Genomic DNA, 72089 nt, shown 5'->3' with positions numbered 1-72089 from the left:
CAACGATGTCCAACGGTGTCCAACGATGTCCAACGGTGTCCAACGATGTCCAACGATGTCCAACGATGTCCAACGGTGTCCAACGATGTCCAACGATGTCCAACGGTGTCCCACGATGTCCAACGATGTCCAACGATGTCCAACGGTGTCCAACGGTGTCCCACGTTGTCCCACGGTGTCCAACGATGTCCAACGGTGTCCAACGGTGTCCCACGTTGTCCCACGTTGTCCTACGTTGTCCCACGTTGTCCCACGTTGTCCCACGTTGTCCCACGTTGTCCCACGTTGTCCCACGGTGTCCAACGGTGTCCCACGTTGTCCCACGTTGTCCCACGGTGTCCAACGATGTCCAACGGTGTCCAACGGTGTCCCACGGTGTCCCACGTTGTCCCACGTTGTCCTACGTTGTCCCACGTTGTCCCACGTTGTCCCACGTTGTCCCACGTTGTCCCACGTTGTCCCACGGTGTCCAACGGTGTCCCACGTTGTCCCACGTTGTCCCACGGTGTCCAACGATGTCCAACGGTGTCCAACGGTGTCCCACGGTGTCCCACGTTGTCCCACGTTGTCCCACGTTGTCCAACGGTGTCCCACGATGTCCAACGATGTCCAACGATGTCCAACGGTGTCCAACGGTGTCCCACGTTGTCCCACGTTGTCCCACGTTGTCCCACGGTGTCCAACTATGTCCAACGATGTCCAACGATGTCCAACGGTGTCCAACGGTGTCCCACGTTGTCCCACGTTGTCCCACGTTGTCCCACGGTGTCCAACTATGTCCAACGGTGTCCCACGTTGTCCAACGGTGTCCCACGTTGTCCCACGCTGTCCCACGTTGTCCCACGTTGTCCCACGTTGTCCCACGTTGTCCCACGGTGTCCAACGGTGTCCAACGGTGTCCAACGGTGTCCAACGATGTCCAACGGTGTCCAACGGTGTCCCACGGTGTCCAACGGTGTCCAACGGTGTCCCACGGTGTCCAACGGTGTCCCACGTTGTCCCACGTTGTCCCACGTTGTCCCACGTTGTCCCACGATGTCCCACGTTGTCCAACGATGTCCAACGGTGTCCCACGTTGTCCCACGTTGTCCTACGTTGTCCCACGTTGTCCCACGTTGTCCCACGTTGTCCCACGTTGTCCCACGTTGTCCCACGGTGTCCAACGGTGTCCCACGTTGTCCCACGTTGTCCCACGGTGTCCAACGATGTCCAACTGTGTCCCACGGTGTCCCACGTTGTCCCACGTTGTCCCACGTTGACCCACGTTGTCCAACGATGTCCAACGGTGTCCCACGTTGTCCCACGTTGTCCCACGTTGTCCCACGTTGTCCCACGTTGTCCCACGTTGTCCCACGTTGTCCCACGGTGTCCAACGGTGTCCAACGATGTCCAACGGTGTCCAACGTTGTCCCACGATGTCCACCGATGTCCAACGGTGTCCAACGGTGTCCAACGGTGTCCAACGATGTCCAACGATGTCCAACGATGTCCAACGGTGTCCAACGATGTCCAACGATGTCCAACGGTGTCCCACGATGTCCAACGATGTCCAACGATGTCCAACGGTGTCCAACGGTGTCCCACGTTGTCCCACGTTGTCCCACGGTGTCCAACGATGTCCAACGGTGTCCCACGTTGTCCCACGTTGTCCCACGTTGTCCCACGTTGTCCCACGGTGTCCAACGATGTCCAACGGTGTCCAACGGTGTCCCACGGTGTCCAACGGTGTCCCACGTTGTCCCACGTTGTCCCACGTTGTCCCACGTTGTCCCACGGTGTCCCACGTTGTCCCACGTTGTCCCACGGTGTCCAACGATGTCCAACGGTGCCCAACGGTGTCCCACGGTGTCCAACTGTGTCCCACGGTGTCCCACGTTGTCCCACGTTGTCCCACGTTGTCCAACGATGTCCAACGGTGTCCCACGTTGTCCCACGTTGTCCCACGTTGTCCCACGTTGTCCCACGTTGTCCCACGTTGTCCCACGTTGTCCCACGTTGTCCCACGGTGTCCAACGGTGTCCAACGATGTCCAACGGTGTCCAACGGTGTCCCACGATGTCCACCGATGTCCAACGGTGTCCAACGGTGTCCAACGGTGTCCAACGGTGTCCAACGATGTCCAACGATGTCCAACGATGTCCAACGGTGTCCAACGATGTCCAACGATGTCCAACGGTGTCCCACGATGTCCAACGATGTCCAACGATGTCCAACGGTGTCCAACGGTGTCCCACGTTGTCCCACAGTGTCCAACGATGTCCAACGGTGTCCAACGGTGTCCCACGTTGTCCCACGTTGTCCTACGTTGTCCCACGTTGTCCCACGTTGTCCCACGTTGTCCCACGTTGTCCCACGTTGTCCCACGGTGTCCAACGGTGTCCCACGTTGTCCCACGTTGTCCCACGTTGTCCCACGTTGTCCCACGGTGTCCCACGTTGTCCCACGTTGTCCCACGGTGTCCAACGATGTCCAACGGTGCCCAACGGTGTCCCACGGTGTCCAACTGTGTCCCACGGTGTCCCACGTTGTCCCACGTTGTCCCACGTTGTCCAACGATGTCCAACGGTGTCCCACGTTGTCCCACGTTGTCCCACGTTGTCCCACGTTGTCCCACGTTGTCCCACGTTGTACCACGTTGTCCCACGTTGTCCCACGTTGTCCCACGTTGTCCCACGTTGTCCCACGGTGTCCAACGGTGTCCAACGATGTCCAACGGTGTCCAACGGTGTCCCACGATGTCCACCGATGTCCAACGGTGTCCAACGGTGTCCAACGGTGTCCAACGGTGTCCAACGATGTCCAACGATGTCCAACGATGTCCAACGGTGTCCAACGATGTCCAACGATGTCCAACGGTGTCCCACGATGTCCAACGATGTCCAACGATGTCCAACGGTGTCCAACGGTGTCCCACGTTGTCCCACGGTGTCCAACGATGTCCAACGGTGTCCAACGGTGTCCCACGTTGTCCCACGTTGTCCTACGTTGTCCCACGTTGTCCCACGTTGTCCCACGTTGTCCCACGTTGTCCCACGGTGTCCAACGGTGTCCAACGATGTCCAACGGTGTCCAACGGTGTCCCACGGTGTCCAACGGTGTCCAACGGTGTCCCACGGTGTCCAACGGTGTCCCACGTTGTCCAACGATGTCCAACGATGTCCAACGGTGTCCAACGATGTCCAACGGTGTCCAACGATGTCCAACGATGTCCAACGATGTCCAACGGTGTCCAACGATGTCCAACGATGTCCAACGGTGTCCCACGATGTCCAACGATGTCCAACGATGTCCAACGGTGTCCAACGGTGTCCCACGTTGTCCCACGGTGTCCAACGATGTCCAACGGTGTCCAACGGTGTCCCACGGTGTCCCACGTTGTCCCACGTTGTCCCACGTTGTCCCACGTTGTCCCACGTTGTCCCACGGTGTCCAACGGTGTCCAACGATGTCCAACGGTGTCCAACGGTGTCCCACGTTGTCCCACGTTGTCCCACGTTGTCCCACGTTGTCCCACGATGTCCCACGTTGTCCAACGATGTCCAACGGTGTCCCACGTTGTCCCACGATGTCCACCGATGTCCAACGGTGTCCAACGGTGTCCAACGGTGTCCCACGTTGTCCCACGATGTCCCACGTTGTCCAACGATGTCCAACGGTGTCCCACGTTGTCCCACGTTGTCCTACGTTGTCCCACGTTGTCCCACGGTGTCCAACGGTGTCCAACGATGTCCAACGGTGTCCAACGGTGTCCCACGATGTCCACCGATGTCCAACGGTGTCCAACGGTGTCCAACGGTGTCCCACGTTGTCCCACGTTGTCCCACGTTGTCCCACGATGTCCCACGGTGTCCAACGATGTCCAACGGTGTCCAACGGTGTCCCACGGTGTCCAACGGTGTCCCACGTTGTCCCACGTTGTCCAACGTTGTCCCACGTTGTCCCACGTTGTCCCACGTTGTCCCACGTTGTCCCACGGTGTCCAACGGTGTCCCACGTTGTCCCACGTTGTCCCACGTTGTCCCACGTTGTCCCACGTTGTCCCACGTTGTCCCACGTTGTCCCACGCTGTCCCACGTTGTCCCACGTTGTCCCACGTTGTCCCACGTTGTCCCACGGTGTCCAACGGTGTCCAACGGTGTCCAACGGTGTCCAACGATGTCCAACGGTGTCCAACGGTGTCCCACGGTGTCCAACGGTGTCCAACGGTGTCCCACGGTGTCCAACGGTGTCCCACGTTGTCCCACGTTGTCCCACGTTGTCCCACGTTGTCCCACGATGTCCCACGTTGTCCAACGATGTCCAACGGTGTCCCACGTTGTCCCACGTTGTCCTACGTTGTCCCACGTTGTCCCACGTTGTCCCACGTTGTCCCACGTTGTCCCACGGTGTCCAACGGTGTCCCACGTTGTCCCACGTTGTCCCACGGTGTCCAACGATGTCCAACGGTGTCCAACGGTGTCCCACGGTGTCCCACGTTGTCCCACGTTGTCCCACGTTGTCCAACGGTGTCCCACGATTTCCAACGATGTCCAACGATGTCCAACGGTGTCCAACGGTGTCCCACGTTGTCCCACGTTGTCCCACGTTGTCCCACGGTGTCCAACGATGTCCAACGGTGTCCCACGTTGTCCAACGGTGTCCCACGTTGTCCCACGTTGTCCCACGTTGTCCCACGATGTCCCACGTTGTCCAACGATGTCCAACGGTGTCCCACGTTGTCCCACGTTGTCCTACGTTGTCCCACGTTGTCCCACGTTGTCCCACGTTGTCCCACGTTGTCCCACGTTGTCCCACGGTGTCCAACGGTGTCCCACGTTGTCCAACGGTGTCCCACGATGTCCAACGATGTCCAACGATGTCCAACGGTGTCCAACGGTGTCCCACGTTGTCCCACGTTGTCCCACGTTGTCCCACGGTGTCCAACGATGTCCAACGGTGTCCCACGTTGTCCCACGTTGTCCCACGTTGTCCCACGTTGTCCCACGTTGTCCCACGGTGTCCAACGATGTCCAACGGTGTCCAACGGTGTCCCACGGTGTCCAACGGCGTCCCACGTTGTCCCACGTTGTCCCACGTTGTCCCACGTTGTCCCACGGTGTCCCACGTTGTCCCACGTTGTCCCACGGTGTCCAACGATGTCCAACGGTGCCCAACGGTGTCCCACGGTGTCCAACTGTGTCCCACGGTGTCCCACGTTGTCCCACGTTGTCCCACGTTGACCCACGTTGTCCAACGATGTCCAACGGTGTCCCACGTTGTCCCACGTTGTCCCACGTTGTCCCACGTTGTCCCACGTTGTCCCACGTTGTCCCACGTTGTCCCACGGTGTCCAACGGTGTCCAACGATGTCCAACGGTGTCCAACGGTGTCCCACGATGTCCACCGATGTCCAACGGTGTCCAACGGTGTCCAACGGTGTCCAACGGTGTCCAACGATGTCCAACGATGTCCAACGATGTCCAACGGTGTCCAACGATGTCCAACGATGTCCAACGGTGTCCCACGATGTCCAACGATGTCCAACGATGTCCAACGGTGTCCAACGGTGTCCCACGTTGTCCCACGTTGTCCCACGGTGTCCCACGTTGTCCCACGTTGTCCCACGTTGTCCCACGTTGTCCCACGTTGTCCCAAGTTGTCCCACGTTGTCCCACGTTGTCCCACGTTGTCCCACGATGTCCAACGGTGTCCAACGGTGTCCCACGGTGTCCAACGGTGTCCCACGTTGTCCCACGTTGTCCAACGTTGTCCCACGTTGTCCCACGTTGTCCCACGTTGTCCCACGTTGTCCCACGGTGTCCAACGGTGTCCCACGTTGTCCCACGTTGTCCCACGTTGTCCCACGTTGTCCCACGTTGTCCCACGTTGTCCCACGTTGTCCCACGCTGTCCCACGTTGTCCCACGTTGTCCCACGTTGTCCCACGTTGTCCCACGGTGTCCAACGGTGTCCAACGGTGTCCAACGGTGTCCAACGATGTCCAACGGTGTCCAACGGTGTCCCACGGTGTCCAACGGTGTCCAACGGTGTCCCACGGTGTCCAACGGTGTCCCACGATGTCCCACGTTGTCCCACGTTGTCCCACGTTGTCCGACGATGTCCCACGTTGTCCAACGATGTCCAACGGTGTCCCACGTTGTCCCACGTTGTCCTACGTTGTCCCACGTTGTCCCACGTTGTCCCACGTTGTCCCACGTTGTCCCACGTTGTCCCACGGTGTCCAACGGTGTCCCACGTTGTCCCACGTTGTCCCACGGTGTCCAACGATGTCCAACGGTGTCCAACGGTGTCCCACGGTGTCCCACGTTGTCCCACGTTGTCCCACGTTGTCCAACGGTGTCCCACGATTTCCAACGATGTCCAACGATGTCCAACGGTGTCCAACGGTGTCCCACGTTGTCCCACGTTGTCCCACGTTGTCCCACGGTGTCCAACGATGTCCAACGGTGTCCCACGTTGTCCAACGGTGTCCCACGTTGTCCCACGTTGTCCCACGTTGTCCCACGATGTCCCACGTTGTCCAACGATGTCCAACGGTGTCCCACGTTGTCCCACGTTGTCCTACGTTGTCCCACGTTGTCCCACGTTGTCCCACGTTGTCCCACGTTGTCCCACGTTGTCCCACGGTGTCCAACGGTGTCCCACGTTGTCCAACGGTGTCCCACGATGTCCAACGATGTCCAACGATGTCCAACGGTGTCCAACGGTGTCCCACGTTGTCCCACGTTGTCCCACGTTGTCCCACGGTGTCCAACGATGTCCAACGGTGTCCCACGTTGTCCCACGTTGTCCCACGTTGTCCCACGTTGTCCCACGTTGTCCCACGGTGTCCAACGATGTCCAACGGTGTCCAACGGTGTCCCACGGTGTCCAACGGTGTCCCACGTTGTCCCACGTTGTCCCACGTTGTCCCACGTTGTCCCACGGTGTCCCACGTTGTCCCACGTTGTCCCACGGTGTCCAACGATGTCCAACGGTGCCCAACGGTGTCCCACGGTGTCCAACTGTGTCCCACGGTGTCCCACGTTGTCCCACGTTGTCCCACGTTGACCCACGTTGTCCAACGATGTCCAACGGTGTCCCACGTTGTCCCACGTTGTCCCACGTTGTCCCACGTTGTCCCACGTTGTCCCACGTTGTCCCACGTTGTCCCACGGTGTCCAACGGTGTCCAACGATGTCCAACGGTGTCCAACGGTGTCCCACGATGTCCACCGATGTCCAACGGTGTCCAACGGTGTCCAACGGTGTCCAACGGTGTCCAACGATGTCCAACGATGTCCAACGATGTCCAACGGTGTCCAACGATGTCCAACGATGTCCAACGGTGTCCCACGATGTCCAACGATGTCCAACGATGTCCAACGGTGTCCAACGGTGTCCCACGTTGTCCCACGTTGTCCCACGGTGTCCCACGTTGTCCCACGTTGTCCCACGTTGTCCCACGTTGTCCCACGTTGTCCCAAGTTGTCCCACGTTGTCCCACGTTGTCCCACGTTGTCCCACGGTGTCCAACGATGTCCAACGGTGTCCAACGGTGTCCCACGTTGTCCCACGTTGTCCCACGTTGTCCCACGTTGTCCCACGTTGTCCCACGGTGTCCAACGGTGTCCAACGATGTCCAACGGTGTCCAACGGTGTCCCACGATGTCCACCGATGTCCAACGGTGTCCAACGGTGTCCAACGGTGTCCAACGGTGTCCAACGATGTCCAACGATGTCCAACGATGTCCAACGGTGTCCAACGATGTCCAACGATGTCCAACGGTGTCCCACGATGTCCAACGATGTCCAACGATGTCCAACGGTGTCCAACGGTGTCCCACGTTGTCCCACGGTGTCCAACGATGTCCAACGGTGTCCAACGGTGTCCCACGTTGTCCCACGTTGTCCTACGTTGTCCCACGTTGTCCCACGTTGTCCCACGTTGTCCCACGTTGTCCCACGATGTCCCACGGTGTCCAACGATGTCCAACGGTGTCCAACGGTGTCCCACGGTGTCCAACGGTGTCCCACGTTGTCCCACGTTGTCCCACGTTGTCCCACGTTGTCCCACGTTGTCCCACGTTGTCCCACGTTGTCCCACGGTGTCCAACGGTGTCCCACGTTGTCCCACGTTGTCCCACGTTGTCCCACGTTGTCCCACGTTGTCCCACGTTGTCCCACGTTGTCCCACGTTGTCCCACGCTGTCCCACGTTGTCCCACGTTGTCCCACGTTGTCCCACGTTGTCCCACGGTGTCCAACGGTGTCCAACGGTGTCCAACGGTGTCCAACGATGTCCAACGGTGTCCAACGGTGTCCCACGGTGTCCAACGGTGTCCAACGGTGTCCCACGGTATCCAACGGTGTCCCACGTTGTCCCACGTTGTCCCACGTTGTCCCACGTTGTCCCACGATGTCCCACGTTGTCCAACGATGTCCAACGGTGTCCCACGTTGTCCCACGTTGTCCTACGTTGTCCAACGGTGTCCCACGTTGTCCCACGTTGTCCCACGGTGTCCAACGATGTCCAACGGTGTCCAACGGTGTCCCACGGTGTCCCACGTTGTCCCACGTTGTCCAACGATGTCCAACGATGTCCAACGGTGTCCCACGATGTCCAACGATGTCCAACGATGTCCAACGGTGTCCAACGGTGTCCCACGTTGTCCCACGTTGTCCCACGGTGTCCAACGATGTCCAACGGTGTCCCACGTTGTCCCACGTTGTCCCACGTTGTCCCACGTTGTCCAACGGTGTCCCACGTTGTCCCACGTTGTCCCACGGTGCCCAACGATGTCCAACGGTGTCCAACGGTGTCCCACGGTGTCCCACGTTGTCCCACGTTGTCCCACGTTGTCCAACGGTGTCCCACGATGTCCAACGATGTCCAACGATGTCCAACGGTGTCCAACGGTGTCCCACGTTGTCCCACGTTGTCCCACGTTGTCCCACGTTGTCCCACGTTGTCCCACGTTGTCCCACGTTGTCCCACGTTGTCCCACGGTGTCCAACGATGTCCAACGGTGTCCAACGGTGTCCCACGTTGTCCCACGTTGTCCCACGTTGTCCCACGTTGTCCCACGTTGTCCCACGTTGTCCCACGTTGTCCCACGTTGTCCCACGGTGTCCAACGGTGTCCCACGTTGTCCCACGTTGTCCCACGGTGTCCCACGTTGTCCCACGTTGTCCCACGGTGTCCAACGATGTCCAACGGTGTCCAACGGTGTCCCACGGTGTCCAACTGTGTCCCACGGTGTCCCACGTTGTCCCACGTTGTCCCACGTTGTCCAACGATGTCCAACGGTGTCCCACGTTGTCCCACGTTGTCCCACGTTGTCCCACGTTGTCCCACGTTGTCCCACGTTGTCCCACGTTGTCCCACGTTGTCCCACGGTGTCCAACGGTGTCCAACGATGTCCAACGGTGTCCAACGGTGTCCCACGATGTCCAACGGTGTCCAACGGTGTCCAACGGTGTCCAACGGTGTCCAACGGTGTCCAACGATGTCCAACGATGTCCAACGATGTCCAACGGTGTCCAACGATGTCCAACGGTGTCCAACGATGTCCAACGATGTCCAACGATGTCCAACGGTGTCCAACGATGTCCAACGATGTCCAACGGTGTCCCACGATGTCCAACGATGTCCAACGATGTCCAACGGTGTCCAACGGTGTCCCACGTTGTCCCACGGTGTCCAACGATGTCCAACGGTGTCCAACGGTGTCCCACGTTGTCCCACGTTGTCCTACGTTGTCCCACGTTGTCCCACGTTGTCCCACGTTGTCCCACGTTGTCCCACGTTGTCCCACGGTGTCCAACGGTGTCCCACGTTGTCCCACGTTGTCCCACGGTGTCCAACGATGTCCAACGGTGTCCAACGGTGTCCCACGGTGTCCCACGTTGTCCCACGTTGTCCTACGTTGTCCCACGTTGTCCCACGTTGTCCCACGTTGTCCCACGTTGTCCCACGTTGTCCCACGGTGTCCAACGGTGTCCCACGTTGTCCCACGTTGTCCCACGGTGTCCAACGATGTCCAACGGTGTCCAACGGTGTCCCACGGTGTCCCACGTTGTCCCACGTTGTCCCACGTTGTCCAACGGTGTCCCACGATGTCCAACGATGTCCAACGATGTCCAACGGTGTCCAACGGTGTCCCACGTTGTCCCACGTTGTCCCACGTTGTCCCACGGTGTCCAACTATGTCCAACGGTGTCCCACGTTGTCCAACGGTGTCCCACGTTGTCCCACGCTGTCCCACGTTGTCCCACGTTGTCCCACGTTGTCCCACGTTGTCCCACGGTGTCCAACGGTGTCCAACGGTGTCCAACGGTGTCCAACGATGTCCAACGGTGTCCAACGGTGTCCCACGGTGTCCAACGGTGTCCAACGGTGTCCCACGGTGTCCAACGGTGTCCCACGTTGTCCCACGTTGTCCCACGTTGTCCCACGTTGTCCCACGATGTCCCACGTTGTCCAACGATGTCCAACGGTGTCCCACGTTGTCCCACGTTGTCCTACGTTGTCCCACGTTGTCCCACGTTGTCCCACGTTGTCCCACGTTGTCCCACGTTGTCCCACGGTGTCCAACGGTGTCCCACGTTGTCCCACGTTGTCCCACGGTGTCCAACGATGTCCAACTGTGTCCAACGGTGTCCCACGTTGTCCCACGTTGTCCCACGTTGACCCACGTTGTCCAACGATGTCCAACGGTGTCCCACGTTGTCCCACGTTGTCCCACGTTGTCCCACGTTGTCCCACGTTGTCCCACGTTGTCCCACGTTGTCCCACGGTGTCCAACGGTGTCCAACGATGTCCAACGGTGTCCAACGGTGTCCCACGATGTCCACCGATGTCCAACGGTGTCCAACGGTGTCCAACGGTGTCCAACGGTGTCCAACGATGTCCAACGATGTCCAACGATGTCCAACGGTGTCCAACGATGTCCAACGATGTCCAACGGTGTCCCACGATGTCCAACGATGTCCAACGATGTCCAACGGTGTCCAACGGTGTCCCACGTTGTCCCACGTTGTCCCACGGTGTCCAACGATGTCCAACGGTGTCCCACGTTGTCCCACGTTGTCCCACGTTGTCCCACGTTGTCCCACGGTGTCCAACGATGTCCAACGGTGTCCAACGGTGTCCCACGGTGTCCAACGGTGTCCCACGTTGTCCCACGTTGTCCCACGTTGTCCCACGTTGTCCCACGGTGTCCCACGTTGTCCCACGTTGTCCCACGGTGTCCAACGATGTCCAACGGTGCCCAACGGTGTCCCACGGTGTCCAACTGTGTCCCACGGTGTCCCACGTTGTCCCACGTTGTCCCACGTTGTCCAACGATGTCCAACGGTGTCCCACGTTGTCCCACGTTGTCCCACGTTGTCCCACGTTGTCCCACGTTGTCCCACGTTGTCCCACGTTGTCCCACGTTGTCCCACGGTGTCCAACGGTGTCCAACGATGTCCAACGGTGTCCAACGGTGTCCCACGATGTCCACCGATGTCCAACGGTGTCCAACGGTGTCCAACGGTGTCCAACGGTGTCCAACGATGTCCAACGATGTCCAACGATGTCCAACGGTGTCCAACGATGTCCAACGATGTCCAACGGTGTCCCACGATGTCCAACGATGTCCAACGATGTCCAACGGTGTCCAACGGTGTCCCACGTTGTCCCACGGTGTCCAACGATGTCCAACGGTGTCCAACGGTGTCCCACGTTGTCCCACGTTGTCCTACGTTGTCCCACGTTGTCCCACGTTGTCCCACGTTGTCCCACGTTGTCCCACGTTGTCCCACGGTGTCCAACGGTGTCCCACGTTGTCCCACGTTGTCCCACGTTGTCCCACGTTGTCCCACGGTGTCCCACGTTGTCCCACGTTGTCCCACGGTGTCCAACGATGTCCAACGGTGCCCAACGGTGTCCCACGGTGTCCAACTGTGTCCCACGGTGTCCCACGTTGTCCCACGTTGTCCAACGATGTCCAACGGTGTCCCACGTTGTCCCACGTTGTCCCACGTTGTCCCACGTTGTCCCACGTTGTCCCACGTTGTCCCACGTTGTCCCACGTTGTCCCACGTTGTCCCACGTTGTCCCACGTTGTCCCACGGTGTCCAACGGTGTCCAACGATGTCCAACGGTGTCCAACGGTGTCCCACGATGTCCACCGATGTCCAACGGTGTCCAACGGTGTCCAACGGTGTCCAACGGTGTCCAACGATGTCCAACGATGTCCAACGATGTCCAACGGTGTCCAACGATGTCCAACGATGTCCAACGGTGTCCCACGATGTCCAACGATGTCCAACGATGTCCAACGGTGTCCAACGGTGTCCCACGTTGTCCCACGGTGTCCAACGATGTCCAACGGTGTCCAACGGTGTCCCACGTTGTCCCACGTTGTCCTACGTTGTCCCACGTTGTCCCACGTTGTCCCACGTTGTCCCACGTTGTCCCACGGTGTCCAACGGTGTCCAACAATGTCCAACGGTGTCCAACGGTGTCCCACGATGTCCACCGATGTCCAACGGTGTCCAACGGTGTCCAACGGTGTCCCACGTTGTCCCACGTTGTCCCACGTTGTCCCACGATGTCCACCGATGTCCAACGGTGTCCAACGGTGTCCAACGGTGTCCCACGTTGTCCCACGTTGTCCCACGTTGTCCCACGATGTCCCACGGTGTCCAACGATGTCCAACGGTGTCCAACGGTGTCCCACGGTGTCCAACGGTGTCCCACGTTGTCCAACGATGTCCAACGATGTCCAACGGTGTCCCACGATGTCCAACGATGTCCAACGATGTCCAACGGTGTCCAACGGTGTCCCACGTTGTCCCACGTTGTCCCACGGTGTCCAACGATGTCCAACGGTGTCCCACGTTGTCCCACGTTGTCCCACGTTGTCCCACGTTGTCCAACGGTGTCCCACGTTGTCCCACGTTGTCCCACGGTGCCCAACGATGTCCAACGGTGTCCAACGGTGTCCAACGGTGTCCCACGTTGTCCCACGTTGTCCTACGTTGTCCAACGGTGTCCCACGTTGTCCCACGTTGTCCCACGGTGTCCAACGATGTCCAACGGTGTCCAACGGTGTCCCACGGTGTCCCACGTTGTCCCACGTTGTCCAACGATGTCCAACGATGTCCAACGGTGTCCCACGATGTCCAACGATGTCCAACGATGTCCAACGGTGTCCAACGGTGTCCCACGTTGTCCCACGTTGTCCCACGGTGTCCAACGATGTCCAACGGTGTCCCACGTTGTCCCACGTTGTCCCACGTTGTCCCACGTTGTCCAACGGTGTCCCACGTTGTCCCACGTTGTCCCACGGTGCCCAACGATGTCCAACGGTGTCCAACGGTGTCCCACGGTGTCCCACGTTGTCCCACGTTGTCCCACGTTGTCCAACGGTGTCCCACGATGTCCAACGATGTCCAACGATGTCCAACGGTGTCCAACGGTGTCCCACGTTGTCCCACGTTGTCCCACGTTGTCCCACGTTGTCCCACGTTGTCCCACGTTGTCCCACGTTGTCCCACGTTGTCCCACGGTGTCCAACGATGTCCAACGGTGTCCAACGGTGTCCCACGTTGTCCCACGTTGTCCTACGTTGTCCCACGTTGTCCCACGTTGTCCCACGTTGTCCCACGTTGTCCCACGTTGTCCCACGGTGTCCAACGGTGTCCCACGTTGTCCCACGTTGTCCCACGGTGTCCCACGTTGTCCCACGTTGTCCCACGGTGTCCAACGATGTCCAACGGTGTCCCACGGTGTCCCACGGTGTCCAACTGTGTCCCACGGTGTCCCACGTTGTCCCACGTTGTCCCACGTTGTCCAACGATGTCCAACGGTGTCCCACGTTGTCCCACGTTGTCCCACGTTGTCCCACGTTGTCCCACGTTGTCCCACGTTGTCCCACGTTGTCCCACGTTGTCCCACGGTGTCCAACGGTGTCCAACGATGTCCAACGGTGTCCAACGGTGTCCCACGATGTCCAACGGTGTCCAACGGTGTCCAACGGTGTCCAACGGTGTCCAACGGTGTCCAACGATGTCCAACGATGTCCAACGATGTCCAACGGTGTCCAACGATGTCCAACGGTGTCCAACGATGTCCAACGATGTCCAACGATGTCCAACGGTGTCCAACGATGTCCAACGATGTCCAACGGTGTCCCACGATGTCCAACGATGTCCAACGATGTCCAACGGTGTCCAACGGTGTCCCACGTTGTCCCACGGTGTCCAACGATGTCCAACGGTGTCCAACGGTGTCCCACGTTGTCCCACGTTGTCCTACGTTGTCCCACGTTGTCCCACGTTGTCCCACGTTGTCCCACGTTGTCCCACGTTGTCCCACGGTGTCCAACGGTGTCCCACGTTGTCCCACGTTGTCCCACGGTGTCCCACGATGTCCAACGGTGTCCAACGGTGTCCCACGGTGTCCCACGTTGTCCCACGTTGTCCTACGTTGTCCCACGTTGTCCCACGTTGTCCCACGTTGTCCCACGTTGTCCCACGTTGTCCCACGGTGTCCAACGGTGTCCCACGTTGTCCCACGTTGTCCCACGGTGTCCAACGATGTCCAACGGTGTCCAACGGTGTCCCACGGTGTCCCACGTTGTCCCACGTTGTCCCACGTTGTCCAACGGTGTCCCACGATGTCCAACGATGTCCAACGATGTCCAACGGTGTCCAACGGTGTCCCACGTTGTCCCACGTTGTCCCACGTTGTCCCACGGTGTCCAACTATGTCCAACGGTGTCCAACGGTGTCCCACGTTGTCCCACGTTGTCCTACGTTGTCCCACGTTGTCCCACGTTGTCCCACGTTGTCCCACGTTGTCCCACGTTGTCCCACGGTGTCCAACGGTGTCCCACGTTGTCCCACGTTGTCCCACGGTGTCCAACGATGTCCAACGGTGTCCAACGGTGTCCCACGGTGTCCCACGTTGTCCCACGTTGTCCTACGTTGTCCCACGTTGTCCCACGTTGTCCCACGTTGTCCCACGTTGTCCCACGTTGTCCCACGGTGTCCAACGGTGTCCCACGTTGTCCCACGTTGTCCCACGGTGTCCAACGATGTCCAACGGTGTCCAACGGTGTCCCACGGTGTCCCACGTTGTCCCACGTTGTCCCACGTTGTCCAACGGTGTCCCACGATGTCCAACGATGTCCAACGATGTCCAACGGTGTCCAACGGTGTCCCACGTTGTCCCACGTTGTCCCACGTTGTCCCACGGTGTCCAACTATGTCCAACGGTGTCCCACGTTGTCCAACGGTGTCCCACGTTGTCCCACGCTGTCCCACGTTGTCCCACGTTGTCCCACGTTGTCCCACGTTGTCCCACGGTGTCCAACTATGTCCAACGGTGTCCCACGTTGTCCAACGGTGTCCCACGTTGTCCCACGCTGTCCCACGTTGTCCCACGTTGTCCCACGTTGTCCCACGTTGTCCCACGGTGTCCAACGGTGTCCAACGGTGTCCAACGGTGTCCAACGATGTCCAACGGTGTCCAACGGTGTCCCACGGTGTCCAACGGTGTCCAACGGTGTCCCACGGTGTCCAACGGTGTCCCACGTTGTCCCACGTTGTCCCACGTTGTCCCACGTTGTCCCACGATGTCCCACGTTGTCCAACGATGTCCAACGGTGTCCCACGTTGTCCCACGTTGTCCCACGTTGTCCCACGTTGTCCCACGTTGTCCCACGTTGTCCCACGTTGTCCCACGTTGTCCCACGGTGTCCAACGGTGTCCCACGTTGTCCCACGTTGTCCCACGGTGTCCAACGATGTCCAACTGTGTCCCACGGTGTCCCACGTTGTCCCACGTTGTCCCACGTTGACCCACGTTGTCCAACGATGTCCAACGGTGTCCCACGTTGTCCCACGTTGTCCCACGTTGTCCCACGTTGTCCCACGTTGTCCCACGTTGTCCCACGTTGTCCCACGGTGTCCAACGGTGTCCAACGATGTCCAACGGTGTCCAACGGTGTCCCACGATGTCCACCGATGTCCAACGGTGTCCAACGGTGTCCAACGGTGTCCAACGGTGTCCAACGATGTCCAACGATGTCCAACGATGTCCAACGGTGTCCAACGATGTCCAACGATGTCCAACGGTGTCCCACGATGTCCAACGATGTCCAACGATGTCCAACGGTGTCCAACGGTGTCCCACGTTGTCCCACGTTGTCCCACGGTGTCCAACGATGTCCAACGGTGTCCCACGTTGTCCCACGTTGTCCCACGTTGTCCCACGTTGTCCCACGGTGTCCAACGATGTCCAACGGTGTCCAACGGTGTCCCACGGTGTCCAACGGTGTCCCACGTTGTCCCACGTTGTCCCACGTTGTCCCACGTTGTCCCACGGTGTCCCATGTTGTCCCACGTTGTCCCACGGTGTCCAACGATGTCCAACGGTGCCCAACGGTGTCCCACGGTGTCCAACTGTGTCCCACGGTGTCCCACGTTGTCCCACGTTGTCCCACGTTGTCCAACGATGTCCAACGGTGTCCCACGTTGTCCCACGTTGTCCCACGTTGTCCCACGTTGTCCCACGTTGTCCCACGTTGTCCCACGTTGTCCCACGTTGTCCCACGGTGTCCAACGGTGTCCAACGATGTCCAACGGTGTCCAACGGTGTCCCACGATGTCCACCGATGTCCAACGGTGTCCAACGGTGTCCAACGGTGTCCAACGGTGTCCAACGATGTCCAACGATGTCCAACGATGTCCAACGGTGTCCAACGATGTCCAACGATGTCCAACGGTGTCCCACGATGTCCAACGATGTCCAACGATGTCCAACGGTGTCCAACGGTGTCCCACGTTGTCCCACGGTGTCCAACGATGTCCAACGGTGTCCAACGGTGTCCCACGTTGTCCCACGTTGTCCTACGTTGTCCCACGTTGTCCCACGTTGTCCCACGTTGTCCCACGTTGTCCCACGTTGTCCCACGGTGTCCAACGGTGTCCCACGTTGTCCCACGTTGTCCCACGTTGTCCCACGTTGTCCCACGGTGTCCCACGTTGTCCCACGTTGTCCCACGGTGTCCAACGATGTCCAACGGTGCCCAACGGTGTCCCACGGTGTCCAACTGTGTCCCACGGTGTCCCACGTTGTCCCACGTTGTCCAACGATGTCCAACGGTGTCCCACGTTGTCCCACGTTGTCCCACGTTGTCCCACGTTGTCCCACGTTGTCCCACGTTGTCCCACGTTGTCCCACGTTGTCCCACGTTGTCCCACGTTGTCCCACGTTGTCCCACGGTGTCCAACGGTGTCCAACGATGTCCAACGGTGTCCAACGGTGTCCCACGATGTCCACCGATGTCCAACGGTGTCCAACGGTGTCCAACGGTGTCCAACGGTGTCCAACGATGTCCAACGATGTCCAACGATGTCCAACGGTGTCCAACGATGTCCAACGATGTCCAACGGTGTCCCACGATGTCCAACGATGTCCAACGATGTCCAACGGTGTCCAACGGTGTCCAACGGTGTCCCACGTTGTCCCACGTTGTCCCACGTTGTCCCACGATGTCCCACGGTGTCCAACGATGTCCAACGGTGTCCAACGGTGTCCCACGGTGTCCAACGGTGTCCCACGTTGTCCAACGATGTCCAACGATGTCCAACGGTGTCCCACGATGTCCAACGATGTCCAACGATGTCCAACGGTGTCCAACGGTGTCCCACGTTGTCCCACGTTGTCCCACGGTGTCCAACGATGTCCAACGGTGTCCCACGTTGTCCCACGTTGTCCCACGTTGTCCCACGTTGTCCAACGGTGTCCCACGTTGTCCCACGTTGTCCCACGGTGCCCAACGATGTCCAACGGTGTCCAACGGTGTCCCACGGTGTCCCACGTTGTCCCACGTTGTCCCACGTTGTCCAACGGTGTCCCACGATGTCCAACGATGTCCAACGATGTCCAACGGTGTCCAACGGTGTCCCACGTTGTCCCACGTTGTCCCACGTTGTCCCACGTTGTCCCACGTTGTCCCACGTTGTCCCACGTTGTCCCACGGTGTCCAACAGTGTCCAACGATGTCCAACGGTGTCCAACGGTGTCCAACGGTGTCCCACGATGTCCACCGATGTCCAACGGTGTCCAACGGTGTCCAACGGTGTCCAACGGTGTCCAACGATGTCCAACGATGTCCAACGATGTCCAACGGTGTCCAACGATGTCCAACGATGTCCAACGGTGTCCCACGATGTCCAACGATGTCCAACGATGTCCAACGGTGTCCAACGGTGTCCCACGTTGTCCCACGGTGTCCAACGATGTCCAACGGTGTCCAACGGTGTCCCACGTTGTCCCACGTTGTCCTACGTTGTCCCACGTTGTCCCACGTTGTCCCACGTTGTCCCACGTTGTCCCACGTTGTCCCACGGTGTCCAACGGTGTCCCACGTTGTCCCACGTTGTCCCACGTTGTCCCACGTTGTCCCACGGTGTCCCACGTTGTCCCACGTTGTCCCACGGTGTCCAACGATGTCCAACGGTGCCCAACGGTGTCCCACGGTGTCCAACTGTGTCCCACGGTGTCCCACGTTGTCCCACGTTGTCCCACGTTGTCCAACGATGTCCAACGGTGTCCCACGTTGTCCCACGTTGTCCCACGTTGTCCCACGTTGTCCCACGTTGTCCCACGTTGTCCCACGTTGTCCCACGTTGTCCCACGGTGTCCAACGGTGTCCAACGATGTCCAACGGTGTCCAACGGTGTCCCACGATGTCCACCGATGTCCAACGGTGTCCAACGGTGTCCAACGGTGTCCAACGGTGTCCAACGATGTCCAACGATGTCCAACGATGTCCAACGGTGTCCAACGATGTCCAACGGTGTCCAACGATGTCCAACGATGTCCAACGATGTCCAACGGTGTCCAACGATGTCCAACGATGTCCAACGGTGTCCCACGATGTCCAACGATGTCCAACGATGTCCAACGGTGTCCAACGGTGTCCCACGTTGTCCCACGGTGTCCAACGATGTCCAACGGTGTCCAACGGTGTCCCACGTTGTCCCACGTTGTCCTACGTTGTCCCACGTTGTCCCACGTTGTCCCACGTTGTCCCACGTTGTCCCACGTTGTCCCACGGTGTCCAACGGTGTCCCACGTTGTCCCACGTTGTCCCACGGTGTCCAACGATGTCCAACGGTGTCCAACGGTGTCCCACGGTGTCCCACGTTGTCCCACGTTGTCCTACGTTGTCCCACGTTGTCCCACGTTGTCCCACGTTGTCCCACGTTGTCCCACGTTGTCCCACGGTGTCCAACGGTGTCCCACGTTGTCCCACGTTGTCCCACGGTGTCCAACGATGTCCAACGGTGTCCAACGGTGTCCCACGGTGTCCCACGTTGTCCCACGTTGTCCCACGTTGTCCAACGGTGTCCCACGATGTCCAACGATGTCCAACGATGTCCAACGGTGTCCAACGGTGTCCCACGTTGTCCCACGTTGTCCCACGTTGTCCCACGGTGTCCAACTATGTCCAACGGTGTCCCACGTTGTCCAATGGCGTCCCACGTTGTCCCACGCTGTCCCACGTTGTCCCACGTTGTCCCACGTTGTCCCACGTTGTCCCACGGTGTCCAACGGTGTCCAACGGTGTCCAACGGTGTCCAACGATGTCCAACGGTGTCCAACGGTGTCCCACGGTGTCCAACGGTGTCCAACGGTGTCCCACGGTGTCCAACGGTGTCCCACGTTGTCCCACGTTGTCCCACGTTGTCCCACGTTGTCCCACGATGTCCCACGTTGTCCAACGATGTCCAACGGTGTCCCACGTTGTCCCACGTTGTCCTACGTTGTCCCACGTTGTCCCACGTTGTCCCACGTTGTCCCACGTTGTCCCACGTTGTCCCACGGTGTCCAACGGTGTCCCACGTTGTCCCACGTTGTCCCACGGTGTCCAAAGATGTCCAACGGTGTCCAACGGTGTCCCACGGTGTCCCACGTTGTCCCACGTTGTCCCACGTTGTCCAACGGTGTCCAACGGTGTCCCACGGTGTCCAACGGTGTCCCACGTTGTCCCACGTTGTCCCACGTTGTCCCACGTTGTCCCACGGTGTCCAGCGGTGTCCAACGGTGTCCAACGGTGTCCAACGATGTCCAACGGTGTCCAACGGTGTCCCACGGTGTCCAACGGTGTCCAACGGTGTCCCACGGTGTCCAACGGTGTCCCACGTTGTCCCACGTTGTCCCACGTTGTCCCACGATGTCCCACGTTGTCCAACGATGTCCAACGGTGTCCCACGTTGTCCCACGTTGTCCTACGTTGTCCCACGTTGTCCCACGTTGTCCCACGTTGTCCCACGTTGTCCCACGGTGTCCAACGGTGTCCAACGATGTCCAACGGTGTCCAACGGTGTCCCACGTTGTCCCACGTTGTCCCACGGTGTCCAACGATGTCCAACGGTGTCCCACGTTGTCCCACGTTGTCCCACGTTGTCCCACGTTGTCCCACGTTGTTCCATGGTTTCCCACGTTGTCCCACGTTGTCCCACGTTGTCCCACGGTGTCCAACGATGTCCAACGGTGTCCAACGGTGTCCAACGATGTCCAACGGTGTCCAACGGTGTCCCACGTTGTCCCACGTTGTCCCACGGTGTCCAACGGTGTCCAACGATGTCCAACGGTGTCCCACGGTGTCCAACGATGTCCAACGGTGTCCCACGGTGTCCAACGGTGTCCAACGATGTCCAACGGTGTCCAACGGTGTCCCACGTTGTCCCACGTTGTCCCACGGTGTCCAACGATGTCCAACGGTGTCACACGTTGTCCCACGTTGTCCCACGTTGTCCCACGTTGTCCCACGTTGTTCCATGGTTTCCCACGTTGTCCCACGTTGTCCCACGTTGTCCCACGGTGTCCAACGATGTCCAACGGTGTCCCACGTTGTCCCACGGTGTCCAACGATGTCCAACGGTGTCCCACGGTGTCCAACGGTGTCCCACGTTGTCCCACGTTGTCCCACGTTGTCCCGAGTTGTCCCACGATGTCCCACGTTGTTCCACGGTTTCCCACGTTGTCCCACGTTCTCCCACGTTGTCCCACGGTGTCCAACGATGTCCAACGGTGTCCAACGGTGTCCCACGGTGTCCAACGGTGTCCCACGTTGTCCCACGTTGTCCCACGTTGTCCCACGTTGTCCAACGGTGTCCCACGGTGTCCAACGGTGTCCCACGTTGTCCCACGTTGTCCCACGGTGTCCAACTCTGTCCAACGGTGTCCAACGGTGTCCAACAATGTCCAACGATGTCCAACGGTGTCCAACGGTGTCCCACGTTGTCCCACGTTGTCCCACGGTGTCCAACGATGTCCAACGGTGTCCCACGTTGTCCCACGTTGTCCCACGTTGTCCCACGTTGTCCCACGTTGTTCCACGGTTTCCCACGTTGTCCCACGTTCTCCCACGTTGTCCCACGGTGTCCAACGATGTCCAACGGTGTCCAACGGTGTCCCACGGTGTCCAACGGTGTCCCACGTTGTCCCACGTTGTCCCACGTTGTCCCACGTTGTCCAACGGTGTCCCACGGTGTCCAACGGTGTCCCACGTTGTCCCACGTTGTCCCACGTTGTCCCACGTTGTCCCACGTTGTCCCACGGTGTCCAACGGTGTCCAACGATGTCCAACGGTGTCCAACGGTGTCCCACGATGTCCACCGATGTCCAACGGTGTCCAACGGTGTCCAACGGTGTCCAACGGTGTCCAACGATGTCCAACGATGTCCAACGATGTCCCACGTTGTCCCACGTTGTCCCACGTTGTCCCACGTTGTCCCACGTTGTCCCACGTTGTCCCACGTTGTCCCACGTTGTCCCACGTTGTCCCACGTTGTCCCACGTTGTCCCACGGTGTCCAACGATGTCCAACGGTGTCCCACGTTGTCCCACGTTGTCCCACGTTGTCCCACGTTGTCCCACGTTGTCCCACGTTGTCCCACGTTGTTCCATGGTTTCCCACGTTGTCCCACGTTGTCCCACGTTGTCCCACGGTGTCCAACGATGTCCAACGGTGTCCAACGGTGTCCCACGGTGTCCAACGGTGTCCCACGTTGTCCCACGTTGTCCCACGTTGTCCCACGTTGTCCCACGTTGTCCAACGGTGTCCCACGGGGTCCAACGGTGTCCCACTTTGTCCCACGTTGTCCCACGTTGTCCCACGTTGTCCCACGTTGTCCCACGTTGTCCCACGTTGTCCCACGTTGTCCCACGTTGTCCAACGATGTCCAACGGTGTCCCACGTTGTCCCACGTTGTCCCACGTTGTCCCACGTTGTCCCACGTTGTCCCACGTTGTCCCACGTTGTCCCACGTTGTCCCACGGTGTCCAACGGTGTCCAACGATGTCCAACGGTGTCCAACGGTGTCCCACGATGTTCACCGATGTCCAACGGTGTCCAACGGTGTCCAACGGTGTCCAACGGTGTCCAACGATGTCCAACGATGTCCAACGATGTCCAACGGTGTCCAACGATGTCCAACGGTGTCCAACGATGTCCAACGATGTCCAACGATGTCCAACGGTGTCCAACGATGTCCAACGATGTCCAACGGTGTCCCACGATGTCCAACGATGTCCAACGATGTCCAACGGTGTCCAACGGTGTCCCACGTTGTCCCACGGTGTCCAACGATGTCCAACGGTGTCCAACGGTGTCCCACGTTGTCCCACGTTGTCCTACGTTGTCCCACGTTGTCCCACGTTGTCCCACGTTGTCCCACGTTGTCCCACGGTGTCCAACGGTGTCCAACAATGTCCAACGGTGTCCAACGGTGTCCCACGATGTCCACCGATGTCCAACGGTGTCCAACGGTGTCCAACGGTGTCCCACGTTGTCCCACGTTGTCCCACGTTGTCCCACGATGTCCCACGGTGTCCAACGATGTCCAACGGTGTCCAACGGTGTCCCACGGTGTCCAACGGTGTCCCACGTTGTCCCACGTTGTCCCACGTTGTCCCACGTTGTCCCACGTTGTCCCACGTTGTCCCACGTTGTCCCACGTTGTCCCACGGTGTCCAACGATGTCCAACGGTGTCCCACGTTGTCCCACGTTGTCCCACGTTCTCCCACGTTGTCCCACGGTGTCCAACGATGTCCAACGGTGTCCAACGGTGTCCAACGGTGTCCAACGGTGTCCCACGTTGTCCCACGGTGTCCAACGATGTCCAACGGTGTCCAACGGTGTCCCACGTTGTCCCACGTTGTCCTACGTTGTCCCACGTTGTCCCACGTTGTCCCACGTTGTCCCACGTTGTCCCACGGTGTCCAACGGTGTCCAACAATGTCCAACGGTGTCCAACGGTGTCCCACGATGTCCACCGATGTCCAACGGTGTCCAACGGTGTCCAACGGTGTCCAACGGTGTCCAACGATGTCCAACGATGTCCAACGATGTCCCACGTTGTCCCACGTTGTCCCACGTTGTCCCACGTTGTCCCACGTTGTCCCACGTTGTCCCACGTTGTCCCACGTTGTCCCACGTTGTCCCACGTTGTCCCACGTTGTCCCACGGTGTCCAACGATGTCCAACGGTGTCCCACGTTGTCCCACGTTGTCCCACGTTGTCCCACGTTGTCCCACGTTGTCCCACGTTGTCCCACGTTGTTCCATGGTTTCCCACGTTGTCCCACGTTGTCCCACGTTGTCCCACGGTGTCCAACGATGTCCAACGGTGTCCAACGGTGTCCCACGGTGTCCAACGGTGTCCCACGTTGTCCCACGTTGTCCCACGTTGTCCCACGTTGTCCCACGTTGTCCAACGGTGTCCCACGGGGTCCAACGGTGTCCCACTTTGTCCCACGTTGTCCCACGTTGTCCCACGTTGTCCCACGTTGTCCCACGTTGTCCCACGTTGTCCCACGTTGTCCCACGTTGTCCAACGATGTCCAACGGTGTCCCACGTTGTCCCACGTTGTCCTACGTTGTCCCACGTTGTCCCACGTTGTCCCACGTTGTCCCACGTTGTCCCACGGTGTCCAACGGTGTCCAACAATGTCCAACGGTGTCCAACGGTGTCCCACGATGTCCACCGATGTCCAACGGTGTCCAACGGTGTCCAACGGTGTCCCACGTTGTCCCACGTTGTCCCACGTTGTCCCACGATGTCCCACGGTGTCCAACGATGTCCAACGGTGTCCAACGGTGTCCCACGGTGTCCAACGGTGTCCCACGTTGTCCCACGTTGTCCCACGTTGTCCCACGTTGTCCCACGTTGTCCCACGTTGTCCCACGTTGTCCCACGTTGTCCCACGGTGTCCAACGGTGTCCCACGTTGTCCCACGTTGTCCCACGTTGTCCCACGTTGTCCCACGTTGTCCCACGTTGTCCCACGTTGTCCCACGTTGTCCCACGCTGTCCCACGTTGTCCCACGTTGTCCCACGTTGTCCCACGTTGTCCCACGTTGTCCCACGGTGTCCAACGATGTCCAACGGTGTCCCACGTTGTCCCACGTTGTCCCACGTTGTCCCACGTTGTCCAACGGTGTCCCACGTTGTCCCACGTTGTCCCACAGTGCCCAACGATGTCCAACGGTGTCCAACGGTGTCCCACGGTGTCCCACGTTGTCCCACGTTGTCCCACGTTGTCCAACGGTGTCCCACGATGTCCAACGATGTCCAACGATGTCCAACGGTGTCCAACGGTGTCCCACGTTGTCCCACGTTGTCCCACGTTGTCCCACGTTGTCCCACGTTGTCCCACGTTGTCCCACGTTGTCCCACGGTGTCCAACAGTGTCCAACGATGTCCAACGGTGTCCAGCGGTGTCCAACGGTGTCCCACGATGTCCACCGATGTCCAACGGTGTCCAACGGTGTCCAACGGTGTCCAACGGTGTCCAACGATGTCCAACGATGTCCAACGATGTCCAACGGTGTCCAACGATGTCCAACGATGTCCAACGGTGTCCCACGATGTCCAACGATGTCCAACGATGTCCAACGGTGTCCAACGGTGTCCCACGTTGTCCCACGGTGTCCAACGATGTCCAACGGTGTCCAACGGTGTCCCACGTTGTCCCACGTTGTCCTACGTTGTCCCACGTTGTCCCACGTTGTCCCACGTTGTCCCACGTTGTCCCACGTTGTCCCACGGTGTCCAACGGTGTCCCACGTTGTCCCACGTTGTCCCACGTTGTCCCACGTTGTCCCACGGTGTCCCACGTTGTCCCACGTTGTCCCACGGTGTCCAACGATGTCCAACGGTGCCCAACGGTGTCCCACGGTGTCCAACTGTGTCCCACGGTGTCCCACGTTGTCCCACGTTGTCCCACGTTGTCCAACGATGTCCAACGGTGTCCCACGTTGTCCCACGTTGTCCCACGTTGTCCCACGTTGTCCCACGTTGTCCCACGTTGTCCCACGTTGTCCCACGTTGTCCCACGGTGTCCAACGGTGTCCAACGATGTCCAACGGTGTCCCACGGTGTCCCACGATGTCCACCGATGTCCAACGGTGTCCAACGGTGTCCAACGGTGTCCAACGGTGTCCAACGATGTCCAACGATGTCCAACGATGTCCAACGGTGTCCAACGATGTCCAACGGTGTCCAACGATGTCCAACGATGTCCAACGATGTCCAACGGTGTCCAACGATGTCCAACGATGTCCAACGGTGTCCCACGATGTCCATCGATGTCCAACGATGTCCAACGGTGTCCAACGGTGTCCCACGTTGTCCCACGGTGTCCAACGATGTCCAACGGTGTCCAACGGTGTCCCACGTTGTCCCACGTTGTCCTACGTTGTCCCACGTTGTCCCACGTTGTCCCACGTTGTCCCACGTTGTCCCACGTTGTCCCACGGTGTCCAACGGTGTCCCACGTTGTCCCACGTTGTCCCACGGTGTCCAACGATGTCCAACGGTGTCCAACGGTGTCCCACGGTGTCCCACGTTGTCCCACGTTGTCCTACGTTGTCCCACGTTGTCCCACGTTGTCCCACGTTGTCCCACGTTGTCCCACGTTGTCCCACGGTGTCCAACGGTGTCCCACGTTGTCCCACGTTGTCCCACGGTGTCCAACGATGTCCAACGGTGTCCAACGGTGTCCCACGGTGTCCCACGTTGTCCCACGTTGTCCCACGTTGTCCAACGGTGTCCCACGATGTCCAACGATGTCCAACGATGTCCAACGGTGTCCAACGGTGTCCCACGTTGTCCCACGTTGTCCCACGTTGTCCCACGGTGTCCAACTATGTCCAACGGTGTCCCACGTTGTCCAATGGTGTCCCACGTTGTCCCACGCTGTCCCACGTTGTCCCACGTTGTCCCACGGTGTCCAACGGTGTCCAACGGTGTCCAACGGTGTCCAACGATGTCCAACGGTGTCCAACGGTGTCCCACGGTGTCCAACGGTGTCCAACGGTGTCCCACGGTGTCCAACGGTGTCCCACGTTGTCCCACGTTGTCCCACGTTGTCCCACGTTGTCCCACGATGTCCCACGTTGTCCAACGATGTCCAACGGTGTCCCACGTTGTCCCACGTTGTCCTACGTTGTCCCACGTTGTCCCACGTTGTCCCACGTTGTCCCACGTTGTCCCACGTTGTCCCACGGTGTCCAACGGTGTCCCACGTTGTCCCACGTTGTCCCACGGTGTCCAACGATGTCCAACGGTGTCCAACGGTGTCCCACGGTGTCCCACGTTGTCCCACGTTGTCCCACGTTGTCCAACGGTGTCCAACGGTGTCCCACGGTGTCCAACGGTGTCCCACGTTGTCCCACGTTGTCCCACGTTGTCCCACGTTGTCCCACGGTGTCCAGCGGTGTCCAACGGTGTCCAACGGTGTCCAACGATGTCCAACGGTGTCCAACGGTGTCCCACGGTGTCCAACGGTGTCCAACGGTGTCCCACGGTGTCCAACGGTGTCCCACGTTGTCCCACGTTGTCCCACGTTGTCCCACGATGTCCCACGTTGTCCAACGATGTCCAACGGTGTCCCACGTTGTCCCACGTTGTCCTACGTTGTCCCACGTTGTCCCACGTTGTCCCACGTTGTCCCACGTTGTCCCACGGTGTCCAACGGTGTCCAACGATGTCCAACGGTGTCCAACGGTGTCCCACGTTGTCCCACGTTGTCCCACGGTGTCCAACGATGTCCAACGGTGTCCCACGTTGTCCCACGTTGTCCCACGTTGTCCCACGTTGTCCCACGTTGTTCCATGGTTTCCCACGTTGTCCCACGTTGTCCCACGTTGTCCCACGGTGTCCAACGATGTCCAACGGTGTCCAACGGTGTCCAAAGATGTCCAACGGTGTCCAACGGTGTCCCACGTTGTCCCACGTTGTCCCACGGTGTCCAACGGTGTCCAACGATGTCCAACGGTGTCCCACGGTGTCCAACGATGTCCAACGGTGTCCCACGGTGTCCAACGGTGTCCAACGATGTCCAACGGTGTCCAACGGTGTCCCACGTTGTCCCACGTTGTCCCACGGTGTCCAACGATGTCCAACGGTGTCCCACGTTGTCCCACGTTGTCCCACGTTGTCCCACGTTGTCCCACGTTGTCCCACGTTGTTCCATGGTTTCCCACGTTGTCCCACGTTGTCCCACGTTGTCCCACGGTGTCCAACGATGTCCAACGGTGTCCCACGTTGTCCCACGGTGTCCAACGATGTCCAACGGTGTCCCACGGTGTCCAACGGTGTCCCACGTTGTCCCACGTTGTCCCACGTTGTCCCGAGTTGTCCCACGATGTCCCACGTTGTTCCACGGTTTCCCACGTTGTCCCACGTTCTCCCACGTTGTCCCACGGTGTCCAACGATGTCCAACGGTGTCCAACGGTGTCCCACGGTGTCCAACGGTGTCCCACGTTGTCCCACGTTGTCCCACGTTGTCCCACGTTGTCCAACGGTGTCCCACGGTGTCCAACGGTGTCCCACGTTGTCCCACGTTGTCCCACGGTGTCCAACGGTGTCCAACGGTGTCCAACGGTGTCCAACAATGTCCAACGATGTCCAACGGTGTCCAACGGTGTCCCACGTTGTCCCACGTTGTCCCACGGTGTCCAACGATGTCCAACGGTGTCCCACGTTGTCCCACGTTGTCCCACGTTGTCCCACGTTGTCCCACGTTGTTCCACGGTTTCCCACGTTGTCCCACGTTCTCCCACGTTGTCCCACGGTGTCCAACGATGTCCAACGGTGTCCAACGGTGTCCCACGGTGTCCAACGGTGTCCCACGTTGTCCCACGTTGTCCCACGTTGTCCAACGGTGTCCCACGGTGTCCAACGGTGTCCCACGTTGTCCCACGTTGTCCCACGTTGTCCCACGTTGTCCCACGTTGTCCCACGTTGTCCCACGGTGTCCAACGGTGTCCAACGATGTCCAACGGTGTCCAACGGTGTCCCACGATGTCCACCGATGTCCAACGGTGTCCAACGGTGTCCAACGGTGTCCAACGGTGTCCAACGATGTCCAACGATGTCCAACGATGTCCCACGTTGTCCCACGTTGTCCCACGTTGTCCCACGTTGTCCCACGTTGTCCCACGTTGTCCCACGTTGTCCCACGTTGTCCCACGTTGTCCCACGTTGTCCCACGTTGTCCCACGGTGTCCAACGATGTCCAACGGTGTCCCACGTTGTCCCACGTTGTCCCACGTTGTCCCACGTTGTCCCACGTTGTCCCACGTTGTCCCACGTTGTTCCATGGTTTCCCACGTTGTCCCACGTTGTCCCACGTTGTCCCACGGTGTCCAACGATGTCCAACGGTGTCCAACGGTGTCCCACGGTGTCCAACGGTGTCCCACGTTGTCCCACGTTGTCCCACGTTGTCCCACGTTGTCCCACGTTGTCCAACGGTGTCCCACGGGGTCCAACGGTGTCCCACTTTGTCCCACGTTGTCCCACGTTGTCCCACGTTGTCCCACGTTGTCCCACGTTGTCCCACGTTGTCCCACGTTGTCCCACGTTGTCCAACGATGTCCAACGGTGTCCCACGTTGTCCCACGTTGTCCCACGTTGTCCCACGTTGTCCCACGTTGTCCCACGTTGTCCCACGTTGTCCCACGTTGTCCCACGGTGTCCAACGGTGTCCAACGATGTCCAACGGTGTCCAACGGTGTCCAACGGTGTCCCACGTTGTCCTACGTTGTCCCACGTTGTCCCACGTTGTCCCACGTTGTCCCACGTTGTCCCACGTTGTCCCACGGTGTCCAACGGTGTCCCACGTTGTCCCACGTTGTCCCACGGTGTCCAACGATGTCCAACGGTGTCCAACGGTGTCCCACGGTGTCCCACGTTGTCCCACGTTGTCCCACGTTGTCCAACGGTGTCCCACGATGTCCAACGATGTCCAACGATGTCCAACGGTGTCCAACGGTGTCCCACGTTGTCCCACGTTGTCCCACGTTGTCCCACGGTGTCCAACTATGTCCAACGGTGTCCCACGTTGTCCAATGGTGTCCCACGTTGTCCCACGCTGTCCCACGTTGTCCCACGTTGTCCCACGTTGTCCCACGTTGTCCCACGGTGTCCAACGGTGTCCAACGGTGTCCAACGGTGTCCAACGATGTCCAACGGTGTCCAACGGTGTCCCACGGTGTCCAACGGTGTCCAACGGTGTCCCACGGTGTCCAACGGTGTCCCACGTTGTCCCACGTTGTCCCACGTTGTCCCACGTTGTCCCACGATGTCCCACGTTGTCCAACGATGTCCAACGGTGTCCCACGTTGTCCCACGTTGTCCTACGTTGTCCCACGTTGTCCCACGTTGTCCCACGTTGTCCCACGTTGTCCCACGTTGTCCCACGTTGTCCAACGGTGTCCCACGTTGTCCCACGTTGTCCCACGTTGTCCCACGTTGTCCCACGTTGTCCCACGTTGTCCCACGTTGTTCCATGGTTTCCCACGTTGTCCCACGTTGTCCCACGTTGTTCCACGGTTTCCCACGTTGTCCCACGTTCTCCCACGTTGTCCCACGGTGTCCAACGATGTCCAACGGTGTCCAACGGTGTCCCACGGTGTCCAACGGTGTCCCACGTTGTCCCACGTTGTCCCACGTTGTCCCACGTTGTCCCACGGTGTCCCACGGTGTCCAACGGTGTCCCACGTTGTCCCACGTTGTCCCACGTTGTCCCACGTTGTCCCACGTTGTCCCACGTTGTCCCACGGTGTCCAACGGTGTCCAACGATGTCCAACGGTGTCCAACGGTGTCCCACGATGTCCACCGATGTCCAACGGTGTCCAACGGTGTCCAACGGTGTCCAACGGTGTCCAACGATGTCCAACGATGTCCAACGATGTCCCACGTTGTCCCACGTTGTCCCACGTTGTCCCACGTTGTCCCACGTTGTCCCACGTTGTCCCACGTTGTCCCACGTTGTCCCACGTTGTCCCACGTTGTCCCACGTTGTCCCACGGTGTCCAACGATGTCCAACGGTGTCCCACGTTGTCCCACGTTGTCCCACGTTGTCCCACGTTGTCCCACGTTGTCCCACGTTGTTCCATGGTTTCCCACGTTGTCCCACGTTGTCCCACGTTGTCCCACGGTGTCCAACGATGTCCAACGGTGTCCAACGGTGTCCCACGGTGTCCAACGGTGTCCCACGTTGTCCAACGTTGTCCCACGTTGTCCCACGTTGTCCCACGTTGTCCAACGGTGTCCCACGGGGTCCAACGGTGTCCCACGTTGTCCCACGTTGTCCCACGTTGTCCCACGTTGTCCCACGTTGTCCCACGTTGTCCCACGTTGTCCCACGTTGTCCCACGTTGTCCAACGATGTCCAACGGTGTCCCACGTTGTCCCACGTTGTCCCACGTTGTCCCACGTTGTCCCACGTTGTCCCACGTTGTCCCACGTTGTCCCACGTTGTCCCACGGTGTCCAACGGTGTCCAACGATGTCCAACGGTGTCCAACGGTGTCCCACGATGTCCACCGATGTCCAACGGTGTCCAACGGTGTCCAACGGTGTCCAACGTTGTCCAACGATGTCCAACGATGTCCAACGATGTCCAACGGTGTCCAACGATGTCCAACGGTGTCCAACGATGTCCAACGATGTCCAACGATGTCCAACGGTGTCCAACGATGTCCAACGATGTCCAACGGTGTCCCACGATGTCCAACGATGTCCAACGATGTCCAACGGTGTCCAACGGTGTCCCACGTTGTCCCACGTTGTCCAACGATGTCCAACGGTGTCCAACGGTGTCCCACGTTGTCCCACGTTGTCCTACGTTGTCCCACGTTGTCCCACGTTGTCCCACGTTGTCCCACGTTGTCCCACGTTGTCCCACGGTGTCCAACGGTGTCCCACGTTGTCCCACGTTGTCCCACGGTGTCCAACGATGTCCAACGGTGTCCAACGGTGTCCCACGGTGTCCCACGTTGTCCCACGTTGTCCTACGTTGTCCCACGTTGTCCCACGTTGTCCCACGTTGTCCCACGTTGTCCCACGTTGTCCCACGGTGTCCAACGGTGTCCCACGTTGTCCCACGTTGTCCCACGGTGTCCAACGATGTCCAACGGTGTCCAACGGTGTCCCACGGTGTCCCACGTTGTCCCACGTTGTCCCACGTTGTCCAACGGTGTCCCACGATGTCCAACGATGTCCAACGATGTCCAACGGTGTCCAACGGTGTCCCACGTTGTCCCACGTTGTCCCACGTTGTCCCACGGTGTCCAACTATGTCCAACGGTGTCCCACGTTGTCCAATGGTGTCCCACGTTGTCCCACGCTGTCCCACGTTGTCCCACGTTGTCCCACGTTGTCCCACGTTGTCCCACGGTGTCCAACGGTGTCCAACGGTGTCCAACGGTGTCCAACGATGTCCAACGGTGTCCAACGGTGTCCCACGGTGTCCAACGGTGTCCAACGGTGTCCCACGGTGTCCAACGGTGTCCCACGTTGTCCCACGTTGTCCCACGTTGTCCCACGGTGTCCAACGGTGTCCCACGTTGTCCCACGTTGTCCCACGGTGTCCAACGATGTCCAACGGTGTCCAACGGTGTCCCACGGTGTCCCACGTTGTCCCACGTTGTCCTACGTTGTCCCACGTTGTCCCACGTTGTCCCACGTTGTCCCACGTTGTCCCACGTTGTCCCACGGTGTCCAACGGTGTCCCACGTTGTCCCACGTTGTCCCACGGTGTCCAACGATGTCCAACGGTGTCCAACGGTGTCCCACGGTGTCCCACGTTGTCCCACGTTGTCCCACGTTGTCCCACGTTGTCCCACGTTGTCCCACGTTGTCCCACGTTGTTCCATGGTTTCCCACGTTGTCCCACGTTGTCCCACGTTGTCCCACGGTGTCCAACGATGTCCAACGGTGTCCAACGGTGTCCCACGGTGTCCAACGGTGTCCCACGTTGTCCCACGTTGTCCCACGTTGTCCCACGTTGTCCCACGTTGTCCAACGGTGTCCCACGGGGTCCAACGGTGTCCCACTTTGTCCCACGTTGTCCCACGTTGTCCCACGTTGTCCCACGTTGTCCCACGTTGTCCCACGTTGTCCCACGTTGTCCCACGTTGTCCAACGATGTCCAACGGTGTCCCACGTTGTCCCACGTTGTCCCACGTTGTCCCACGTTGTCCCACGTTGTCCCACGTTGTCCCACGTTGTCCCACGTTGTCCCACGGTGTCCAACGGTGTCCAACGATGTCCAACGGTGTCCAACGGTGTCCCACGATGTCCACCGATGTCCAACGGTGTCCAACGGTGTCCAACGGTGTCCAACGGTGTCCAACGATGTCCAACGATGTCCAACGATGTCCAACGGTGTCCAACGATGTCCAACGGTGTCCAACGATGTCCAACGATGTCCAACGATGTCCAACGGTGTCCAACGATGTCCAACGATGTCCAACGGTGTCCCACGATGTCCAACGATGTCCAACGATGTCCAACGGTGTCCAACGGTGTCCCACGTTGTCCCACGGTGTCCAACGATGTCCAACGGTGTCCAACGGTGTCCCACGTTGTCCCACGTTGTCCTACGTTGTCCCACGGTGTCCAACGATGTCCAACGGTGTCCAACGGTGTCCCACGTTGTCCTACGTTGTCCCACGTTGTCCCACGTTGTCCCACGTTGTCCCACGTTGTCCCACGTTGTCCCACGGTGTCCAACGGTGTCCCACGTTGTCCCACGTTGTCCCACGGTGTCCAACGATGTCCAACGGTGTCCAACGGTGTCCCACGGTGTCCCACGTTGTCCCACGTTGTCCCACGTTGTCCAACGGTGTCCCACGATGTCCAACGATGTCCAACGATGTCCAACGGTGTCCAACGGTGTCCCACGTTGTCCCACGTTGTCCCACGTTGTCCCACGGTGTCCAACTATGTCCAACGGTGTCCCACGTTGTCCAATGGTGTCCCACGTTGTCCCACGCTGTCCCACGTTGTCCCACGTTGTCCCACGTTGTCCCACGTTGTCCCACGGTGTCCAACGGTGTCCAACGGTGTCCAACGGTGTCCAACGATGTCCAACGGTGTCCAACGGTGTCCCACGGTGTCCAACGGTGTCCAACGGTGTCCCACGGTGTCCAACGGTGTCCCACGTTGTCCCACGTTGTCCCACGTTGTCCCACGTTGTCCCACGATGTCCCACGTTGTCCAACGATGTCCAACGGTGTCCCACGTTGTCCCACGTTGTCCTACGTTGTCCCACGTTGTCCCACGTTGTCCCACGTTGTCCCACGTTGTCCCACGTTGTCCCACGGTGTCCAACGGTGTCCCACGTTGTCCCACGTTGTCCCACGTTGTCCCACGTTGTCCCACGTTGTCCCACGTTGTCCCACGTTGTTCCATGGTTTCCCACGTTGTCCCACGTTGTCCCACGTTGTTCCACGGTTTCCCACGTTGTCCCACGTTCTCCCACGTTGTCCCACGGTGTCCAACGATGTCCAACGGTGTCCAACGGTGTCCCACGGTGTCCAACGGTGTCCCACGTTGTCCCACGTTGTCCCACGTTGTCCCACGTTGTCCAACGGTGTCCCACGGTGTCCAACGGTGTCCCACGTTGTCCCACGTTGTCCCACGTTGTCCCACGTTGTCCCACGTTGTCCCACGTTGTCCCACGGTGTCCAACGGTGTCCAACGATGTCCAACGGTGTCCAACGGTGTCCCACGATGTCCACCGATGTCCAACGGTGTCCAACGGTGTCCAACGGTGTCCAACGGTGTCCAACGATGTCCAACGATGTCCAACGATGTCCCACGTTGTCCCACGTTGTCCCACGTTGTCCCACGTTGTCCCACGTTGTCCCACGTTGTCCCACGTTGTCCCACGTTGTCCCACGTTGTCCCACGTTGTCCCACGTTGTCCCACGGTGTCCAACGATGTCCAACGGTGTCCCACGTTGTCCCACGTTGTCCCACGTTGTCCCACGTTGTCCCACGTTGTCCCACGTTGTCCCACGTTGTTCCATGGTTTCCCACGTTGTCCCACGTTGTCCCACGTTGTCCCACGGTGTCCAACGATGTCCAACGGTGTCCAACGGTGTCCCACGGTGTCCAACGGTGTCCCACGTTGTCCCACGTTGTCCCACGTTGTCCCACGTTGTCCCACGTTGTCCAACGGTGTCCCACGGGGTCCAACGGTGTCCCACGTTGTCCCACGTTGTCCCACGTTGTCCCACGTTGTCCCACGTTGTCCCACGTTGTCCCACGTTGTCCCACGTTGTCCCACGTTGTCCAACGATGTCCAACGGTGTCCCACGTTGTCCCACGTTGTCCCACGTTGTCCCACGTTGTCCCACGTTGTCCCACGTTGTCCCACGTTGTCCCACGTTGTCCCACGGTGTCCAACGGTGTCCAACGATGTCCAACGGTGTCCAACGGTGTCCCACGATGTCCACCGATGTCCAACGGTGTCCAACGGTGTCCAACGGTGTCCAACGTTGTCCAACGATGTCCAACGATGTCCAACGATGTCCAACGGTGTCCAACGATGTCCAACGGTGTCCAACGATGTCCCACGATGTCCAACGATGTCCAACGGTGTCCAACGATGTCCAACGATGTCCAACGGTGTCCCACGATGTCCAACGATGTCCAACGATGTCCAACGGTGTCCAACGGTGTCCCACGTTGTCCCACGGTGTCCAACGATGTCCAACGGTGTCCAACGGTGTCCCACGTTGTCCCACGTTGTCCTACGTTGTCCCACGTTGTCCCACGTTGTCCCACGTTGTCCCACGTTGTCCCACGTTGTCCCACGGTGTCCAACGGTGTCCCACGTTGTCCCACGTTGTCCCACGGTGTCCAACGATGTCCAACGGTGTCCAACGGTGTCCCACGGTGTCCCACGTTGTCCCACGTTGTCCTACGTTGTCCCACGTTGTCCCACGTTGTCCCACGTTGTCCCACGTTGTCCCACGTTGTCCCACGGTGTCCAACGGTGTCCCACGTTGTCCCACGTTGTCCCACGGTGTCCAACGATGTCCAACGGTGTCCAACGGTGTCCCACGGTGTCCCACGTTGTCCCACGTTGTCCCACGTTGTCCAACGGTGTCCCACGATGTCCAACGATGTCCAACGTTGTCCAACGGTGTCCAACGGTGTCCCACGTTGTCCCACGTTGTCCCACGTTGTCCCACGGTGTCCAACTATGTCCAACGGTGTCCCACGTTGTCCAATGGTGTCCCACGTTGTCCCACGCTGTCCCACGTTGTCCCACGTTGTCCCACGTTGTCCCACGTTGTCCCACGGTGTCCAACGGTGTCCAACGGTGTCCAACGGTGTCCAACGATGTCCAACGGTGTCCAACGGTGTCCCACGGTGTCCAACGGTGTCCAACGGTGTCCCACGGTGTCCAACGGTGTCCCACGTTGTCCCACGTTGTCCCACGTTGTCCCACGTTGTCCCACGATGTCCCACGTTGTCCAACGATGTCCAACGGTGTCCCACGTTGTCCCACGTTGTCCTACGTTGTCCCACGTTGTCCCACGTTGTCCCACGTTGTCCCACGATGTCCCACGTTGTCCAACGATGTCCAACGGTGTCCCACGTTGTCCCACGTTGTCCTACGTTGTCCCACGTTGTCCCACGTTGTCCCACGTTGTCCCACGTTGTCCCACGTTGTCCCACGGTGTCCAACGGTGTCCCACGTTGTCCCACGTTGTCCCACGGTGTCCAACGATGTCCAACGGTGTCCAACGGTGTCCCACGGTGTCCCACGTTGTCCCACGTTGTCCCACGTTGTCCAACGGTGTCCAACGATGTCCAACGATGTCCAACGGTGTCCCACGATGTCCAACGATGTCCAACGATGTCCAACGGTGTCCAACGGTGTCCCAAGTTGTCCCACGGTGTCCAACGATGTCCAACGGTGTCCAACGGTGTCCCACGTTGTTCCACGTTGTCCTACGTTGTCCCACGTTGTCCCACGTTGTCCCACGTTGTCCCACGTTGTCCCACGTTGTCCCACGGTGTCCAACGGTGTCCCACGTTGTCCCACGTTGTCCCACGGTGTCCAACGATGTCCAACGGTGTCCAACGGTGTCCCACGTTGTCCCACGTTGTCCCACGTTGTCCCACGTTGTCCCACGTTGTCCCACGTTGTCCCACGTTGTTCCATGGTTTCCCACGTTGTCCCACGTTGTCCCACGTTGTTCCACGGTTTCCCACGTTGTCCCACGTTCTCCCACGTTGTCCCACGGTGTCCAACGATGTCCAACGGTGTCCAACGGTGTCCCACGGTGTCCAACGGTGTCCCACGTTGTCCCACGTTGTCCCACGTTGTCCCACGTTGTCCAACGGTGTCCCACGGTGTCCAACGGTGTCCCACGTTGTCCCACGTTGTCCCACGTTGTCCCACGTTGTCCCACGTTGTCCCACGTTGTCCCACGTTGTCCCACGTTGTCCCACGGTGTCCAACGGTGTCCAACGATGTCCAACGGTGTCCAACGGTGTCCCACGATGTCCACCGATGTCCAACGGTGTCCAACGGTGTCCAACGGTGTCCAACGGTGTCCAACGATGTCCAACGATGTCCAACGATGTCCCACGTTGTCCCACGTTGTCCCACGTTGTCCCACGTTGTCCCACGTTGTCCCACGTTGTCCCACGTTGTCCCACGTTGTCCCACGTTGTCCCACGTTGTCCCACGTTGTCCCACGGTGTCCAACGATGTCCAACGGTGTCCCACGTTGTCCCACGTTGTCCCACGTTGTCCCACGTTGTCCCACGTTGTCCCACGTTGTCCCACGTTGTTCCATGGTTTCCCACGTTGTCCCACGTTGTCCCACGTTGTCCCACGGTGTCCAACGATGTCCAACGGTGTCCAACGGTGTCCCACGGTGTCCAACGGTGTCCCACGTTGTCCCACGTTGTCCCACGTTGTCCCACGTTGTCCCACGTTGTCCAACGGTGTCCCACGGGGTCCAACGGTGTCCCACGTTGTCCCACGTTGTCCCACGGTGTCCCACGTTGTCCCACGTTGTCCCACGTTGTCCCACGTTGTCCCACGTTGTCCCACGGTGTCCAACGATGTCCAACGGTGTCCCACGTTGTCCCACGTTGTCCCACGTTGTCCCACGTTGTCCCACGTTGTCCCACGTTGTCCCACGTTGTCCCACGTTGTCCCACGGTGTCCAACGGTGTCCAACGATGTCCAACGGTGTCCAACGGTGTCCCACGATGTCCACCGATGTCCAACGGTGTCCAACGGTGTCCAACGGTGTCCAACGGTGTCCAACGATGTCCAACGATGTCCAACGATGTCCAACGGTGTCCAACGATGTCCAACGGTGTCCAACGATGTCCAACGATGTCCAACGATGTCCAACGGTGTCCAACGATGTCCAACGATGTCCAACGGTGTCCCACGATGTCCAACGATGTCCAACGATGTCCAACGGTGTCCAACGGTGTCCCACGTTGTCCCACGGTGTCCAACGATGTCCAACGGTGTCCAACGGTGTCCCACGTTGTCCCACGTTGTCCTACGTTGTCCCACGTTGTCCCACGTTGTCCCACGTTGTCCCACGTTGTCCCACGTTGTCCCACGGTGTCCAACGGTGTCCCACGTTGTCCCACGTTGTCCCACGGTGTCCAACGATGTCCAACGGTGTCCAACGGTGTCCCACGGTGTCCCACGTTGTCCCACGTTGTCCTACGTTGTCCCACATTGTCCCACGTTGTCCCACGTTGTCCCACGTTGTCCCACGTTGTCCCACGGTGTCCAACGGTGTCCCACGTTGTCCCACGTTGTCCCACGGTGTCCAACGATGTCCAACGGTGTCCAACGGTGTCCCACGGTGTCCCACGTTGTCCCACGTTGTCCCACGTTGTCCAACGGTGTCCCACGATGTCCAACGATGTCCAACGATGTCCAACGGTGTCCAACGGTGTCCCACGTTGTCCCACGTTGTCCCACGTTGTCCCACGGTGTCCAACTATGTCCAACGGTGTCCCACGTTGTCCAATGGTGTCCCACGTTGTCCCACGCTGTCCCACGTTGTTCCACGTTGTCCCACGTTGTCCCACGTTGTCCCACGGTGTCCAACGGTGTCCAACGGTGTCCAACGGTGTCCAACGATGTCCAACGGTGTCCAACGGTGTCCCACGGTGTCCAACGGTGTCCAACGGTGTCCCACGGTGTCCAACGGTGTCCCACGTTGTCCCACGTTGTCCCACGTTGTCCCACGTTGTCCCACGATGTCCCACGTTGTCCAACGATGTCCAACGGTGTCCCACGTTGTCCCACGTTGTCCTACGTTGTCCCACGTTGTCCCACGTTGTCCCACGTTGTCCCACGTTGTCCCACGTTGTCCCACGGTGTCCAACGGTGTCCCACGTTGTCCCACGTTGTCCCACGGTGTCCAACGATGTCCAACGGTGTCCAACGGTGTCCCACGGTGTCCCACGTTGTCCCACGTTGTCCCACGTTGTCCAACGGTGTCCAAAGGTGTCCCACGGTGTCCAACGGTGTCCCACGTTGTCCCACGTTGTCCCACGTTGTCCCACGTTGTCCCACGTTGTCCCACGTTGTCCCACGGTGTCCAGCGGTGTCCAACGGTGTCCAACGGTGTCCAACGATGTCCAACGGTGTCCAACGGTGTCTCACGGTGTCCAACGGTGTCCAACGGTGTCCCACGGTGTCCAACGGTGTCCCACGTTGTCCCACGTTGTCCCACGTTGTCCCACGATGTCCCACGTTGTCCAACGATGTCCAACGGTGTCCCACGTTGTCCCACGTTGTCCTACGTTGTCCCACGTTGTCCCACGTTGTCCCACGTTGTCCCACGTTGTCCCACGGTGTCCAACGGTGTCCAACGATGTCCAACGGTGTCCAACGGTGTCCCACGTTGTCCCACGTTGTCCCACGGTGTCCAACGATGTCCAACGGTGTCCCACGTTGTCCCACGTTGTCCCACGTTGTCCCACGTTGTCCCACGTTGTTCCATGGTTTCCCACGTTGTCCCACGTTGTCCCACGTTGTCCCACGGTGTCCAACGATGTCCAACGGTGTCCAACGGTGTCCAACGATGTCCAACGGTGTCCAACGGTGTCCCACGTTGTCCCACGTTGTCCCACGGTGTCCAACGGTGTCCAACGATGTCCAACGGTGTCCCACGGTGTCCAACGATGTCCAACGGTGTCCCACGGTGTCCAACGGTGTCCAACGATGTCCAACGGTGTCCAACGGTGTCCCACGTTGTCCCACGTTGTCCCACGGTGTCCAACGATGTCCAACGGTGTCCCACGTTGTCCCACGTTGTCCCACGTTGTCCCACGTTGTCCCACGTTGTTCCATGGTTTCCCACGTTGTCCCACGTTGTCCCACGTTGTCCCACGGTGTCCAACGATGTCCAACGGTGTCCCACGTTGTCCCACGGTGTCCAACGATGTCCAACGGTGTCCCACGGTGTCCAACGGTGTCCCACGTTGTCCCACGTTGTCCCACGTTGTCCCGAGTTGTCCCACGTTGTCCCACGTTGTCCCACGTTGTCCCACGTTGTCCCACGGTGTCCAACGGTGTCCAACGATGTCCAACGGCGTCCAACGGTGTCCCACGATGTCCACCGATGTCCAACGGTGTCCAACGGTGTCCAACGGTGTCCAACGGTGTCCAACGATGTCCAACGATGTCCAACGATGTCCAACGGTGTCCAACGATGTCCAACGGTGTCCAACGATGTCCAACGATGTCCAACGATGTCCAACGGTGTCCAACGATGTCCAACGATGTCCAACGGTGTCCCACGATGTCCAACGATGTCCAACGATGTCCAACGGTGTCCAACGGTGTCCCACGTTGTCCCACGGTGTCCAACGATGTCCAACGGTGTCCAACGGTGTCCCACGTTGTCCCACGTTGTCCTACGTTGTCCCACGTTGTCCCACGTTGTCCCACGTTGTCCCACGTTGTCCCACGTTGTCCCACGGTGTCCAACGGTGTCCAACGATGTCCAACGGTGTCCAACGGTGTCCCACGATGTCCACCGATGTCCAACGGTGTCCAACGGTGTCCAACGGTGTCCAACGGTGTCCAACGATGTCCAACGATGTCCAACGATGTCCAACGGTGTCCAACGATGTCCAACGGTGTCCAACGATGTCCAACGATGTCCAACGATGTCCAACGGTGTCCAACGATGTCCAACGATGTCCAACGGTGTCCCACGATGTCCAACGATGTCCAACGATGTCCAACGGTGTCCAACGGTGTCCCACGTTGTCCCACGGTGTCCAACGATGTCCAACGGTGTCCAACGGTGTCCCACGTTGTCCCACGTTGTCCTACGTTGTCCCACGTTGTCCCACGTTGTCCCACGTTGTCCCACGTTGTCCCACGTTGTCCCACGGTGTCCAACGGTGTCCCACGTTGTCCCACATTGTCCCACGGTGTCCAACGATGTCCAACGGTGTCCAACGGTGTCCCACGGTGTCCCACGTTGTCCCACGTTGTCCTACGTTGTCCCACATTGTCCCACGTTGTCCCACGTTGTCCCACGTTGTCCCACGTTGTCCCACGGTGTCCAACGGTGTCCCACGTTGTCCCACGTTGTCCCACGGTGTCCAACGATGTCCAACGGTGTCCAACGGTGTCCCACGGTGTCCCACGTTGTCCCACGTTGTCCCACGTTGTCCAACGGTGTCCCACGATGTCCAACGATGTCCAACGATGTCCAACGGTGTCCAACGGTGTCCCACGTTGTCCCACGTTGTCCCACGTTGTCCCACGGTGTCCAACTATGTCCAACGGTGTCCCACGTTGTCCAATGGTGTCCCACGTTGTCCCACGCTGTCCCACGTTGTCCCACGTTGTCCCACGTTGTCCCACGTTGTCCCACGGTGTCCAACGGTGTCCAACGGTGTCCAACGGTGTCCAACGATGTCCAACGGTGTCCAACGGTGTCCCACGGTGTCCAACGGTGTCCAACGGTGTCCCACGGTGTCCAACGGTGTCCCACGTTGTCCCACGTTGTCCCACGTTGTCCCACGTTGTCCCACGATGTCCCACGTTGTCCAACGATGTCCAACGGTGTCCCACGTTGTCCCACGTTGTCCTACGTTGTCCCACGTTGTCCCACGTTGTCCCACGTTGTCCCACGTTGTCCCACGTTGTCCCACGGTGTCCAACGGTGTCCCACGTTGTCCCACGTTGTCCCACGGTGTCCAACGATGTCCAACGGTGTCCAACGGTGTCCCACGGTGTCCCACGTTGTCCCACGTTGTCCCACGTTGTCCAACGGTGTCCAAAGGTGTCCCACGGTGTCCAACGGTGTCCCACGTTGTCCCACGTTGTCCCACGTTGTCCCACGTTGTCCCACGTTGTCCCACGTTGTCCCACGGTGTCCAACGGTGTCCAACGGTGTCCAACGGTGTCCAACGATGTCCAACGGTGTCCAACGGTGTCTCACGGTGTCCAACGGTGTCCAACGGTGTCCCACGGTGTCCAACGGTGTCCCACGTTGTCCCACGTTGTCCCACGTTGTCCCACGATGTCCCACGTTGTCCAACGATGTCCAACGGTGTCCCACGTTGTCCCACGTTGTCCTACGTTGTCCCACGTTGTCCCACGTTGTCCCACGTTGTCCCACGTTGTCCCACGGTGTCCAACGGTGTCCAACGATGTCCAACGGTGTCCAACGGTGTCCCACGTTGTCCCACGTTGTCCCACGGTGTCCAACGATGTCCAACGGTGTCCCACGTTGTCCCACGTTGTCCCACGTTGTCCCACGTTGTCCCACGTTGTTCCATGGTTTCCCACGTTGTCCCACGTTGTCCCACGTTGTCCCACGGTGTCCAACGATGTCCAACGGTGTCCAACGGTGTCCAACGATGTCCAACGGTGTCCAACGGTGTCCCACGTTGTCCCACGTTGTCCCACGGTGTCCAACGGTGTCCAACGATGTCCAACGGTGTCCCACGGTGTCCAACGATGTCCAACGGTGTCCCACGGTGTCCAACGGTGTCCCACGATGTCCAACGGTGTCCAACGGTGTCCCACGTTGTCCCACGTTGTCCCACGGTGTCCAACGATGTCCAACGGTGTCCCACGTTGTCCCACGTTGTCCCACGTTGTCCCACGTTGTCCCACGTTGTTCCATGGTTTCCCACGTTGTCCCACGTTGTCCCACGTTGTCCCACGGTGTCCAACGATGTCCAACGGTGTCCCACGTTGTCCCACGGTGTCCAACGATGTCCAACGGTGTCCCACGGTGTCCAACGGTGTCCCACGTTGTCCCACGTTGTCCCACGTTGTCCCGAGTTGTCCCACGTTGTCCCACGTTGTCCCACGTTGTCCCACGTTGTCCCACGGTGTCCAACGGTGTCCAACGATGTCCAACGGTGTCCAACGGTGTCCCACGATGTCCACCGATGTCCAACGGTGTCCAACGGTGTCCAACGGTGTCCAACGGTGTCCAACGATGTCCAACGATGTCCAACGATGTCCAACGGTGTCCAACGATGTCCAACGGTGTCCAACGATGTCCAACGATGTCCAACGATGTCCAACGGTGTCCAACGATGTCCAACGATGTCCAACGGTGTCCCACGATGTCCAACGATGTCCAACGATGTCCAACGGTGTCCAACGGTGTCCCACGTTGTCCCACGGTGTCCAACGATGTCCAACGGTGTCCAACGGTGTCCCACGTTGTCCCACGTTGTCCTACGTTGTCCCACGTTGTCCCACGTTGTCCCACGTTGTCCCACGTTGTCCCACGTTGTCCCACGTTGTCCCACGGTGTCCAACGGTGTCCCACGTTGTCCCACGTTGTCCCACGGTGTCCAACGTTGTCCAACGGTGTCCAACGGTGTCCCACGGTGTCCCACGTTGTCCCACGTTGTCCTACGTTGTCCCACGTTGTCCCACGTTGTCCCACGTTGTCCCACGTTGTCCCACGTTGTCCCACGGTGTCCAACGGTGTCCCACGTTGTCCCACGTTGTCCCACGGTGTCCAACGATGTCCAACGGTGTCCAACGGTGTCCCACGGTGTCCCACGTTGTCCCACGTTGTCCCACGTTGTCCAACGGTGTCCCACGATGTCCAACGATGTCCAACGATGTCCAACGGTGTCCAACGGTGTCCCACGTTGTCCCACGTTGTCCCACGTTGTCCCACGGTGTCCAACTATGTCCAACGGTGTCCCACGTTGTCCAATGGTGTCCCACGTTGTCCCACGCTGTCCCACGTTGTCCCACGTTGTCCCACGTTGTCCCACGTTGTCCCACGGTGTCCAACGGTGTCCAACGGTGTCCAACGGTGTCCAACGATGTCCAACGGTGTCCAACGGTGTCCCACGGTGTCCAACGGTGTCCAACGGTGTCCCACGGTGTCCAACGGTGTCCCACGTTGTCCCACGTTGTCCCACGTTGTCCCACGTTGTCCCACGATGTCCCACGTTGTCCAACGATGTCCAACGGTGTCCCACGTTGTCCCACGTTGTCCTACGTTGTCCCACGTTGTCCCACGTTGTCCCACGTTGTCCCACGTTGTCCCACGTTGTCCCACGGTGTCCAACGGTGTCCCACGTTGTCCCACGTTGTCCCACGGTGTCCAACGATGTCCAACGGTGTCCAACGGTGTCCCACGGTGTCCCACGTTGTCCCACGTTGTCCCACGTTGTCCAACGGTGTCCAACGGTGTCCCACGGTGTCCAACGGTGTCCCACGTTGTCCCACGTTGTCCCACGTTGTCCCACGTTGTCCCACGTTGTCCCACGTTGTCCCACGGTGTCCAGCGGTGTCCAACGGTGTCCAACGGTGTCCAACGATGTCCAACGGTGTCCAACGGTGTCCCACGGTGTCCAACGGTGTCCAACGGTGTCCCACGGTGTCCAACGGTGTCCCACGTTGTCCCACGTTGTCCCACGTTGTCCCACGATGTCCCACGTTGTCCAACGATGTCCAACGGTGTCCCACGTTGTCCCACGTTGTCCTACGTTGTCCCACGTTGTCCCACGTTGTCCCACGTTGTCCCACGTTGTCCCACGGTGTCCAACGGTGTCCAACGATGTCCAACGGTGTCCAACGGTGTCCCACGTTGTCCCACGTTGTCCCACGGTGTCCAACGATGTCCAACGGTGTCCCACGTTGTCCCACGTTGTCCCACGTTGTCCCACGTTGTCCCACGTTGTTCCATGGTTTCCCACGTTGTCCCACGTTGTCCCACGTTGTCCCACGGTGTCCAACGATGTCCAACGGTGTCCAACGGTGTCCAACGATGTCCAACGGTGTCCAACGGTGTCCCACGTTGTCCCACGTTGTCCCACGGTGTCCAACGGTGTCCAACGATGTCCAACGGTGTCCCACGGTGTCCAACGATGTCCAACGGTGTCCCACGGTGTCCAACGGTGTCCAACGATGTCCAACGGTGTCCAACGGTGTCCCACGTTGTCCCACGTTGTCCCACGGTGTCCAACGATGTCCAACGGTGTCCCACGTTGTCCCACGTTGTCCCACGTTGTCCCACGTTGTCCCACGTTGTTCCATGGTTTCCCACGTTGTCCCACGTTGTCCCACGTTGTCCCACGGTGTCCAACGATGTCCAACGGTGTCCCACGTTGTCCCACGGTGTCCAACGATGTCCAACGGTGTCCCACGGTGTCCAACGGTGTCCCACGTTGTCCCACGTTGTCCCACGTTGTCCCGAGTTGTCCCACGATGTCCCACGTTGTTCCACGGTTTCCCACGTTGTCCCACGTTCTCCCACGTTGTCCCACGGTGTCCAACGATGTCCAACGGTGTCCAACGGTGTCCCACGGTGTCCAACGGTGTCCCACGTTGTCCCACGTTGTCCCACGTTGTCCCACGTTGTCCAACGGTGTCCCACGGTGTCCAACGGTGTCCCACGTTGTCCCACGTTGTCCCACGGTGTCCAACGGTGTCCAACGGAGTCCAACGGTGTCCAACAATGTCCAACGATGTCCAACGGTGTCCAACGGTGTCCCACGTTGTCCCACGTTGTCCCACGGTGTCCAACGATGTCCAACGGTGTCCCACGTTGTCCCACGTTGTCCCACGTTGTCCCACGTTGTCCCACGTTGTTCCACGGTTTCCCACGTTGTCCCACGTTCTCCCACGTTGTCCCACGGTGTCCAACGATGTCCAACGGTGTCCAACGGTGTCCCACGGTGTCCAACGGTGTCCCACGTTGTCCCACGTTGTCCCACGTTGTCCCACGTTGTCCAACGGTGTCCCACGGTGTCCAACGGTGTCCCACGTTGTCCCACGTTGTCCCACGTTGTCCCACGTTGTCCCACGTTGTCCCACGTTGTCCCACGGTGTCCAACGGTGTCCAACGATGTCCAACGGTGTCCAACGGTGTCCCACGATGTCCACCGATGTCCAACGGTGTCCAACGGTGTCCAACGGTGTCCAACGGAGTCCAACGATGTCCAGCGATGTCCAACGATGTCCCACGTTGTCCCACGTTGTCCCACGTTGTCCCACGTTGTCCCACGTTGTCCCACGTTGTCCCACGTTGTCCCACGTTGTCCCACGTTGTCCCACGTTGTCCCACGTTGTCCCACGGTGTCCAACGATGTCCAACGGTGTCCCACGTTGTCCCACGTTGTCCCACGTTGTCCCACGTTGTCCCACGTTGTCCCACGTTGTTCCATGGTTTCCCACGTTGTCCCACGTTGTCCCACGTTGTCCCACGGTGTCCAACGATGTCCAACGGTGTCCAACGGTGTCCCACGGTGTCCAACGGTGTCCCACGTTGTCCCACGTTGTCCCACGTTGTCCCACGTTGTCCCACGTTGTCCAACGGTGTCCCACGGGGTCCAACGGTGTCCCACGTTGTCCCACGTTGTCCCACGTTGTCCCACGTTGTCCCACGTTGTCCCACGTTGTCCCACGGTGTCCAGCGGTGTCCAACGGTGTCCAACGGTGTCCAACGATGTCCAACGGTGTCCAACGGTGTCCCACGGTGTCCAACGGTGTCCAACGGTGTCCCACGGTGTCCAACGGTGTCCCACGTTGTCCCACGTTGTCCCACGTTGTCCCACGATGTCCCACGTTGTCCAACGATGTCCAACGGTGTCCCACGTTGTCCCACGTTGTCCTACGTTGTCCCACGTTGTCCCACGTTGTCCCACGTTGTCCCACGTTGTCCCACGGTGTCCAACGGTGTCCAACGATGTCCAACGGTGTCCAACGGTGTCCCACGTTGTCCCACGTTGTCCCACGGTGTCCAACGATGTCCAACGGTGTCCCACGTTGTCCCACGTTGTCCCACGTTGTCCCACGTTGTCCCACGTTGTTCCATGGTTTCCCACGTTGTCCCACGTTGTCCCACGTTGTCCCACGGTGTCCAACGATGTCCAACGGTGTCCAACGGTGTCCAACGATGTCCAACGGTGTCCAACGGTGTCCCACGTTGTCCCACGTTGTCCCACGGTGTCCAACGGTGTCCAACGATGTCCAACGGTGTCCCACGGTGTCCAACGATGTCCAACGGTGTCCCACGGTGTCCAACGGTGTCCAACGATGTCCAACGGTGTCCAACGGTGTCCCACGTTGTCCCACGTTGTCCCACGGTGTCCAACGATGTCCAACGGTGTCCCACGTTGTCCCACGTTGTCCCACGTTGTCCCACGTTGTCCCACGTTGTTCCATGGTTTCCCACGTTGTCCCACGTTGTCCCACGTTGTCCCACGGTGTCCAACGATGTCCAACGGTGTCCCACGTTGTCCCACGGTGTCCAACGATGTCCAACGGTGTCCCACGGTGTCCAACGGTGTCCCACGTTGTCCCACGTTGTCCCACGTTGTCCCGAGTTGTCCCACGATGTCCCACGTTGTTCCACGGTTTCCCACGTTGTCCCACGTTCTCCCACGTTGTCCCACGGTGTCCAACGATGTCCAACGGTGTCCAACGGTGTCCCACGGTGTCCAACGGTGTCCCACGTTGTCCCACGTTGTCCCACGTTGTCCCACGTTGTCCAACGGTGTCCCACGGTGTCCAACGGTGTCCCACGTTGTCCCACGTTGTCCCACGGTGTCCAACGGTGTCCAACGGTGTCCAACGGTGTCCAACAATGTCCAACGATGTCCAACGGTGTCCAACGGTGTCCCACGTTGTCCCACGTTGTCCCACGGTGTCCAACGATGTCCAACGGTGTCCCACGTTGTCCCACGTTGTCCCACGTTGTCCCACGTTGTCCCACGTTGTTCCACGGTTTCCCACGTTGTCCCACGGTGTCCCACGTTGTCCCACGGTGTCCAACGATGTCCAACGGTGTCCAACGGTGTCCCACGGTGTCCAACGGTGTCCCACGTTGTCCCACGTTGTCCCACGTTGTCCCACGTTGTCCAACGGTGTCCCACGGTGTCCAACGGTGTCCCACGTTGTCCCACGTTGTCCCACGTTGTCCCACGTTGTCCCACGTTGTCCCACGTTGTCCCACGGTGTCCAACGGTGTCCAACGATGTCCAACGGTGTCCAACGGTGTCCCACGATGTCCACCGATGTCCAACGGTGTCCAACGGTGTCCAACGGTGTCCAACGGAGTCCAACGATGTCCAGCGATGTCCAACGATGTCCCACGTTGTCCCACGTTGTCCCACGTTGTCCCACGTTGTCCCACGTTGTCCCACGTTGTCCCACGTTGTCCCACGTTGTCCCACGTTGTCCCACGTTGTCCCACGTTGTCCCACGGTGTCCAACGATGTCCAACGGTGTCCCACGTTGTCCCACGTTGTCCCACGTTGTCCCACGTTGTCCCACGTTGTCCCACGTTGTTCCATGGTTTCCCACGTTGTCCCACGTTGTCCCACGTTGTCCCACGGTGTCCAACGATGTCCAACGGTGTCCAACGGTGTCCCACGGTGTCCAACGGTGTCCCACGTTGTCCCACGTTGTCCCACGTTGTCCCACGTTGTCCAACGGTGTCCCACGGGGTCCAACGGTGTCCCACGTTGTCCCACGTTGTCCCACGTTGTCCCACGTTGTCCCACGTTGTCCCACGTTGTCCCACGTTGTCCCACGTTGTCCCACGTTGTCCAACGGTGTCCCACGGTGTCCAACGGTGTCCCACGTTGTCCCACGTTGTCCCACGATGTCCCACGGTGTCCAACGATGTCCAACGGTGTCCCACGTCGTCCCACGTTGTCCCACGTTGTCCCACGTTGTCCCACGTTGTTCCATGGTTTCCCACGTTGTCCCACGTTGTCCCACGTTGTCCCACGGTGTCCAACGATGTCCAACGGTGTCCAACGGTGTCCCACGGTGTCCAACGGTGTCCCACGTTGTCCCACGTTGTCCCACGTTGTCCCACGTTGTCCAACGAAGTCCCACGGTGTCCAACGGTGTCCCACGTTGTCCCACGTTGTCCCACGTTGTCCCACGTTGTCCCACGTTGTCCCACGTTGTCCCACGTTGTCCCACGTTGTCCCACGTTGTCCCACGTTGTCCCACGTTGTCCCACGGTGTCCAACGGTGTCCAACGATGTCCAACGGTGTCCAACGGTGTCCCACGATGTCCACCGATGTCCAACGGTGTCCAACGGTGTCCAACGGTGTCCCACGGTGTCCAACGATGTCCAACGGTGTCCAACGATGTCCAACGGTGTCCAACGATGTCCAACGGTGTCCCACGTTGTCCCACGTTGTCCCACGTTGTCCCACGGTGTCCAACGATGTCCAACGGTGTCCAACGATGTCCAACGGTGTCCCACGATGTCCAACGATGTCCAACGATGTCCAACGGTGTCCAACGGTGTCCCACGTTGTCCCACGTTGTCCCACGTTGTCCCACGGTGTCCAACGATGTCCAACGGTGTCCCACGGTGTCCAACGGTGTCCCACGTTGTCCCACGTTGTCCCACGTTGTCCCACGTTGTCCCACGTTGTCCCACGGTGTCCAACGATGTCCAACGGTGTCCCACGTTGTCCCACGTTGTCCCACGTTGTCCCACGTTGTCCCACGTTGTCCCACGTTGTCCCACGTTGTTCCATGGTTTCCCACGTTGTCCCACGTTGTCCCACGTTGTCCCACGGTGTCCAACGATGTCCAACGGTGTCCAACGGTGTCCCACGGTGTCCAACGGTGTCCCACGTTGTCCCACGTTGTCCCACGTTGTCCCACGTTGTCCCACGTTGTCCCACGTTGTCCAACGGTGTCCCACGGGGTCCAACGGTGTCCCACGTTGTCCCACGTTGTCCCACGTTGTCCCACGTTGTCCCACGTTGTCCCACGTTGTCCCACGTTGTCCCACGTTGTCCCACGTTGTCCAACGGTGTCCCACGGTGTCCAACGGTGTCCCACGTTGTCCCACGTTGTCCCACGTTGTCCCACGGCGTCCAACGATGTCCAACGGTGTCCCACGTTGTCCCACGTTGTCCCACGTTGTCCCACGTTGTCCCACGTTGTTCCATGGTTTCCCACGTTGTCCCACGTTGTCCCACGTTGTCCCACGGTGTCCAACGATGTCCAACGGTGTCCAACGGTGTCCCACGGTGTCCAACGGTGTCCCACGTTGTCCCACGTTGTCCCACGTTGTCCCACGTTGTCCAACGAAGTCCCACGGTGTCCAACGGTGTCCCACGTTGTCCCACGTTGTCCCACGTTGTCCCACGTTGTCCCACGTTGTCCCACGTTTTCCCACGTTGTCCCACGTTGTCCCACGTTGTCCCACGTTGTCCCACGTTGTCCCACGGTGTCCAACGGTGTCCAACGATGTCCAACGGTGTCCAACGGTGTCCCACGATGTCCACCGATGTCCAACGGTGTCCAACGGTGTCCAACGGTGTCCCACGGTGTCCAACGATGTCCCACGTTGTCCCACGTTGTCCCACGTTGTCCCACGTTGTCCCACGTTGTCCCACGTTGTCCCACGTTGTCCCACGTTGTCCCACGTTGTCCCACGTTGTCCCACGTTGTCCCACGGTGTCCAACGATGTCCAACGGTGTCCCACGTTGTCCCACGTTGTCCCACGTTGTCCCACGTTGTCCCACGTTGTCCCACGTTGTTCCATGGTTTCCCACGTTGTCCCACGTTGTCCCACGTTGTCCCACGGTGTCCAACGATGTCCAACGGTGTCCAACGGTGTCCCACGGTGTCCAACGGTGTCCCACGTTGTCCCACGTTGTCCCACGTTGTCCCACGTTGTCCAACGGTGTCCCACGGGGTCCAACGGTGTCCCACGTTGTCCCACGTTGTCCCACGTTGTCCCACGTTGTCCCACGTTGTCCCACGTTGTCCCACGTTGTCCCACGTTGTCCCACGTTGTCCCACGGTGTCCCACGGTGTCCAACGGTGTCCCACGTTGTCCCACGTTGTCCCACGTTGTCCCACGGCGTCCAACGATGTCCAACGGTGTCCCACGTCGTCCCACGTTGTCCCACGTTGTCCCACGTTGTCCCACGTTGTTCCATGGTTTCCCACGTTGTCCCACGTTGTCCCACGTTGTCCCACGGTGTCCAACGATGTCCAACGGTGTCCAACGGTGTCCCACGGTGTCCAACGGTGTCCCACGTTGTCCCACGTTGTCCCACGTTGTCCCACGTTGTCCAACGAAGTCCCACGGTGTCCAACGGTGTCCCACGTTGTCCCACGTTGTCCCACGTTGTCCCACGTTGTCCCACGTTGTCCCACGTTGTCCCACGTTGTCCCACGTTGTCCCACGTTGTCCCACGTTGTCCCACGTTGTCCCACGGTGTCCAACGGTGTCCAACGATGTCCAACGGTGTCCAACGGTGTCCCACGATGTCCACCGATGTCCAACGGTGTCCAACGGTGTCCAACGGTGTCCCACGGTGTCCAACGATGTCCAACGGTGTCCAACGATGTCCAACGGTGTCCAACGATGTCCAACGGTGTCCCACGTTGTCCCACGTTGTCCCACGTTGTCCCACGGTGTCCAACGATGTCCAACGGTGTCCAACGATGTCCAACGGTGTCCCACGATGTCCAACGATGTCCAACGATGTCCAACGGTGTCCAACGGTGTCCCACGTTGTCCCACGTTGTCCCACGTTGTCCCACGGTGTCCAACGATGTCCAACGGTGTCCCACGGTGTCCAACGGTGTCCCACGTTGTCCCACGTTGTCCCACGTTGTCCCACGTTGTCCCACGTTGTCCCACGGTGTCCAACGATGTCCAACGGTGTCCCACGTTGTCCCACGTTGTCCCACGTTGTCCCACGTTGTCCCACGTTGTCCCACGTTGTCCCACGTTGTTCCATGGTTTCCCACGTTGTCCCACGTTGTCCCACGTTGTCCCACGGTGTCCAACGATGTCCAACGGTGTCCAACGGTGTCCCACGGTGTCCAACGGTGTCCCACGTTGTCCCACGTTGTCCCACGTTGTCCCACGTTGTCCCACGTTGTCCCACGTTGTCCAACGGTGTCCCACGGGGTCCAACGGTGTCCCACGTTGTCCCACGTTGTCCCACGTTGTCCCACGTTGTCCCACGTTGTCCCACGTTGTCCCACGTTGTCCCACGTTGTCCCACGTTGTCCAACGGTGTCCCACGGTGTCCAACGGTGTCCCACGTTGTCCCACGTTGTCCCACGTTGTCCCACGGCGTCCAACGATGTCCAACGGTGTCCCACGTTGTCCCACGTTGTCCCACGTTGTCCCACGTTGTCCCACGTTGTTCCATGGTTTCCCACGTTGTCCCACGTTGTCCCACGTTGTCCCACGGTGTCCAACGATGTCCAACGGTGTCCAACGGTGTCCCACGGTGTCCAACGGTGTCCCACGTTGTCCCACGTTGTCCCACGTTGTCCCACGTTGTCCAACGAAGTCCCACGGTGTCCAACGGTGTCCCACGTTGTCCCACGTTGTCCCACGTTGTCCCACGTTGTCCCACGTTGTCCCACGTTTTCCCACGTTGTCCCACGTTGTCCCACGTTGTCCCACGTTGTCCCACGTTGTCCCACGGTGTCCAACGGTGTCCAACGATGTCCAACGGTGTCCAACGGTGTCCCACGATGTCCACCGATGTCCAACGGTGTCCAACGGTGTCCAACGGTGTCCCACGGTGTCCAACGATGTCCAACGGTGTCCAACGATGTCCAACGGTGTCCCACGTTGTCCCACGTTGTCCCACGTTGTCCCACGGTGTCCAACGATGTCCAACGGTGTCCAACGATGTCCAACGGTGTCCCACGATGTCCAACGATGTCCAACGATGTCCAACGGTGTCCAACGGTGTCCCACGTTGTCCCACGTTGTCCCACGTTGTCCCACGGTGTCCAACGATGTCCAACGGTGTCCCACGTTGTCCAACGGTGTCCCACGTTGTCCCACGTTGTCCCACGTTGTCCCACGTTGTCCCACGTTGTCCCACGTTGTCCCACGTTGTCCCACGTTGTCCCACGTTGTCCAACGGTGTCCAACGGTGTCCAACGTTGTCCAACGATGTCCAACGGTGTCCAACGATGTCCAACGGTGTCCAACGATGTCCAACGGTGTCCCACGGTGTCCCACGTTGTCCCACGTTGTCCCACGTTGTCCCACGTTGTCCCACGTTGTCCCACGTTGTCCCACGTTGTCCCACGTTGTCCCACGTTGTCCCACGTTGTCCCACGTTGTCCCACGTTGTCCCACGTTGTCCCACGTTGTCCCACGTTGTCCCACGTTGTCCCACGTTGTCCCACGTTGTCCCACGGTGTCCAACGGTGTCCAACGGTGTCCAACGGTGTCCAACGATGTCCAACGGTGTCCAACGGTGTCCCACGGTGTCCAACGGTGTCCAACGGTGTCCAACGGTGTCCCACGGTGTCCAACGGTGTCCCACGTTGTCCCACGATGTCCCACGTTGTCCAACGATGTCCAACGGTGTCCAACGATGTCCAACGGTGTCCAACGGTGTCCCACGGTGTCCCACGTTGTCCCACGTTGTCCCACGTTGTCCCACGTTGTCCCACGTTGTCCCACGTTGTCCCACGTTGTCCCACGTTGTCCCACGTTGTCCCACGTTGTCCCACGTTGTCCCACGGTGTCCAGCGGTGTCCAACGGTGTCCAACGGTGTCCAACGATGTCCAACGGTGTCCAACGGTGTCCCACGGTGTCCAACGGTGTCCAACGGTGTCCCACGGTGTCCAACGGTGTCCCACGTTGTCCCACGTTGTCCCACGTTGTCCCACGTTGTCCCACGATGTCCCACGTTGTCCAACGATGTCCAACGGTGTCCCACGTTGTCCCACGTTGTCCTACGTTGTCCCACGTTGTCCCACGTTGTCCCACGTTGTCCCACGTTGTCCCACGGTGTCCAACGGTGTCCAACGATGTCCCACGGTGTCCAACGGTGTCCCACGTTGTCCCACGTTGTCCCACGTTGTCCCACGGTGTCCAACGATGTCCAACGGTGTCCCACGTTGTCCCACGTTGTCCCACGTTGTCCCACGTTGTCCCACGTTGTTCCACGTTGTCCAACGGTGTCCCACGGTGTCCAACGGTGTCCCACATTGTCCCACGTTGTCCCACGTTGTCCCACGGTGTCCAACGATGTCCAACGGTGTCCCACGGTGTCCAACGGTGTCCCACGTTGTCCCACGTTGTCCCACGTTGTCCCACGTTGTCCCACGTTGTCCAACGAAGTCCCACGGTGTCCAACGGTGTCCCACGCTGTCCCACGTTGTCCCACGTTGTCCCACGTTGTCCCACGGTGTCCAACGGTGTCCCACGTTGTCCCACGTTGTCCCACGGTGTCCAACGATGTCCAACGGTGTCCAACGGTGTCCCACGGTGTCCCACGTTGTCCCACGTTGTCCTACGTTGTCCCACGTTGTCCCACGTTGTCCCACGTTGTCCCACGTTGTCCCACGTTGTCCCACGTTGTCCCACGGTGTCCAACGGTGTCCCACGTTGTCCCACGTTGTCCCACGGTGTCCAACGATGTCCAACGGTGTCCAACGGTGTCCCACGGTGTCCCACGTTGTCCCACGTTGTCCCACGTTGTCCAACGGTGTCCCACGATGTCCAACGATGTCCAACGATGTCCAACGGTGTCCAACGGTGTCCCACGTTGTCCCACGTTGTCCCACGTTGTCCCACGGTGTCCAACGATGTCCAACGGTGTCCCACGTTGTCCAACGGTGTCCCACGTTGTCCCACGCTGTCCCACGTTGTCCCACGTTGTCCCACGTTGTCCCACGTTGTCCCACGGTGTCCAACGGTGTCCAACGGTGTCCAACGGTGTCCAACGATGTCCAACGGTGTCCAACGGTGTCCCACGGTGTCCAACGGTGTCCAACGGTGTCCCACGGTGTCCAACGGTGTCCCACGTTGTCCCACGTTGTCCCACGTTGTCCCACGTTGTCCCACGATGTCCCACGTTGTCCAACGATGTCCAACGGTGTCCCACGTTGTCCCACGTTGTCCTACGTTGTCCCACGTTGTCCCACGTTGTCCCACGTTGTCCCACGTTGTCCCACGTTGTCCCACGGTGTCCAACGGTGTCCCACGTTGTCCCACGTTGTCCCACGGTGTCCAACGATGTCCAACGGTGTCCAACGGTGTCCCACGGTGTCCCACGTTGTCCCACGTTGTCCCACGTTGTCCAACGGTGTCCAACGGTGTCCCACGGTGTCCAACGGTGTCCCACGTTGTCCCACGTTGTCCCACGTTGTCCAACGGTGTCCAACGGTGTCCAACGATGTCCAACGGTGTCCAACGGTGTCCCACGTTGTCCCACGTTGTCCCACGGTGTCCAACGGTGTCCAACGATGTCCAACGGTGTCCCACGGTGTCCAACGATGTCCAACGGTGTCCCACGGTGTCCAACGGTGTCCAACGATGTCCAACGGTGTCCAACGGTGTCCCACGTTGTCCCACGTTGTCCCACGGTGTCCAACGATGTCCAACGGTGTCCCACGTTGTCCCACGTTGTCCCACGTTGTCCCACGTTGTCCCACGTTGTTCCATGGTTTCCCACGTTGTCCCACGTTGTCCCACGTTGTCCCACGGTGTCCAACGATGTCCAACGGTGTCCCACGTTGTCCCACGGTGTCCAACGATGTCCAACGGTGTCCCACGGTGTCCAACGGTGTCCCACGTTGTCCCACGTTGTCCCACGTTGTCCCGAGTTGTCCCACGATGTCCCACGTTGTTCCACGGTTTCCCACGTTGTCCCACGTTCTCCCACGTTGTCCCACGGTGTCCAACGATGTCCAACGGTGTCCAACGGTGTCCCACGGTGTCCAACGGTGTCCCACGTTGTCCCACGTTGTCCCACGTTGTCCCACGTTGTCCAACGGTGTCCCACGGTGTCCAACGGTGTCCCACGTTGTCCCACGTTGTCCCACGGTGTCCAACGGTGTCCAACGGTGTCCAACGGTGTCCAACAATGTCCAACGATGTCCAACGGTGTCCAACGGTGTCCCACGTTGTCCCACGTTGTCCCACGGTGTCCAACGATGTCCAACGGTGTCCCACGTTGTCCCACGTTGTCCCACGTTGTCCCACGTTGTCCCACGTTGTTCCACGGTGTCCCACGTTGTCCCACGTTGTCCCACGTTGTCCCACGGTGTCCAACGATGTCCAACGGTGTCCAACGGTGTCCCACGGTGTCCAACGGTGTCCCACGTTGTCCCACGTTGTCCCACGTTGTCCCACGTTGTCCAACGGTGTCCCACGGTGTCCAACGGTGTCCCACGTTGTCCCACGTTGTCCCACGTTGTCCCACGTTGTCCCACGTTGTCCCACGGTGTCCAACGGTGTCCAACGATGTCCAACGGTGTCCAAAGGTGTCCCACGATGTCCACCGATGTCCAACGGTGTCCAACGGTGTCCAACGGTGTCCAACGGAGTCCAACGATGTCCAGCGATGTCCAACGATGTCCCACGTTGTCCCACGTTGTCCCACGTTGTCCCACGTTGTCCCACGTTGTCCCACGTTGTCCCACGTTGTCCCACGTTGTCCCACGTTGTCCCACGTTGTCCCACGTTGTCCCACGGTGTCCAACGATGTCCAACGGTGTCCCACGTTGTCCCACGTTGTCCCACGTTGTCCCACGTTGTCCCACGTTGTCCCACGTTGTCCCACGTTGTTCCATGGTTTCCCACGTTGTCCCACGTTGTCCCACGTTGTCCCACGGTGTCCAACGATGTCCAACGGTGTCCAACGGTGTCCCACGGTGTCCAACGGTGTCCCACGTTGTCCCACGTTGTCCCACGTTGTCCCACGTTGTCCCACGGGGTCCAACGGTGTCCCACGGGGTCCAACGGTGTCCCACGTTGTCCCACGTTGTCCCACGTTGTCCCACGTTGTCCCACGTTGTCCCACGTTGTCCCACGTTGTCCCACGTTGTCCAACGGTGTCCCACGGTGTCCAACGGTGTCCCACGTTGTCCCACGTTGTCCCACGTTGTCCCACGGCGTCCAACGATGTCCAACGGTGTCCCACGTCGTCCCACGTTGTCCCACGTTGTCCCACGTTGTCCCACGTTGTTCCATGGTTTCCCACGTTGTCCCACGTTGTCCCACGTTGTCCCACGGTGTCCAACGATGTCCAACGGTGTCCAACGGTGTCCCACGGTGTCCAACGGTGTCCCACGTTGTCCCACGTTGTCCCACGTTGTCCCACGTTGTCCAACGAAGTCCCACGGTGTCCAACGGTGTCCCACGTTGTCCCACGTTGTCCCACGTTGTCCCACGGTGTCCCACGTTGTCCCACGGTGTCCCACGTTGTCCCACGTTGTCCCACGTTGTCCCACGTTGTCCCACGGTGTCCAACGGTGTCCAACGATGTCCAACGGTGTCCAACGGTGTCCCACGATGTCCACCGATGTCCAACGGTGTCCAACGGTGTCCAACGGTGTCCCACGGTGTCCAACGATGTCCAACGGTGTCCAACGATGTCCAACGGTGTCCAACGATGTCCAACGGTGTCCCACGTTGTCCCACGTTGTCCCACGTTGTCCCACGGTGTCCAACGATGTCCAACGGTGTCCAACGATGTCCAACGGTGTCCCACGATGTCCAACGATGTCCAACGATGTCCAACGGTGTCCAACGGTGTCCCACGTTGTCCCACGTTGTCCCACGTTGTCCCACGGTGTCCAACGATGTCCAACGGTGTCCCACGGTGTCCAACGGTGTCCCACGTTGTCCCACGTTGTCCCACGTTGTCCCACGTTGTCCCACGTTGTCCCACGGTGTCCCACGGTGTCCCACGGTGTCCCACGTTGTCCCACGTTGTCCCACGTTGTCCCACGTTGTCCCACGTTGTCCCACGTTGTCCCACGTTGTTCCATGGTTTCCCACGTTGTCCCACGTTGTCCCACGTTGTCCCACGGTGTCCAACGATGTCCAACGGTGTCCAACGGTGTCCCACGGTGTCCAACGGTGTCCCACGTTGTCCCACGTTGTCCCACGTTGTCCCACGTTGTCCCACGTTGTCCCACGTTGTCCAACGGTGTCCCACGGGGTCCAACGGTGTCCCACGTTGTCCCACGTTGTCCCACGTTGTCCCACGTTGTCCCACGTTGTCCCACGTTGTCCCACGTTGTCCCACGTTGTCCCACGTTGTCCCACGTTGTCCCACGTTGTCCAACGGTGTCCCACGGTGTCCAACGGTGTCCCACGTTGTCCCACGTTGTCCCACGTTGTCCCACGGCGTCCAACGATGTCCAACGGTGTCCCACGTTGTCCCACGTTGTCCCACGTTGTCCCACGTTGTCCCACGTTGTTCCATGGTTTCCCACGTTGTCCCACGTTGTCCCACGTTGTCCCACGGTGTCCAACGATGTCCAACGGTGTCCAACGGTGTCCCACGGTGTCCAACGGTGTCCCACGTTGTCCCACGTTGTCCCACGTTGTCCCACGTTGTCCAACGAAGTCCCACGGTGTCCAACGGTGTCCCACGTTGTCCCACGTTGTCCCACGTTGTCCCACGTTGTCCCACGTTGTCCCACGTTGTCCCACGTTGTCCCACGTTGTCCCACGTTGTCCCACGTTGTCCCACGTTGTCCCACGGTGTCCAACGGTGTCCAACGATGTCCAACGGTGTCCAACGGTGTCCCACGATGTCCACCGATGTCCAACGGTGTCCAACGGTGTCCAACGGTGTCCCACGGTGTCCAACGATGTCCAACGGTGTCCAACGATGTCCAACGGTGTCCCACGTTGTCCCACGTTGTCCCACGTTGTCCCACGGTGTCCAACGATGTCCAACGGTGTCCAACGATGTCCAACGGTGTCCCACGATGTCCAACGATGTCCAACGATGTCCAACGGTGTCCAACGGTGTCCCACGTTGTCCCACGTTGTCCCACGTTGTCCCACGGTGTCCAACGATGTCCAACGGTGTCCCACGTTGTCCAACGGTGTCCCACGTTGTCCCACGTTGTCCCACGTTGTCCCACGTTGTCCCACGTTGTCCCACGTTGTCCCACGTTGTCCCACGTTGTCCCACGGTGTCCAACGGTGTCCAACGGTGTCCAACGTTGTCCAACGATGTCCAACGGTGTCCAACGATGTCCAACGGTGTCCAACGATGTCCAACGGTGTCCCACGGTGTCCCACGTTGTCCCACGTTGTCCCACGTTGTCCCACGTTGTCCCACGTTGTCCCACGTTGTCCCACGTTGTCCCACGTTGTCCCACGTTGTCCCACGTTGTCCCACGTTGTCCCACGTTGTCCCACGTTGTCCCACGTTGTCCCACGTTGTCCCACGTTGTCCCACGTTGTCCCACGTTGTCCCACGGTGTCCAACGGTGTCCAACGGTGTCCAACGGTGTCCAACGATGTCCAACGGTGTCCAACGGTGTCCCACGGTGTCCAACGGTGTCCAACGGTGTCCAACGGTGTCCCACGGTGTCCAACGGTGTCCCACGTTGTCCCACGATGTCCCACGTTGTCCAACGATGTCCAACGGTGTCCAACGATGTCCAACGGTGTCCAACGGTGTCCCACGGTGTCCCACGTTGTCCCACGTTGTCCCACGTTGTCCCACGTTGTCCCACGTTGTCCCACGTTGTCCCACGTTGTCCCACGTTGTCCCACGTTGTCCCACGTTGTCCCACGTTGTCCCACGTTGTCCCACGTTGTCCCACGGTGTCCAGCGGTGTCCAACGGTGTCCAACGGTGTCCAACGATGTCCAACGGTGTCCAACGGTGTCCCACGGTGTCCAACGGTGTCCAACGGTGTCCCACGGTGTCCAACGGTGTCCCACGTTGTCCCACGTTGTCCCACGTTGTCCCACGTTGTCCCACGATGTCCCACGTTGTCCAACGATGTCCAACGGTGTCCCACGTTGTCCCACGTTGTCCTACGTTGTCCCACGTTGTCCCACGTTGTCCCACGTTGTCCCACGTTGTCCCACGGTGTCCAACGGTGTCCAACGATGTCCCACGGTGTCCAACGGTGTCCCACGTTGTCCCACGTTGTCCCACGTTGTCCCACGGTGTCCAACGGTGTCCAACGGTGTCCCACGTTGTCCCACGTTGTCCCACGTTGTCCCACGTTGTCCCACGTTGTTCCACGTTGTCCAACGGTGTCCCACGGTGTCCAACGGTGTCCCACGTTGTCCCACGTTGTCCCACGTTGTCCCACGGTGTCCAACGATGTCCAACGGTGTCCCACGGTGTCCAACGGTGTCCCACGTTGTCCCACGTTGTCCCACGTTGTCCCACGTTGTCCCACGTTGTCCAACGAAGTCCCACGGTGTCCAACGGTGTCCCACGCTGTCCCACGTTGTCCCACGTTGTCCCACGTTGTCCCACGGTGTCCAACGGTGTCCCACGTTGTCCCACGTTGTCCCACGGTGTCCAACGATGTCCAACGGTGTCCAACGGTGTCCCACGGTGTCCCACGTTGTCCCACGTTGTCCTACGTTGTCCCACGTTGTCCCACGTTGTCCCACGTTGTCCCACGTTGTCCCACGTTGTCCCACGTTGTCCCACGGTGTCCAACGGTGTCCCACGTTGTCCCACGTTGTCCCACGGTGTCCAACGATGTCCAACGGTGTCCAACGGTGTCCCACGGTGTCCCACGTTGTCCCACGTTGTCCCACGTTGTCCAACGGTGTCCCACGATGTCCAACGATGTCCAACGATGTCCAACGGTGTCCAACGGTGTCCCACGTTGTCCCACGTTGTCCCACGTTGTCCCACGGTGTCCAACTATGTCCAACGGTGTCCCACGTTGTCCAACGGTGTCCCACATTGTCCCACGCTGTCCCACGTTGTCCCACGTTGTCCCACGTTGTCCCACGTTGTCCCACGGTGTCCAACGGTGTCCAACGGTGTCCAACGGTGTCCAACGATGTCCAACGGTGTCCAACGGTGTCCCACGGTGTCCAACGGTGTCCAACGGTGTCCCACGGTGTCCAACGGTGTCCCACGTTGTCCCACGTTGTCCCACGTTGTCCCACGTTGTCCCACGATGTCCCACGTTGTCCAACGATGTCCAACGGTGTCCCACGTTGTCCCACGTTGTCCTACGTTGTCCCACGTTGTCCCACGTTGTCCCACGTTGTCCCACGTTGTCCCACGTTGTCCCACGGTGTCCAACGGTGTCCCACGTTGTCCCACGTTGTCCCACGTTGTCCCACGTTGTCCCACGTTGTCCCACGTTGTCCCACGGTGTCCAGCGGTGTCCAACGGTGTCCAACGGTGTCCAACGATGTCCAACGGTGTCCAACGGTGTCCCACGGTGTCCAACGGTGTCCCACGTTGTCCCACGTTGTCCCACGGTGTCCAACGATGTCCAACGGTGTCCCACGTTGTCCCACGTTGTCCCACGTTGTCCAACGGTGTCCAACGGTGTCCCACGGTGTCCCACGGTGTCCAACGGTGTCCCACGTTGTCCCACGTTGTCCCACGTTGTCCCACGTTGTCCCACGTTGTCCCACGTTGTCCCACGGTGTCCAGCGGTGTCCAACGGTGTCCAACGGTGTCCAACGATGTCCAACGGTGTCCAACGGTGTCCCACGGTGTCCAACGGTGTCCAACGGTGTCCCACGGTGTCCAACGGTGTCCCACGTTGTCCCACGTTGTCCCACGTTGTCCCACGATGTCCCACGTTGTCCAACGATGTCCAACGGTGTCCCACGTTGTCCCACGTTGTCCTACGTTGTCCCACGTTGTCCCACGTTGTCCCACGTTGTCCCACGTTGTCCCACGGTGTCCAACGGTGTCCAACGATGTCCAACGGTGTCCAACGGTGTCCCACGTTGTCCCACGTTGTCCCACGGTGTCCAACGATGTCCAACGGTGTCCCACGTTGTCCCACGTTGTCCCACGTTGTCCCACGTTGTCCCACGTTGTTCCATGGTTTCCCACGTTGTCCCACGTTGTCCCACGTTGTCCCACGGTGTCCAACGATGTCCAACGGTGTCCAACGGTGTCCAACGATGTCCAACGGTGTCCAACGGTGTCCCACGTTGTCCCACGTTGTCCCACGGTGTCCAACGGTGTCCCACGGTGTCCCACGGTGTCCAACGATGTCCAACGGTGTCCCACGTTGTCCCACGTTGTCCCACGTTGTCCCACGTTGTCCCACGTTGTTCCATGGTTTCCCACGTTGTCCCACGTTGTCCCACGTTGTCCCACGGTGTCCAACGATGTCCAACGGTGTCCCACGTTGTCCCACGGTGTCCAACGATGTCCAACGGTGTCCCACGGTGTCCAACGGTGTCCCACGTTGTCCCACGTTGTCCCACGTTGTCCCGAGTTGTCCCACGATGTCCCACGTTGTTCCACGGTTTCCCACGTTGTCCCACGTTCTCCCACGTTGTCCCACGGTGTCCAACGATGTCCAACGGTGTCCAACGGTGTCCCACGGTGTCCAACGGTGTCCCACGTTGTCCCACGTTGTCCCACGTTGTCCCACGGTGTCCAACGGTGTCCCACGGTGTCCAACGGTGTCCCACGGTGTCCAACGGTGTCCCACGTTGTCCCACGTTGTCCCACGGTGTCCAACGGTGTCCAACGGTGTCCAACGGTGTCCAACGATGTCCAACGATGTCCAACGGTGTCCAACGGGGTCCCACGTTGTCCCACGTTGTCCCACGGTGTCCAACGATGTCCAACGGTGTCCCACGTTGTCCCACGTTGTCCCACGTTGTCCCACGTTGTCCCACGTTGTTCCACGGTTTCCCACGTTGTCCCACGTTCTCCCACGTTGTCCCACGGTGTCCAACGATGTCCAACAGTGTCCAACGGTGTCCCACGGTGTCCAACGGTGTCCCACGTTGTCCCACGTTGTCCCACGTTGTCCAACGGTGTCCCACGGTGTCCAACGGTGTCCCACGTTGTCCCACGTTGTCCCACGTTGTCCCACGTTGTCCCACGTTGTCCCACGTTGTCCCACGGTGTCCAACGGTGTCCAACGATGTCCAACGGTGTCCAACGGTGTCCCACGATGTCCACCGATGTCCAACGGTGTCCAACGGTGTCCAACGGTGTCGAACGGTGTCCAACGATGTCCAGCGATGTCCAACGATGTCCCACGTTGTCCCACGTTGTCCCACGTTGTCCCACGTTGTCCCACGTTGTCCCACGTTGTCCCACGTTGTCCCACGTTGTCCCACGTTCTCCCACGTTGTCCCACGGTGTCCCACGTTGTCCCACGTTGTCCCACGGTGTCCAGCGGTGTCCAACGGTGTCCCACGTTGTCCAACGGTGTCCCACGTTGTCCCACGCTGTCCCACGTTGTCCCACGTTGTCCCACGTTGTCCCACGTTGTCCCACGGTGTCCAACGGTGTCCAACGGTGTCCAACGGTGTCCAACGATGTCCAACGGTGTCCAACGGTGTCCCACGGTGTCCAACGGTGTCCAACGGTGTCCCACGGTGTCCAACGGTGTCCCACGTTGTCCCACGTTGTCCCACGTTGTCCCACGTTGTCCCACGATGTCCCACGTTGTCCAACGATGTCCAACGGTGTCCCACGTTGTCCCACGTTGTCCTACGTTGTCCCACGTTGTCCCACGTTGTCCCACGTTGTCCCACGTTGTCCCACGTTGTCCCACGGTGTCCAACGGTGTCCCACGTTGTCCCACGTTGTCCCACGGTGTCCAACGATGTCCAACGGTGTCCAACGGTGTCCCACGGTGTCCCACGTTGTCCCACGTTGTCCCACGTTGTCCAACGGTGTCCAACGGTGTCCCACGGTGTCCAACGGTGTCCCACGTTGTCCCACGTTGTCCCACGTTGTCCCACGTTGTCCCACGTTGTCCCACGTTGTCCCACGGTGTCCAGCGGTGTCCAACGGTGTCCAACGGTGTCCAACGATGTCCAACGGTGTCCAACGGTGTCCCACGGTGTCCAACGGTGTCCAACGGTGTCCCACGGTGTCCAACGGTGTCCCACGTTGTCCCACGTTGTCCCACGTTGTCCCACGATGTCCCACGTTGTCCAACGATGTCCAACGGTGTCCCACGTTGTCCCACGTTGTCCTACGTTGTCCCACGTTGTCCCACGTTGTCCCACGTTGTCCCACGTTGTCCCACGGTGTCCAACGGTGTCCAACGATGTCCAACGGTGTCCAACGGTGTCCCACGTTGTCCCACGTTGTCCCACGGTGTCCAACGATGTCCAACGGTGTCCCACGTTGTCCCACGTTGTCCCACGTTGTCCCACGTTGTCCCACGTTGTTCCATGGTTTCCCACGTTGTCCCACGTTGTCCCACGTTGTCCCACGGTGTCCAACGGTGTCCAACGGTGTCCAACGGTGTCCAACGTTGTCCCACGGTGTCCAACGGTGTCCCACGTTGTCCCACGTTGTCCCACGGTGTCCAACGGTGTCCCACGGTGTCCCACGGTGTCCAACGATGTCCAACGGTGTCCCACGTTGTCCCACGTTGTCCCACGTTGTCCCACGTTGTCCCACGTTGTTCCATGGTTTCCCACGTTGTCCCACGTTGTCCCACGTTGTCCCACGGTGTCCAACGATGTCCAACGGTGTCCCACGTTGTCCCACGGTGTCCAACGATGTCCAACGGTGTCCCACGGTGTCCAACGGTGTCCCACGTTGTCCCACGTTGTCCCACGTTGTCCCGAGTTGTCCCACGATGTCCCACGTTGTTCCACGGTTTCCCACGTTGTCCCACGTTCTCCCACGTTGTCCCACGGTGTCCAACGATGTCCAACGGTGTCCAACGGTGTCCCACGGTGTCCAACGGTGTCCCACGTTGTCCCACGTTGTCCCACGTTGTCCCACGTTGTCCAACGGTGTCCCACGGTGTCCAACGGTGTCCCACGGTGTCCAACGGTGTCCCACGTTGTCCCACGTTGTCCCACGGTGTCCAACGGTGTCCAACGGTGTCCAACGGTGTCCAACGATGTCCAACGATGTCCAACGGTGTCCAACGGTGTCCCACGTTGTCCCACGTTGTCCCACGGTGTCCAACGATGTCCAACGGTGTCCCACGTTGTCCCACGTTGTCCCACGTTGTCCCACGTTGTCCCACGTTGTTCCACGGTTTCCCACGTTGTCCCACGTTGTCCCACGTTGTCCCACGGTGTCCAACGATGTCCAACAGTGTCCAACGGTGTCCCACGGTGTCCAACGGTGTCCCACGTTGTCCCACGTTGTCCCACGTTGTCCCACGTTGTCCAACGGTGTCCCACGGTGTCCAACGGTGTCCCACGTTGTCCCACGTTGTCCCACGTTGTCCCACGTTGTCCCACGTTGTCCCACGTTGTCCCACGGTGTCCAACGGTGTCCAACGATGTCCAACGGTGTCCAACGGTGTCCCACGATGTCCACCGATGTCCAACGGTGTCCAACGGTGTCCAACGGTGTCGAACGGTGTCCAACGATGTCCAGCGATGTCCAACGATGTCCCACGTTGTCCCACGTTGTCCCACGTTGTCCCACGTTGTCCCACGTTGTCCCACGTTGTCCCACGTTGTCCCACGTTGTCCCACGTTCTCCCACGTTGTCCCACGGTGTCCAACGATGTCCAACGGTGTCCAACGGTGTCCCACGGTGTCCAACGGTGTCCCACGTTGTCCCACGTTGTCCCACGTTGTCCCACGTTGTCCAACGGTGTCCCACGGTGTCCAACGGTGTCCCACGGTGTCCAACGGTGTCCCACGTTGTCCCACGTTGTCCCACGGTGTCCAACGGTGTCCAACGGTGTCCAACGGTGTCCAACGATGTCCAACGATGTCCAACGGTGTCCAACGGTGTCCCACGTTGTCCCACGTTGTCCCACGGTGTCCAACGATGTCCAACGGTGTCCCACGTTGTCCCACGTTGTCCCACGTTGTCCCACGTTGTCCCACGTTGTTCCACGGTTTCCCACGTTGTCCCACGTTCTCCCACGTTGTCCCACGGTGTCCAACGATGTCCAACGGTGTCCAACGGTGTCCCACGGTGTCCAACGGTGTCCCACGTTGTCCCACGTTGTCCCACGTTGTCCCACGTTGTCCAACGGTGTCCCACGGTCTCCAACGGTGTCCCACGTTGTCCCACGTTGTCCCACGTTGTCCCACGTTGTCCCACGTTGTCCCACGTTGTCCCACGGTGTCCAACGGTGTCCAACGATGTCCAACGGTGTCCAACGGTGTCCCACGATGTCCACCGATGTCCAACGGTGTCCAACGGTGTCCAACGGTGTCGAACGGTGTCCAACGATGTCCAGCGATGTCCAACGATGTCCCACGTTGTCCCACGTTGTCCCACGTTGTCCCACGTTCTCCCACGTTGTCCCACGGTGTCCAACGATGTCCAACGGTGTCCAACGGTGTCCCACGGTGTCCAACGGTGTCCCACGTTGTCCCACGTTGTCCCACGTTGTCCCACGTTGTCCAACGGTGTCCCACGGTGTCCAACGGTGTCCCACGGTGTCCAACGGTGTCCCACGTTGTCCCACGTTGTCCCACGGTGTCCAACGGTGTCCAACGGTGTCCAACGGTGTCCAACGATGTCCAACGATGTCCAACGGTGTCCAACGGTGTCCCACGTTGTCCCACGTTGTCCCACGGTGTCCAACGATGTCCAACGGTGTCCCACGTTGTCCCACGTTGTCCCACGTTGTCCCACGTTGTCCCACGTTGTTCCACGGTTTCCCACGTTGTCCCACGTTGTCCCACGTTGTCCCACGGTGTCCAACGATGTCCAACGGTGTCCAACGGTGTCCCACGGTGTCCAACGGTGTCCCACGTTGTCCCACGTTGTCCCACGTTGTCCCACGTTGTCCAACGGTGTCCCACGGTGTCCAACGGTGTCCCACGTTGTCCCACGTTGTCCCACGTTGTCCCACGGTGTCCAACGATGTCCAACGGTGTCCCACGTTGTCCCACGTTGTCCCACGTTGTCCCACGTTGTCCCACGTTGTTCCACGGTTTCCCACGTTGTCCCACGTTCTCCCACGTTGTCCCACGGTGTCCAACGATGTCCAACGGTGTCCAACGGTGTCCCACGGTGTCCAACGGTGTCCCACGGTGTCCCACGTTGTCCCACGTTGTCCCACGTTGTCCCACGTTGTCCCACGTTGTCCCACGTTGTCCCACGTTGTCCCACGTTGTCCCACGTTGTCCCACGTTGTCCCACGTTGTCCCACGGTGTCCAGCGGTGTCCAACGGTGTCCAACGGTGTCCAACGATGTCCAACGGTGTCCAACGGTGTCCCACGGTGTCCAACGGTGTCCAACGGTGTCCCACGGTGTCCAACGGTGTCCCACGTTGTCCCACGTTGTCCCACGTTGTCCCACGTTGTCCCACGATGTCCCACGTTGTCCAACGATGTCCAACGGTGTCCCACGTTGTCCCACGTTGTCCTACGTTGTCCCACGTTGTCCCACGTTGTCCCACGTTGTCCCACGTTGTCCCACGTTGTCCAACGGTGTCCAACGATGTCCCACGGTGTCCAACGGTGTCCCACGTTGTCCCACGTTGTCCCACGTTGTCCCACGTTGTCCAACGATGTCCAACGGTGTCCCACGGTGTCCCACGTTGTCCCACGTTGTCCCACGTTGTCCCACGTTGTTCCACGTTGTCCAACGGTGTCCCACGGTGTCCAACGGTGTCCCACGTTGTCCCACGTTGTCCCACGTTGTCCCACGGTGTCCAACGATGTCCAACGGTGTCCCACGGTGTCCAACGGTGTCCCACGTTGTCCCACGTTGTCCCACGTTGTCCCACGTTGTCCCACGTTGTCCAACGAAGTCCCACGGTGTCCAATGGTGTCCCACGTTGTCCCACGTTGTCCCACGTTGTCCCACGTTGTCCCACGGTGTCCAACGGTGTCCCACGTTGTCCCACGTTGTCCCACGGTGTCCAACGATGTCCAACGGTGTCCAACGGTGTCCCACGGTGTCCCACGTTGTCCCACGTTGTCCTACGTTGTCCCACGTTGTCCCACGTTGTCCCACGTTGTCCCACGTTGTCCCACGTTGTCCCACGTTGTCCCACGGTGTCCAACGGTGTCCCACGTTGTCCCACGTTGTCCCACGGTGTCCAACGATGTCCAACGGTGTCCAACGGTGTCCCACGGTGTCCCACGGTGTCCCACGTTGTCCCACGTTGTCCCACGTTGTCCAACGGTGTCCCACGATGTCCAACGATGTCCAACGATGTCCAACGGTGTCCAACGGTGTCCCACGTTGTCCCACGTTGTCCCACGTTGTCCTACGGTGTCCAACTATGTCCAACGGTGTCCCACGTTGTCCAACGGTGTCCCACGTTGTCCCACGCTGTCCCACGTTGTCCCACGTTGTCCCACGTTGTCCCACGTTGTCCCACGGTGTCCAACGGTGTCCAACGGTGTCCAACGGTGTCCAACGATGTCCAACGGTGTCCAACGGTGTCCCACGGTGTCCAACGGTGTCCAACGGTGTCCCACGGTGTCCAACGGTGTCCCACGTTGTCCCACGTTGTCCCACGTTGTCCCACGTTGTCCCACGATGTCCCACGTTGTCCAACGATGTCCAACGGTGTCCCACGTTGTCCCACGTTGTCCTACGTTGTCCCACGTTGTCCCACGTTGTCCCACGTTGTCCCACGTTGTCCCACGTTGTCCCACGGTGTCCAACGGTGTCCCACGTTGTCCCACGTTGTCCCACGGTGTCCAACGATGTCCAACGGTGTCCAACGGTGTCCCACGGTGTCCCACGTTGTCCCACGTTGTCCCACGTTGTCCAACGGTGTCCAACGGTGTCCCACGGTGTCCCACGGTGTCCCACGTTGTCCCACGTTGTCCCACGTTGTCCCACGTTGTCCCACGTTGTCCCACGTTGTCCCACGGTGTCCAGCGGTGTCCAACGGTGTCCAACGGTGTCCAACGATGTCCAACGGTGTCCAACGGTGTCCCACGGTGTCCAACGGTGTCCAACGGTGTCCCACGGTGTCCAACGGTGTCCCACGTTGTCCCACGTTGTCCCACGTTGTCCCACGATGTCCCACGTTGTCCAACGATGTCCAACGGTGTCCCACGTTGTCCCACGTTGTCCTACGTTGTCCCACGTTGTCCCACGTTGTCCCACGTTGTCCCACGTTGTCCCACGGTGTCCAACGGTGTCCAACGATGTCCAACGGTGTCCAACGGTGTCCCACGTTGTCCCACGTTGTCCCACGGTGTCCAACGATGTCCAACGGTGTCCCACGTTGTCCCACGTTGTCCCACGTTGTCCCACGTTGTCCCACGTTGTTCCATGGTTTCCCACGTTGTCCCACGTTGTCCCACGTTGTCCCACGGTGTCCAACGATGTCCAACGGTGTCCAACGGTGTCCAACGATGTCCAACGGTGTCCAACGGTGTCCCACGTTGTCCCACGTTGTCCCACGGTGTCCAACGGTGTCCCACGGTGTCCCACGGTGTCCAACGATGTCCAACGGTGTCCCACGTTGTCCAACGATGTCCAACGGTGTCCAACGGTGTCCAACGATGTCCAACGGTGTCCTACGTTGTCCCACGTTGTCCCACGTTGTCCCACGTTGTCCCACGTTGTCCCACGTTGTCCCACGGTGTCCAACGGTGTCCCACGTTGTCCCACGTTGTCCCACGGTGTCCAACGATGTCCAACGGTGTCCAACGGTGTCCCACGGTGTCCCACGTTGTCCCACGTTGTCCCACGTTGTCCAACGGTGTCCAACGGTGTCCCACGGTGTCCAACGGTGTCCCACGTTGTCCCACGTTGTCCCACGTTGTCCCACGTTGTCCCACGTTGTCCCACGTTGTCCCACGGTGTCCAGCGGTGTCCAACGGTGTCCAACGGTGTCCAACGATGTCCAACGGTGTCCAACGGTGTCCCACGGTGTCCAACGGTGTCCAACGGTGTCCCACGGTGTCCAACGGTGTCCCACGTTGTCCCACGTTGTCCCACGTTGTCCCACGATGTCCCACGTTGTCCAACGATGTCCAACGGTGTCCCACGTTGTCCCACGTTGTCCTACGTTGTCCCACGTTGTCCCACGTTGTCCCACGTTGTCCCACGTTGTCCCACGGTGTCCAACGGTGTCCAACGATGTCCAACGGTGTCCAACGGTGTCCCACGTTGTCCCACGTTGTCCCACGGTGTCCAACGATGTCCAACGGTGTCCCACGTTGTCCCACGTTGTCCCACGTTGTCCCACGTTGTCCCACGTTGTTCCATGGTTTCCCACGTTGTCCCACGTTGTCCCACGTTGTCCCACGGTGTCCAACGATGTCCAACGGTGTCCAACGGTGTCCAACGATGTCCAACGGTGTCCAACGGTGTCCCACGTTGTCCCACGTTGTCCCACGGTGTCCAACGGTGTCCCACGGTGTCCCACGGTGTCCAACGATGTCCAACGGTGTCCCACGTTGTCCCACGTTGTCCCACGTTGTCCCACGTTGTCCCACGTTGTTCCATGGTTTCCCACGTTGTCCCACGTTGTCCCACGTTGTCCCACGGTGTCCAACGATGTCCAACGGTGTCCCACGTTGTCCCACGGTGTCCAACGGTGTCCAACGGTGTCCCACGGTGTCCAACGGTGTCCCACGTTGTCCCACGTTGTCCCACGTTGTCCCGAGTTGTCCCACGATGTCCCACGTTGTTCCACGGTTTCCCACGTTGTCCCACGTTCTCCCACGTTGTCCCACGGTGTCCAACGATGTCCAACGGTGTCCAACGGTGTCCCACGGTGTCCAACGGTGTCCCACGTTGTCCCACGTTGTCCCACGTTGTCCCACGTTGTCCAACGGTGTCCCACGGTGTCCAACGGTGTCCCACGGTGTCCAACGGTGTCCCACGTTGTCCCACGTTGTCCCACGGTGTCCAACGGTGTCCAACGGTGTCCAACGGTGTCCAACGATGTCCAACGATGTCCAACGGTGTCCAACGGTGTCCCACGTTGTCCCACGTTGTCCCACGGTGTCCAACGATGTCCAACGGTGTCCCACGTTGTCCCACGTTGTCCCACGTTGTCCCACGTTGTCCCACGTTGTTCCACGGTTTCCCACGTTGTCCCACGTTCTCCCACGTTGTCCCACGGTGTCCAACGATGTCCAACAGTGTCCAACGGTGTCCCACGGTGTCCAACGGTGTCCCACGTTGTCCCACGTTGTCCCACGTTGTCCCACGTTGTCAAACGGTGTCCCACGGTGTCCAACGGTGTCCCACGTTGTCCCACGTTTTCCCACGTTGTCCCACGTTGTCCCACGTTGTCCCACGTTGTCCCACGGTGTCCAACGGTGTCCAACGATGTCCAACGGTGTCCAACGGTGTCCCACGATGTCCACCGATGTCCAACGGTGTCCAACGGTGTCCAACGGTGTCGAACGGTGTCCAACGATGTCCAGCGATGTCCAACGATGTCCCACGTTGTCCCACGTTGTCCCACGTTGTCCCACGTTGTCCCACGTTGTCCCACGTTGTCCCACGTTGTCCCACGTTGTCCCACGTTCTCCCACGTTGTCCCACGGTGTCCAACGATGTCCAACGGTGTCCAACGGTGTCCCACGGTGTCCAACGGTGTCCCACGTTGTCCCACGTTGTCCCACGTTGTCCCACGTTGTCCAACGGTGTCCCACGGTGTCCAACGGTGTCCCACGGTGTCCAACGGTGTCCCACGTTGTCCCACGTTGTCCCACGGTGTCCAACGGTGTCCAACGGTGTCCAACGGTGTCCAACGATGACCAACGATGTCCAACGGTGTCCAACGGTGTCCCACGTTGTCCCACGTTGTCCCACGGTGTCCAACGATGTCCAACGGTGTCCCACGTTGTCCCACGTTGTCCCACGTTGTCCCACGTTGTCCCACGTTGTTCCACGGTTTCCCACGTTGTCCCACGTTCTCCCACGTTGTCCCACGGTGTCCAACGATGTCCAACGGTGTCCAACGGTGTCCCACGGTGTCCAACGGTGTCCCACGTTGTCCCACGTTGTCCCACGTTGTCCCACGTTGTCCAACGGTGTCCCACGGTGTCCAACGGTGTCCCACGTTGTCCCACGTTGTCCCACGTTGTCCCACGTTGTCCCACGTTGTCCCACGTTGTCCCACGGTGTCCAACGGTGTCCAACGATGTCCAACGGTGTCCAACGGTGTCCCACGATGTCCACCGATGTCCAACGGTGTCCAACGGTGTCCAACGGTGTCGAACGGTGTCCAACGATGTCCAGCGATGTCCAACGATGTCCCACGTTGTCCCACGTTGTCCCACGTTGTCCCACGTTGTCCCACGTTGTCCCACGTTGTCCCACGTTGTCCCACGTTGTCCCACGGTGTCCAACGGTGTCCCACGTTGTCCCACGTTGTCCCACGTTGTCCCGAGTTGTCCCACGTTGTCCCACGTTGTCCAACGGTGTCCCACGGTGT

The sequence above is a fragment of the Bombus terrestris genome, unplaced genomic scaffold (assembly GCF_910591885.1).
Source record: "Bombus terrestris unplaced genomic scaffold, iyBomTerr1.2, whole genome shotgun sequence".
Lineage (NCBI taxonomy): Eukaryota > Metazoa > Arthropoda > Insecta > Hymenoptera > Apidae > Bombus > Bombus terrestris.
This window is presented reverse-complemented; position numbering follows the sequence as displayed.